General features: G+C 46.1%; 1 protein-coding gene across 1 annotated transcript; it reads right to left on the bottom strand.

The window, feature by feature from the left end:
- Window positions 1-17454: 17454 nt before the first annotated feature.
- LOC147731003 (uncharacterized) lies at window positions 17455-37807 on the bottom strand. The gene is made up of 2 exons (XM_086958663.1): window positions 36354-37807; window positions 17455-18067 (listed from the first exon to the last, which is right to left on the bottom strand). The coding sequence occupies exons 1-2, from the start codon at window positions 37777-37779 to the stop codon at window positions 18054-18056; spliced, it is 1440 nt and encodes a 479-aa protein (XP_086814789.1). The 5' UTR covers window positions 37780-37807; the 3' UTR covers window positions 17455-18053.
- Window positions 37808-72089: the final 34282 nt, after the last annotated feature.

Genomic DNA, 72089 nt, shown 5'->3' with positions numbered 1-72089 from the left:
CAGTATCATCTTGGTGTGCTGGACTGCTGGTCGGTTTATCTGTGTGCTTGCCGTTGCGATGGTTCGGTCGATCTCTGTGGAGACGTTGGTGTTGTCCCACCTGTCTCCATCCATCAAGCCAGTCCTGTGCCACTTCCGGCTTGTCAAAAAACCATGTCTTCCCATCGGCCACAATCCGTAATTTGGCCAGAAACAGCATTGAGTACGGCAGGCCTCTGTCTTGCAGCGCTTTTTTCACCTCAGTAAAGGATTTCCGGCGTCTGGCCACTTCCGCTGTGTAGTCCGGAAAGAAGGCCAAAGTCGAGTTTTGGAGCTTGACAGGTGGTGAAACTCTCGCCGCTTGCAGGATTGCATCCCTGTCTCTAAAATTAAAATCTCTAGCCAGTACAGGCCGCGGTGCTGCTCCTGGTTTGGGCGTTCCGCCAGGCACCCTGTGCGCCCTTTCTACTGAGAAGAAGTGCGATAGGCCTTTAGGTTGCAGTTTATTTTTTATGAGGTCCTTGACGTACAGGTCCATTGCCCCTTTTCCTTCTGTTTCCGGAAGACCAAGGATGCGTATGTTATTTCTTCGGTAACGTATCTAATACATCACAAAGTGAGGGGCCCCCCCGGGGTAGGATGTGAGGCAGATCTGCGGGGGAAAGCAATGAATCACATAAAAAAGAGAGTAGATCTGCCCCATATTTAATCAAGTATAGGCTCAGTTAGAGTCCAAAATCTTCACCAGTCACCCATTTTAGCGCTCACCAATTAATCAAGGCCATATACACTTTAACCAGAGGCGGTTTTATAGAAAATATATCATTTTTATTTTTAATTAGTTCATATAGTTTTATATATATCACAATAGTACAAAATCATTTTTTAGAAAAGTTTCATGATACTAAGGTAAAAAACATATATATGTATACACAACCCGTCAACTTTCCAGCATTCAAACTTCAACAAAATTCATACATCGCAGCCAATCATACTCATACAAGACTCATTCAAACATTCAACTCAGATGGAATTTGAGGTAAATTGCTCTGAGAACATCCTGAATATTCCTCTCAGCCATAGGCCGGGGATAGACGATGATAAGTTCAGGGTAGATGGTTTCAACGCCGACGCGCGTTTCGGTGCCAGGCCCCAAGATGGGCCGCACCTTCGTCAGGGCAGGAAATGGAAACGAGGGGTTGTACTCAACAGTAAAATAGTTAATTCTGATATCCAGGCACTCTGTAGAAAAAACACATCTTTTTGTATAGTGTTTAGCCCCCATCTCATGCAACATTTTACATTAATGTATTCAGTGCTAGTCACAAGATAGCTAGTCACAGATAAGGATCCTTTTACTTCTTTACACAGTTTTCAATATGTCAATACATGGGGGAAATAGTCCAATAATGCATTAACACAGTGATAATATTATACATAGGGGGCATTGGTGAGCTAGAAAAATGGGTGACATACCGGATATGGCTGAAAGACAAACAATTAATAATGCATTCAAAAAATCTTTAAAAATACATGCAGTGGACCCTGAACCGAACATAAATTTATCTGGTGCATTGCCTTTGTGCAGTGAGCTTGGCTCATGTTCATTCATTCATCTGTCCCTAGTGTGTATACAATTGCACACTTACATAATCCATCACAGCAAGTCTGATTTTTCAGACACTGATTCTTTCAGCATGTTTCTGAATGCTATTTCGCCTAATGTCTAGAAGGCGCTACCTGGCATTTAGAAACAAATCTGCGTGTAGAGGGCTGCTCAGTCAGGTTTCTAAGCTCAATAGCATCTGCCGTTTATTGATATACCGTTAAGGTGTTACCTTGTGTTCGGAAACACCTCAGCGTATCGTCTGCTGTAGAAAAATGAGGACCAATCCTTTTCAATAGATGGCACGTTTTCAACGCCTTCCTAAGTTCCTATACAGAAGGGTGATAGTCATAACCCAGAGTCAGGTGATACTCATATCCCAGATTCAAATTTACCGCTTATTAGGTCGCAGTTCTCTTAGATTTTAGACAACTACCTTCTTACCTAGATATGAGTTTCGGGTGGGCGAGAGGCGGTGTATATAAACAGGTTTAAGTCGGTGGTCGCCTTCTGCCTGAAAAACAGAAATATCCGTTAAAAACCTCTCCTTTCAATTATTGGAATAGAGGGCAAGGTGTTTACAAATCAAGGGTTACCTTCTAGATGGCGTTTGGTAGTTTGGATGGTACCATAACTTTTAATCCTCTAAAAAGTGAGGTGCTCAGTCACAGGGTAGCTCGTACTCCGCATCCGTATTCTTCTTAGAGGCACAACTCGGGCAGCGATTTCACCCTGAGGTGCCGTCACAGTCTCTATCGGGGGAAGGACACAATTAGGGATTAACATTAAGGCTGCGCGTTGCCTCGCACATGCGTGCAGAGAGGTAATATAAAAATACAGCGTCTCGCTACATTCTACGTCAATGCCACATCATTAAGGAGCATCGACTCCTTTAGACTTAAAGCGTTTAACCAGAAAAAAACTTCCAGTGTTGGCATGGCTCGGTAACATCACTAAAAACCACCCCTTCAAAGAGCTCCGACTAAACTGGATTGCAAACATTTAGCCTAGAAGGAGCTTCAGCGCGGAGTACTTACACGGACAGCCCGGTAACGCCCTTCTTGGTCGTCCAGCTTTTCTTGTAGCATCTTGGTGACTTTCTCCATGCGTTCCATCGCCATTTGCAGTTCCGAAGTGTCCTCAACAAGCGATTTCGTAACCACCTCAACCTGAGACACTCTTTCGGTCATTTTCTGAAAGTCCGCTCGCAGCAGAGTAACCTCGGAAGAGATGGAACCCACTGTCGTTTGCACTTCCGAGAGGGTCTTCATAATGTCTTCTAGTGTCACCTTCTTGGTCCCTTCCGTGTCTGGAGTAGCGCCTGCGGAATGTCGCCCAGTGACTTGTGACTGTCCGTGCTGGCTATAGGCAAATTTATCTAGTTTAGCCTGCGTCGAACCACTCCTGGTCCCTATGCCTGCCATGGCTCGAGGTTTGCGGATTTTGTACCCTGTCCCGGTCAGCACCGCGGTCCCCGCGTGGTGAGGGGGTGTGCACCTTCTTCGTGGGTCAGGGGAATGCAGTTCGGTATATGCTCTGCTGTGTCTCAGATCTCGAAGTGCTCCCTACACTGATGAGCCTGACGCTCGTCGGCAGGGGTATCCAGCCCACCGTGTCTGATCCGGCTTCCAATGTGCCAGCCTCTGCGAAACCGCCTATGTGCCTTCGCCCCGTCACTAGTCGTGTAGGACCTCTATGGTATGTCCCTGATCAGTAGGGTGCTTGTCTGTATCGGGGGGATGTTGGTCCGCTATGCAGTCCTACTGCGTCTAATGCGTAGCTTCGTGGTCTGTTTCCCACTGATCCTTATGCGGCAATGAGCCCACTGCTCCTCTCGCTTCGCCGACCGGGATCGCCTAGTGCCTGTTCTGTGCCACTGCCAGCCCAGCAGGCGGGATTCCTATGGTGTCAGTGCTAGGCGCCTGCTCAAGGTCCAACCGGAGTTTGTCTGCCGGGGCTTCCCTTGTTGCCCTGTCCCCGGGTCTGGCCGACGCCGCTATTTGCTCCTCAGGCGCTCTTCCCCATGTGCTTGTCTGCCTTGCGGGATCCCGGGGGCACTTACTTGTACCGCTGAAAATCTGCCTCGCGTGCGGTCTTGATCGCCGCTGCCGCGGCGAGGGGGCCTCTTCACTCCTGGTGCGCCAGTACTCTTCCCGTGCCACTCGCGCCGACCAGGCCTCACCTCCGATGGGGCGCCCGATGGAAACTCGAGGCGCCGCCATCCGCTCGGAGACTTGCACGAGTCATCCACCGCCGTGGTTCCTTAGCGGTATTTCGCAGCCTCCGGCAGCCGTGTCCGCCTGCTCAGTCCCCGCCGGCTTCTCAGGGGCTCCTACTGTTACTGTTGTTGTTGGGGCGTCTTCCGCTTCGTCCCGGTCGGGGGGCGGTGGTCGCCTCCGAATTCAGGCCGGTCAGGTCGCACTTCCGCCAGGGCTCGGCAGTCACGCAAGGCCGATGCTTCCCTGCAGTCGCAGGCCCAGCGCGGGATGGTGTAGTTCCCGGCCCACGATTTGCGCCGGAGTTGAATCGGGTGGTGCCGCTTGGGTTCCTGAGCTGATACCGCTACTTCGAGAGGGCGGTGTGTCGGATGAAGTTATCGGATTTTACTAAAGGCCGTTATGCCGTGGGGAGCTCCCGCTTCACGCTGCCGCCATGCTTGGCTGCTAGCCACGACCCCCCAGCCAATTTTTTTGAAGTGATCAAGCTTAAGCACTTCATCAAGGGCGGTGGCATAGTGGATAACTTGGGTGTTTGTTTTAAACTGAGCCAAAGAAGTGGGCGAAGCCTCGCCTTAACCACTATTGTAGTTTTGCCCATATCTAGCCTTAGTGGGATACGCAGGGTGCTCTGGGGAAGAGAGCAAAGCGATCTTAGGAAATTATTTTCAGTGCGAAGTAAGCCCTTCGGGTTGTCAAACTCCCAGATTTCTGCCCCATACAGGGCTGAGCCAACCACCTTCTGATCATATATCTGGAGCGGGGCTGCAATCAGTCTAGTTTATGACGCCCTATGTTCTAGAATTAAAGTCCCAGTTGTTTTCCTCTGCTGGAGGTTATGCTAGGAGATGTGAATTTTCATGTTAGTTTCTCAGTAACAGTTACACCAAGATAATCAAAAGAATTCACACTTTTCAGTGGAATCCCACCAAGTAGCAGTTTACCTCTTAATGATTTATGGGGATTCATTAACAAGAGTTTTGGCTTTGAGATGTTAACTTCCAAGCCTCTCATTCCACAGACAGACATAAAACAATCAAGAAGCAGTTGGAGACCACTGGGGGTTTTCGAAACAAAAAGCGTAACATCCGCACACAGTAAGGTGGTTAATTTTACAATCCCCAGAGAGGGAGAGCCTGAATGGACTTCCGCTAAATATTTCACCACCCCAATTATAGAAAGCGTAAATAAGGTGGGGGCTAAAACGCAACCTTGGATTACCCCTCTTGAGACCTTTATTGGATCCGATAATTGCCCTTGATCCCCCATTGTACTTTTGCATAGCTTCCCTCCTGCAACCATAGTAAAAGTGCCAGGATGTCCTGTGGAAGCCCCAGATCATGCAGGACTTTCCAGAGTATGGCCCTGGGGATAAGATCGAAAACTGACTTTAGGTACATAAAAGCAGTGGAGACTACCCTACTCTATTGTTACAGTCTTCCAGGCCAGTAGGGAGAAGCGAAAGACTTGATCAATGGTGCGGATTTTCCTCCTGAATCCTGCTTGGTAAGGGGATAGTATATTATTTTCCTCCATCCAATCAGTAATTTTTGTAAGTAGGGCATGGGAGAAAACCTTCTGCACTCTGTCTAGTAAGCTATTCAGCCTGTAGTTTGCAGGCACCGAGCAATCCCCATTCTTAAAGACCGGAATGACCTCTGCTCCTTGCCATGATGTAGGTTTAGGAGCCTCAGCTGCAATACCATTTGCTAGAGACCAGATGTAGATCAAACAGTTTGTAATATCTGATAAAAAGATATCTCCGGGTACCCCATCTGGACCTGAGGCTTTGTTTTTAAGTATGGAGTTAATACTTTGAAGGATATCAGCTGAAGAGAATAAATCGTTATCAGGCTGCGTACTCATGTATTCCATAGAGAGGCCTTCAGTGTCCTTCCCATCCGATCCGGAGTAAACTGCGGAGAAATGAACAAACCAGGCCGCTTCTGTAATGTAGTTGGTCAGTGGCTAGGTCTATCAGCATCTGCCCTTGTTTGAAGCAACCAAAACCTCTGGGAATCCTTTCTTAAGCAGGCATCATAAATCTGTAGCCATCGGTCCACGACCCACTCCGTTTTTGCTTCCGTAAGGGCTTTTTTGTATGATCTCCTGGCTAGTCTTATGCGTGTTAAGTTCTTGTTTTTTGATCTCGTCTGCCAAAAGTAGCCGAGCTTCCTTGCAGTTTTGGTTGAACCAGGAGTGCTGCGAGTTAGGTAATGGCTTCTTACGATGGGATCCCAGGCAAATAAAGTGGGAAGCTAGTTGTTTAGAAAAGGACGTGTGAGTATCTGTGACCACTGCAAGATCCTCATGCTGCTTGATTCTAATTTAGAGCTTAATTATGTTTTTTTGGAGAGTTAGTTTAATGAGTTTAATCTTGTTAATATCCATTGCTAAACGCGCCACTTTAATCGTCTGTTGTCATTCGTGGGATAAAGTTTGTTGGACGGAGCATAGCCTCCAAACTAGCATTGTTTTTGCTCCAGGGCAAAGTCATGGCAAGCTCAAGCGGGTTAAGGTCGCTATCAGTGGTATTACCGACCACCATGTCCTGCACTTCCGGCCACAGCCTCACATCTATCAGAACATAGTCGATTCAGCTCGTAGCGGTGGTTCTGTTGAAGGTATTGGCTCCCATCTTGGCAGAGTTGGTACAGCCATTAGCTTGTCACCAACAAAAAAACCCTGTCTAGAGGATGTGAATTGTGTCAGTTAATTTTACAACAGAATAGTCTGTAAGTACTGCTAACTGTTATCCTCCCCTATATATTTTCGTTCTGGTAAGAAGACGTTTCACTGCACTCCGTCCTAAGTTCCTTAAAATTGAAGAAAATAGGCCAGCAATTCTTTGACAGTTACACAGAACAAAACAAAAAACTGTCTGACACCTTTAAACAGTACCAGGTGTCACCACATCAGATTAGACCAAGTTCTACTTAGAAAAAAATTTGAAAGAACCGAATGACACCTCACGGAAACACCACCAACGGGGTAACTGGTATGAAATATCCAGACAGGGCCCCTGTCTCATCATTGGTTGTCATCCGGTTCAAAAAGAAAAAGAGAATGTGTCCGAAACAACAAACCAAAAACCCAATCTCGGGGCACCCGAACTGTCCTCACTGCCTGAATTTGCTGGATCACACTGGTGCAAACTACAAATCCCCTCTTTCCAGGGCACTAGCGTATGACGTCACATGATGAGTTTAATCTTTGAGGAAGTGGATCAATATAATGGCCGCCGCCGCTCCGTTTCACAAGCAGTACAATAGATACCTTACGGTTTCCATTTTAGGAAGGTTATAGCTCTCTTTGCGAGCAAAATGGGTATCCATACTGAAATTCAATTCCGAACAAATAACATTCACAGGCTGACACCAACTGTTGCTAAATAATTCAAAATAACGATAAGGCCTCTGATTACAGTTTACATTTAATTGTGTCCAAATCTACCATGTGATCGTCTCAGATACTTTTGTGCCATGAGTAAAGAGGAACAAATCCATCAAACCGCGTTTTAGCTGGTGCAAACTACAAATCCCATCTTTCCAGGGCACTAGCGTATGACGTCACATGATGCGTTGAATCTTTGAGGAAATGGATCAATATAATGGCCGCCGCCGCTCCGCTTCGATACCTCCCCACAGACAGCCCGGTAGGACGTCCGGGGTACCGGCGGACAGGTAAGCGCAGGCCGGCTCACGAACTTTAAACATGATTCCCATGGCATGTAGATCGGAGAGTCTACATTATGTTCTTAGCGATAACAGTTAAACGCTCAGCACTTGAGTTATTTCTAGACAATGAGGCGTGCTTAGCGGATGTATGACGTTAGCATGCACACTTTTACCACGCATACCATTACCACACAATTTTTACAACGCAGGACCCTTAACAACGAATGCCTTTACAACGTATTACACTACAACGCAGATACCATTACAACGCATACCATTACAACGTAAGTATAGGTAAGTATATAATATTTTAAAATAATGTAACTAAAAATTATTTAAATATTTTAATTAATTATATTTTTTATTTAAGAATTTGTAAATATATGTTAAAAATACACCTATACCCCAAAACCCAATCCCAGCCCTGAAACCTAAAAATACCCCTGTGCCCCAAAACCCAAACCCAACCCTGAAACCTAAAAATACCCCTGTACCCCAAAATCCAAACCCAGCCCTGAAACCTAAAAATACCCCTGTACCCCAAAACCCTAGCCCAACCCTGAAACCTAAAAATACCCCTGTACCCCAAAACCCAACCCTGAAACCTAAAAACACCCCTGTACCTCAAAACCCAAACCCAATACCCCTAATAAATGTTTTAAAAAAAAGATAAACTTACCTATACTTACGTTGTAATGGTATGCGTTGTAATAGTATCTGCGTTGTAGTGTAATGCGTTGTAAAGGTATTCGTTGTAAAGGGTCCTGCGTTGTAATAGTTTCGTTGTAACAGTATTTCGTGTTAAAGATGCGTGGTAACAGTTACATACCGTGCTTAGTGGGTTGCTTTCCTTTTCAATACTGTTGATAAACTGCCAAGCCACTGTTTTAGCCGAGCTAAGACAGCGCGTCACTGCGGCTTCCGAAGTACGAGATGTGAACTGCTTGTGACTATATTTATGTCAAAGTCTACTCTCTACTATCCATTAACCACGGGGGCAGCGACGCTTAGAGTGTCCTTTTTTTGTAATTTGAACTCACAGGAATTTGTGACCGGGGGTCAACCTAGATGCCGGTAGTAATTACGCGTTGTGAGAATGAGTATGAACCATGGCCTACTATCGAAAAATATTAAAAATGTATTAATCAACAAACAGACGAGATTACTCGGGCCTTGAGTGGTTCGTCTAAACACGTAGTTGCAACTCATGAGGTCCTTCCTTTAATACCTTCTTTTTTTCCCTATCAGAGCGGTGCTCCGTTTTACCTGCGCTGTGGCCAGGTGAGGTGGGGTAACATTCTCCTACAATATAGGTGAGTGACAGTGTAATCGAACCGATACATTATCACCAGATGTCACTTTAGAATAATATGACATACTGACATGTCTGCCTTATAAATGATTATTATATCTTGATGGCACAATGTGACAATGATACACTATTAATTATGATGTGTATGTCTTTCTGTCTGTGTATCTGTTTGTTTGTCTGCTCCGTTCTGGTGCACACTGGACCACGAAATCAGGAGAATTCCAGGTGATATAAAAAAAAATTTTTTTGTTTCACTCACACCTAGCAGTAGCATTTATCATGGTCCTGAAGAAGCAGTAGGAGACCCTTTGGCCCCATTTTAACTGTCGACACAATATCTACTTTAGTAGTCATTTGTTTATACTACTATTTGCACTGTTTTTATTATCTTGGGAGGGAATAGGTACCCATTAAAATATGTTTCACCTCTTCACTACCCAATTTTATGTGGTTTCACATTAGTCACTTATTATTTTCACTTTTTCAGCACTGCTAGTCAAATGACCACTTGACACCGAGATACATAACACTTGCATTGGGACATACTTGTGAGATTAGGCTGAGGTTTGCCAAATCTACAGAGGGTACAACTACTTACCTTCACGGTGAAGGATCCCAAATGATGCAGGGTGGTACAGGTTGGTAATCTGATGGGAATTTTTTCTCACTGAGAAAGTACCCTAGGTTTGATTTCACTGTTTTACATCCACAGTTGAGGTCACGCCCTTACAGATACACAGTCAGTTTGTCATTTCTTTTTTGACCCATTGATACTTGTTGTTGGTAGATATATATGTATAGGGGTAGTAGCAATGCCTGGTCGGTAAACATCCCCTAGGACCCTCTTCCGCCCCCTTTTTGTACTCATACTACCAGGGAAGCCCTTTCAAACAATCTTTCCAATGCAGAGAAAGTTCACGAGGCCCCACGGGAAATGGAAATGGCAAGCTCTAAGCACACGGAAGGACAAATTACCGGCAGGACGGGTACTTCTCCAACCTCAATATTAGTAAATACATCCGTACCGTTGGCCGCTAACTCCCATGACAATTCTTACACTTTGGCCTCCCAATCCTCCGACTATTGTGATCAGCCTCTAGGAAGGCTGTCCAAAGGAACTAAGCAACTAACCAAGTGGGAGAAAAAATGCCTCCGAAAAGCAAGAAAAAGTAAAGAATCATTACAGCCAATTAACGTAACTTCCGCCCAACATGAACAGGAAAGGAACAAAATCATAAAAGATGAGGTCCCAAACACTTTGGAAGCAATAAGCAACATGGAATCCCTAACCGCCCCTCTTATCTCCCTCACTATACTCAGCAGCCCATATCACATCAAAAGGAAACAAAAGGCGCCAGATAACCGATATAGACTATTCAAACCTTCAACCAGGAAAGAGAAGCAACTCCTCAATACCTCGGTTAAACAAACAGCAAAACTTGTATCTCCACCCAGGATTGAAATGAAAGAAGCAACTATAACGTGCCCTAGAGAGGCCAATATGATAAAGGACAATACCTGGAAAGACTATTGCAACCTTGAGAAAACCTACATGTCAAGCCCAGAAAGCAATGTCACTACCAACGTAAAGGTTAATAAAACTCCCACACAAAACAATACCAATGGCTCCCTGAATTTGCCCATTACGTTGCCAGGGCTTACAGGGGGAGCTACAAAAATGAAAAATGGTGACAAAAAAGTGCTGCAGCTTGATACCTCCCGAAACAATAATAAGCTGGTCTTTACCCCTCACTATGCCTCAAGGGGTAACTAAGACATTCTTAACAGAAGCGTTCTGTTAAAACTATTTAAAGCACTCCCCTCTTTGAGCCATATCAACTCCAGAGACGTTGAAAGTATAGAGTTTTATCAGAATCGGCATTCCGCGGAATCCCAAGAATCAACCACCGCCACATTTACTGACCCCCTCCTAATTGAGCAAATCTGGCAGCAGAGGGCCCCCTTCGAAAAATGGGGCATCGAGTAAAAAAAAATCTATCCCCCGTGTTATCCCAGTCCACTACATATGCCCTTAGACCCAGCAGGTCTGTTAAAAGGCGCTAAAGGCCCAGATAACCACAGCCCACCTCTAGGCATGGAATCTAAGGCCAGGACAATCACAATTACGTTTGTTCACCCTGAAGCCAGTCAGTCTACCGGACCTCTGCACTTAAATATGCCTAGAACCCCCCAAGCCAGAGCATGAAAAAATCTACATGTTGCCACTAACTCACTCACTGGCTATAAATTCTGCTCCTGGAACGTGTTTGACCTCAGCGCGAAACTACAAGACCCTGACTTCATGGAGTTTATGACACAACACAATATACTCCTCTTCTAGGAAACATGGCTAACAAAACCCACTCCCCTAATAGGCTACAAGGAATTTCAGAACCCGGCTACAAAGGTGACTAACCAAGGGAGAGCAAAAGGGGGCCTTTCCACTTTTATTTTGATTGATATTTCCCGACTTGCTTCAGCCATAGATCTCGATTCCCCCTGGTTGCAATGCGTCAAACTTGACGCCCCATCTTTCACCAGCCTTTTGATCCTGAACACCTATATACACCCTGCGCCCAAACGAAAGCGGGCAAGTTTTGACCACTTAATAGCCTCACTGGCCACATTAAAACTTGCCTATCCTGACCCCAATATCATTCTGTCAGGGAACTTTAACATGACCTTACTGAAAGAAACAAAAGGCACTCAGAGGCACACTCAGGCCAAAACTCGACGCAACACTTTTGGCAAGCAATGTGCAGTTCACTTGTATGATCTCTCAATGCGAATGCTCAATGGTCACAGCCCGACAGATAATCCAGCAGCATACACAAGGGTCACTCAAAAGTCAGCCTCAATCATCGATTATTCTTTCACAGAGCACAACCTCGTTCAACATATCACAAACTTTCAAATCTTGGATAGAGCAGAGAGCGACCACCAACCACAATCTTTCACGCTCTTAAGAAAAAACATAAACCCAATTCTTATTAAAGCAATGTCGCAACAACTCCATTGCCATAACCTTAAACGCCTCACCTGGAAAAAGGACAACATAAGCGAGCTTATAGATTCATGTACCAGCATCTTGATGAAGTCTAAAACCGAACCATCTAGTATCCAGGCCTGGGAGTCATTTACTAGAGAGCTAAATCGAAAGTGTTCTAAACAAACAACTGGCAGAAAAGCAGGAAAATCATTGGGGGCAGCATGGTTCACCAAAAGCCTTAGAATTCAAAAACAACAATTGAATAAATATTTATGACAACTAAGAATTCAGGGCTCATCATCCATCCAAGACCAACTGCTACTAATTTCCAAAGCCAGAAAAAATGTTAAATGAGGCATTAAGGCAGCTAAGAAAGCATCCCATGAACATCTTTGGGCGAAACTCCATCACTCTTGTAAACAAAGAAACTCCAAGCTCTTCTGGGAAATTATCAATCAGTTAATCAATGGCAGGAACCGACACGATAACTCGGACATCATGGAGGAAACATGGAGAGCCCATATTGAATTACTATATAATGAAACTCCACCTCCAGGCATTGTCGATTGCGGCCTCCAACTTAATAACGCAGCTATTGCCAGAGATCAAGTAAACAACACCCCCTCCGATTTAGACCTACCTCCCCAGATTCTTAAAGAACAAGTCTTAAAAACAATACAAAAACCTAAGATCTGAGGGTGCCCCTGGGCCTAACGGCCTCCCAAACGCCTTGTTTCGGCACAATCCGCCATTTTGGGCGGGTAACCTAACCTCTTTTTTCGGACATCCTAGCCTCTAATCCCTGACTCCTGGAGGGGAAGTATTCTAAGCCCAATATATAAATCCGGCTCTCGTTCCGATCCTTCAAATTACAGATTGATCTCGTTAATTGATGTGGAGGCTAAAATATACGCATCAAATCTTCTGGCAGATCTAGAGGACTGGGCGGCGGGAATAAACCTGATCCCTCATACGCAAACCGGATTCAGGGCCGGGATGGGCACTCTGATGAATATTTCTGCTGTAACCCTCCTGGCCAACAAAGACCTCGTAAAATCAAGGCTACTTTATGCATGTTTCATCGACCTCAAAGCGGCATTTGATAAGGTCTCAAGAGCCAAGCTATGGGCTAATATGTACAACTGGGTGGTCCCAGCTAAGTTGCTGGAGGCCATAATCAACCTGTACTCTCAAAAATGGGTCCAGATCAGGAAAGGAGATGGGCTCAGCATTACTGAGAAGATCCAAACACTTAACGGGTTAAAACAAGGGTGTGTGCTGGCATTCTGCCTCTTCAACATTTACACTGCTGACCTGGATGAGCATCTTCGGTCAATTCAATCTGACCCTGCAAAACTCTGCACAATACCCATCCAGTCTTCAATACGCGGATGACATTGTTTTACTAGCGCAAACGCCAGTCGGATTGCAACAATCAATTACCAAACTTGGAGCTAATACAACCTCAGTCCAACTAACCATCAATCACCAAAAAACGAAGGTGATATGCTTTAACAAACACCATAAAGCTGACTTCACATGCACTTGGACCTTGGACAAGCGACCTTTGACCGAGGTGGACTCATACAAATACTTAGGCTTCCAAATTGATTGCAAACTTACCTATAAGACACATCTGCACCAAGGTCGCACAAAATCTCAACAGCTGCAGTTTGCCTTCAAAATCTTAAAATACAAGCTTGCAGGCGGTGCCACCAGTCACCTACTAAAGGTCATAGCAGCCAAATTCTTGCCCTTCATCTCATACGGCACAGAAATTTTGAATGGCAAGAATGCCACAGGCCTGAATTTAGCACAATCAATTCTTTTTAAGAAACTGTTCGCAATTCCCCGCCATATTCCGCAAGCCTAAGAAATCAGATCTCTGATAGACAAGGTGCATTAGTCAAGTACTACTGGAGGATGCGGGACGCAGAGGAGAACACACTCGACCACTATTGTTGGGTAGAAATTGAAAAGCAAGCCAGAATCAAAAATTCAATCTTCGAAGCCCTGAAGGCTTCGCTCTTGGCATTGAAGTTAGAGGAGCCCTAGCTCACAGTCTCTACATACCCCGGCTTGAAAGTTGTGGTTAACAAAGACATAAAACGGAATTCGTTATCTTTAGATAAAAGAGCCCTAGCAAAAAAAAGACACACCTGGTCCGTGATACAGACATACCAGAGGTTGCAACCCCAACCTTATTTGCTAGACCATTTCCCGCATCAGAAAAAGCACCTTTTCACGCTACTAAGGCTTGGGTCTTATCCATCAAAGGACCTAACCCCTAAATGGAAATACACATGGCAATCAAAGGCCTGTGCGGAGCTTGGGACGAGTCTTTATTGCATCTAATATGCATCTGTCCTGCCTCAATAGTAACACGCAAAATGGGCCTTCTGGAGGTTTTCAGGAAGGAACAAGTAAGAACCTTTAGAGCAGCAGTGATTCATTGTCTTAGGGGCTAATCTATCCCACAGACCTGCATAACCATTAACTTTTTTTTAAAATGAAGCAAAAGAACTGGCCAAAGCAGAACTTGCAAACCAACTGAAGCAGTGCTAGAACATTTGGTTCTGAAATCCCTTGACTGCCTTGTTTACATGTTAATTCTTCTTAAAATATTGCCTTTTTTATACCTTTTTAATAATAACAACAATGTATACTTCTGCATGTTTTATCTATGGTGGTTTGTGCACTTTTTTATGATTTTTTTATGAAATCAAAATAAAAGTATATTTGACTGACTGACCTTGGTCAAAAAGCCCCCTGCAAGCCAACCTGGTTGACTATTACCTACCGGTTGGAACAACGTGACATACCCTGGGATAAAAATAGGTACAGTCACCCAGGTTTCTTGTAGGATGCAGACATCAAATTGGTCAATATTGATAAATATATTCAATCCAGTGGGGAAGTGCCACCTTAGATTTTATCCCAGCCACATTCCATGACAGTATACAAAGTGTAGATGTCAAATCTTCTAATCCAAAGGAACCTGTATGATGGGAGTCCTCTAATGTACGGCAGGCCTGTGAAAATGGAAAATGTACTTGCTGATCTAGGTTTGTCATTGTTAAAATCTCTGTGGTAGACTTGCTTTCAATCTCAGACCATGCTTTGATTAGTCTTTCTCTCTTTGTATATGTGTCTGTCATTGTTTAATTACTTTGATCACCTTTTCTAGGCTATACATTTTTATGTTATCCCTAGAACTGCATGGTCCCTGCCATGTTTGAACTACTCCTAACCAGTGGTAAAGTGTTTGTGCTCTCCCTCCAAACATGGTAAAATTGGTATACACCTAATTGACAAATTTAATTTACTTATAAGCCCTAGTGTACTGTACTGTCTCTAAATTAAATGCTACAAGTGAGTTGCAGCGCTCTTTGTGCCACACATTAAAGTAGCTCTTTAAACATGTCTCAGACAAGCCACTGCATCCTGTAGTGCAGTTTTAACTTGCCATTTCAACCTGGCACAATAAACCTTTTGCCAGGCCTAAACAGGCCTTTTTGCCTCCCTAGATAGATTGAAGCCAAACTCAGATAGGAAGGAAGAACTGATGAGAACCAATTAGGATTTGACAAAGAGCATTACCCATATACATAGGCTGGCACTGGGTAGAAACGTGGCACCCTCAGAACCCCTCAAACCCAAAGACTGAACCTGCTTGCTTTGAACCCAGGACCCAAAAAGTGCCTTCAAGGGTCAGCTGACACTGTAGAAGGGTATCTGGACGGTTCAGATACCTGCACATTTTCGGTATAAATTCTCAGGCTTACATCTTTCTATTCCAAATGCTATTTGGGCCACCTGATAGCGCAACTGATAAGCAATCAACATATTACATAAGGTTACCCATTAATATATAAACATTTGTTTGCCAATAGTGCATGTTGCAGGGATAATATTTACCCTGTGATGCTGCCGAACTCAATCCTTCAATGTTATACTCGATGTAAAGTAAAACAGTTTGAAATTGAACCTTATTTGGAAAAGAGGAAGGGATAAGGAAAGCAAAAATAGTAATGAGGTAATGACACAAAGTTGTGTTTTTTCTGGAAGATTCACCCTTTCAGCATGCCTTTAATCATGTGTTGGACTAAAAGGAAAATAATCATAAAATGAAAATTAATAATGGCTATCAAAAGAACACTTCCTGCCAGGGCCTTAGTGAACTGGGTTTGGGGCTTTCTTGCATTTCATTTACCGTTGTTAATAATAAGTAGAAATCTAACACTGTGTATGTCACGAGTGTGGAGTGAAATAGTTATCTGAACAAATCATTGGAATGTTTTTTTGACAACCAGTCCCGAGGTTTAAGGTATTTCTTCTATTTGGTTTATAATATAAAAAGGAGAACAGTTTATTTTTTCCAACACATATTTCTATTTATTATATTTAAAAAATGAATCATTTCTTTTAATGTTGGGAAACGTGAACCATGAAAAATACATGCAGACATGGACAGAAGAAATTAGCGTCCATGTAAAAAAATATGTTAATAATTCATAAACACAATTTTGTTGACCAAACTTTTTTAAATGTATACCATATAATTCACAAAAGTAAAAAAAGAAAATATATACATTTAAATGATATAATTAACAAGTATAAAATGAAAATGTAAAAATCTAAAAAAAAGAACTTTTTAAGAAACAGAGACCAAAGTTGTGACGTTCCTGGTTGTACAAAAGAAACATTAAACATAGACAAGTGTTGTAAATGCAATCACATCTTATGGTGATGATCCAGGAAGAATGGCATGAGTCCAATGAAAAAACAACAAAGTATACTCACTTAGATAAAGCATGTGACTTGATGCTGCTAACTTATACTCACATGCCATGTAAGTTGCTAACCTAGAATAAAATCTCTATTATTATTACTGTTAGACCTGAAAAACGAGCATATTTTTTTACAGTTGTTATGTTATTATTAAAATATAGAAAACACGTATGTAATTTCATACACCAATATTTAGAAAGACATAACCAAGAGAAGTCCATCTTTAATGACATTGAGGGGAAGAAGAAAATATCTATTGGCCGCTCAGGGCTTGTCATAGGTCCGGCAGGATCATGTAGTGTTGTAAACCTGTATTGTTTGTGTGACTCCTGTCTCATGTTACAATTGCTTAGCATAAATCCACACCTAAGTACAATTGACTAATCCCTACAGTGTCAATCAGATGGTATTTTCTTATGTAATGAATTCACTAATAAAAAAATACTTAAAAAAGATTAACTGGTTAGTACAGACTGCATTTGTATTTGAACTTCCATGTATGATGAGTGTACTGAACATGCTATATTTTATGGGAATTTAAATAAGTAGGCATATGTTTCAAATTCAGAATGTGCTGGATGGGTTGCATGAATCTGACCAGGTAAATTCCAGATATACTAAAGAATGTCATTTTAACTACCTTCTTCTGATTTCTATTATAAATCCAGGTATCATACTTCAGACGAACACTTCAAATGTTTCTTGTTTTTATTATTCTGACCACCTACGTTTATTGATAATACATGTTAAAGGATTTCGGCGGCCACATATTGATAGAACCCTAGAGGAAATGTGAATAGGCAAGACCTGGGCAGTATTCATCTCTTTTAATAGCAAGGAATAGAATACAGACCGAACACTTAGTGGAAAAATTTAGGAAACAATTGGACATTTGTAAAATGGGTATGTATGAAAAAATAATCGATCCTTATCTTTTAAAATACTAAATAATATTGTAATTGAAGAAGTGGATTGTGAAATGTGAACAATTGCATAGTTCCTATTTGTTGCACTCATTTTTGTTCCCCTGTAAGCAGTGGCTTAGTGTAGGAGTTTCTGAGAAACTGTTTTACGACAATCTTGAAAATAAAATAGAATATTATGAACATGGGATACAAATTAACAAAAGTGTTTTTAAAGGTGCTAAGTAGTTTCCTGAAAATAAACATTCCTTTTCAAAAATTAATTGAGCTATATTATCAAAAAGACCTTAAAACGTTCTTCTTGAATTAAACAGGTTTAGTAGAAGACAATGTTTAAACAACTCAATTTGTCATATATTCATTACAATAGACACTTTCTTCTCACTTTACACCAGCGTTAAACATTCTCCAGTCTTCAGAAAAATGTTGGTAAATCGGATTGATGAGGTGACCTGATGCTGAAAATACTCGATACATATTCATTGTTGGCTTGGCTGACTGAGTCATACAGAGAATTCCAGAAACGGTACGGAGAGGCACGTTCTCGTCAGTGTGAAAGGTCAATGCAATATATCTGCAACCATATTATAAAACAATAGAAAAATGACTTCACTGTTTTTAAAGTATTTTCTTAACACACTTAATTTTCATTTGCTTTGTATAATCAAGTTTTAGTAAGCCACTTCTTTTAGGCATATGCGACACGTTTTGAGGTGAAGACTGTTTTCTTTCGATAAATATATTGATCACTTACCACTAATCTTCATTACATTGACTACCCTTCCACATCGCAGGACTTCCTAAATGAGGTAGGACCACCTCCTGTTTCTGGCATCACTTTACCAAGCCCTTGAAGTAATTGTCCTCCCTCCTTTAACCATGCTCTTCCTTGGGCTAGGGATATAATGGCAAGGAAGGACCAACGACATCTTGTCATCACCAAGCTGTGGGCGATTGTTAGACTGGAAGGAGGACAAGAGGGTTGCAAATTCTGCAACAAGGAATGGTAGTTTGAGTAATGAAGAATAATAATAAGTAATTGCCACATTATCTCCTCAACCCTTCTCTTACCTCAGTCCTTGCTATACGAGATGTGCCATAGCAGAAATGGTAATTCAATAGCCCTATAAATGACACAATTCATGACTAATGCAGCACATCAAAATATTGATAGTACTTTGATGCATTATATGAGACCAGTTACTGAAGAGTAACAACTGCAAAAACTTGCACCCCCGTTCTGGAGAACAATGATATTACACATTCAGCTTTTAGTGGGAAATGATAATTCAAGGAACTGCCAAAGTTTAGTCCTTCACAGTTCCTAAATGGAGGCAGCATCATTCTTCACCCAAGATGCAGTAATACCTCAAGTGGATTTACCTTAATTGGGAACTAGTAAGGAAGGTCCTTTAGAAATATATGCAATAGAAACCACAATCCTGATCCAACATCTCAAGGTATATGAAGAAGCCTTATTTTCATGTTGAAAATCACAACATTTACAAAGATGTTCACATCGTAAACAAGTGATCTAGAACGATAAAACTGAACAGCTCAGAGTGAATACAGGATATGCCAATCCATCCCCTCAACTGGCAAAGTTATAGGATAAAGAAGAGATACAAGTGTTCCTAATAAAAGAGAAGATTCATAGAAATGGAAGTCTAATAGATGAATAGCTCAATTCTGACAATCTATGGGCAGAAGTGATGGCCGTAAGAAAACATTTTCAGCATTAGGAACTTGAGTGAAATATCTGAAAGTGGTTCCGCTGGAAGGGTCTGAAACTTCTACTGACTACAAGTAAATCCTGACAAGGAACAGGTCAATGAAGGGAAACCCCCCTCACTGATCTAGCGCATAGGCTCTTCCATTAAGATCTAACTGCTTTTACTGACGACCATTGGAAAAGTAGGACAGATGCCACTTACCTCTGATCAAATCCATCTTGTAAAACTGGAGAAACCACTTGGAATCGCAATTACAATGGTCCAAAGATCCCCAGCAAGAAAAAGTTGATCAATGATGGGCCCAAGATCATCGAGTAAACTACTGAGATTCTTGTACTGAGGCTGTCTCAAGAGAAGGACGATACAGATGTTTAAACCCCTCCTCTAAACAAATTCTGCAGAAACCCATTCGACAAAAAATATATATGTGTGTATGTGTGTGTGTGTATATGTGTCTGTTCTCTAGGAACTTCTCCTACTTCGAGAAAGGCACCAGGTATACAAATAGGATCATCAGTTCCGTATTTTCATGTAGCATTTTCTCCTCAGTCTTAAGGTGTATCCTCAACAGTTTAGTGTACTGGGGATCAAGACGTTTTGTGGGCCCCATGACCCTTTCACCAGCAATCTTTATATATAGGACCCACTGGGTGAACATAACTATATAACCTTATATTAAAGGCCTCTCTGAACTGGAAAAGTAATGAGCATACAGAAAAGTAAAAATAAGGCTGTGCGCTTCTTTGATCACCCTCTCCCCACGTTTCACTCACCTGGGTATGCCACAACCCTAATTGTGGTGGGAATTTCCACGTGTGCTTTTGGCTCCCAACAGTCCTCATACCACATGCCTTCCACTGCTTCGCTACTGGAGTCTTTAACTTCAAATTCAAGCTTGTCATGGTCAGCTGTCTTGGTGTCCCAGAATGTCGGTCTTCTCGCTGGGCAACCTCTTTTTTGACTGTGGTCTCCTAGGTGTCTTCCTGCCAACACTTTTTCCTGTTACCGTGTCCTGCATCTGCATTTATCTATTCCTTTCCTTCCCTGTCATATATTTTGCATCCAAAGGGTTGCAGGGACAGGTACCAGCCTAATATCTTGAGAGTGTTGCCTTTATTTTTAGCCATCCACTCCAGAGGGGCATGATCAGATTTCAAAGTGTACTCTCTCCCTTTTAAGTAATACCTAGGACTTTTTATGGCCTATTTTTGGCTAAGCCTTCCTTTTGTACAATCGTATAATTGCACTCTGGGAAATAATTTGCGGCTAATATATAGAATAGGCTTTTTGTTCTCTTCATGGTATAAACGGGAAAATACTTCTCCTAAACCCATAGCACAAGCGTCACTATTTAGAATTAATGTTTTTTTTTTGTAGAATGGGATCAGAGGATAGTATTTCTTTTAGTTTTCACATTTGCTGCAGATGGTTGCTCTAATTCTTTGTCAGCCCCTGGACTCTTGGTTAAGAGGCTGGTTAAGGCAGTGGCCCTATGATGGGAGAAGTGGAGTCTCTTTTGATCTTCAGAATGGGAACTTCCAATATAACTGCGACTTGTTCTACTTGAGGTTGGGTGATTCCCTTGCTCAACAGATACCCAGAGTATTTCACTTGTCTTCCTGCCAAATAACTTTTATTTAGATTGACCTTCAAAACAGCTTAAAGTCTTTGAACAGCTTCCAGATGGAATAAGTGTTCTTTCCAAGACTGACTATGAATTATGATGTTGTCAATATATGCAGCTGCATACCTCTTATGCTTTTTAAGTACAGAATCCAGCAATCTTTGGACTGTTACCAAGGCCAGTGTAATCCAAAAGGGAGTACTGTAGATTGATAGATGCCGCCCAGACTGGACAATACGTCTATCTCTTGGTCTTCCTTGTTAAATGGGATTTCTCAGAACCCTTTACTCAAGTCTAATGTGCATATGAATTGGGCTAGTCCCAGGTGCTCAATGAGTTCGCTGATTTGAGAAATGGGGTGTCAAATTTAGATATTTTATTGACTTCAACACAACAAAGGATAGACCCATCTGGTTTTGTGACTTATACCACAGGTGAATTATATTCACTTACTGAGGATGATCATTAGTTACTTACCTGTAAACTGTGGTTCTCCAGTATTGGTGTCTTTCATAGATTCACATGCTTGAATAGTCCCCGTCGTCGAAGTGGGAGTCCCACGGTACATAAAATAGTAAATATATATATATATATATATATATATCCTGGTTCCACTCTCAACGCCGACATCCACACGGCGTCCCCAAACAACGATATATATATATATATATATATATATATATATATTATATATATATATATATAAATCCACAAACAGAAGGTTGCCATCAAAAGGAGACGCCACACATGCGGAGATTGAAACCTTTAATCGAGTATTACAAGATAGCCATCTTCCACTTTCAAATCCATAGTTTAAGCCCAACGTGTTTCAAACATCGTGTGTTCTTGGTCACGGGCTGAAGGAAAAAGGAGGTAGCGGTAGGTATCGCGCTGAACACCTGATAATCACACAAAGCCTGCTGGGACTTGTAGTTCTGCGCAATTCTTAGCCCAGTGGGTGCCGTCTTGCCCCTAATATTAGTTCCAATTAAATCCCCAGTGGGTGGACAGGAGCGTATAGTAAGATTGCCACACTGTTCATTTTATATCCATCTATACGGACTCCACATTCCATTAGCGCGCGGTATTTTCCAAACGCAGGATCTGTACAGGCAACAGCAGGGCGTCTCCGCTGCTGATCAGGCCGCTAAATATCCACAAACAGAAGGTTGCCCTCAAAAAGAGACGCCACACATGCAGAGATTGAAACCTTTAATCGAGGATTTCAGGATAGCCATCTATATATATATATAAATTATATAATTATACATAAGAAATGTAATACACAGAAAATATATAACGTAAAGTTAAAATTACCATAGAAACCTTAAAGGGAGGATTCACTTTAGTAACATATCATAGTCATTATAATAGTCCACATTCCAGCCAATCAGGCAACAGCACCCTCTAGAACCTTCTCCTCAGAAGCTCAAGCCCTCAGATTTTCATAGCACCAAAGTGACCCAGCGTGCATGAGGAGAAGAGAGCCTATGAGGGGAGGAGGGGTGGGTCGTATGTGAATCTATGAAAGACACCAATACTGGAGAACCACAGTTTACAGGTAAGTAACTAATGTTCTTCTCCAGTATTAGGGATGTCTTTCATAGATTCACATGCTTGAATAAGAGTAGAAAGCAGAAAGAAATACATGAGTCATAAAAGGCATTTCAAAACCAGGTAAGTAAAACCATAGTATAATTAATATAGCATACATTTAGACATATGGCAAAACCTTTTATGACAGGAGGCGGGAAGCAACAGAGGCTCACCTTAGTTAAAAAGATTTCGTAGCACAGCTTGGCCCACAGCAGCATCTGCGGCGTCGCATGACTCCAGACAGTAGTGCCTCGTAAACGTGTGTCTGCTCGACCACGTTGCAGCTCTGCAGATCTGGCACAGAGGCACTCCAGCAAAGAGGGCAGTAGATGATGCCACAGCCCTTGTCGAGTGTGCTCGCACCGGAGCAGAGAGAGGCTTTCCGGCCCGGCAATGGCAGAAAGAGATGGCAGAAGAAATCCATCTAGTAATGGATCGTTTAGTAACTGCCTGACCTTTGCATATTCGGCCATAGGCTACAAAGAGCTGGTCTGATTTTCAAAAAGGAGCGGTGCGCTGGATGTAGAATTACAGGCAACGGTTTAAATCTAAGGAATGCAGAGAACGCTCAGCGGGACACTGTGGGTTAGGGAAGAAAGTTCTGAGAATTACTGGCTCATTCAGATGGAAATCCGAAGGAACTTTGGGAATAAATTTTGGATTTGTCCGTAAATTAACCGCGTCCTTGGAGAATTGAAGAAATGGAGGTTGACTTGTGAATGCTTGGATGTCACTTACTCGCCTTGATGATGTAAGCGCGGGTAGAAGAGCGACCTTCCAAGTGAGGAATTTTAAGTCCGCTGAATGGATGGGTTCAAAAGGAGGTAGGAGGAGCTGAGATAAAACCAGATTCAAGCGCCACGAAGGTGGTGGACGACGTATGGGCGGATACATTTGAAAGAGGCCTCTGAAGAACTGCCAAATGATCCGAGAGGAATACAAAGATGTGGTGCCATCATGACGAAAGCGGGAAATCGCTGCCAGAAAGACTTTAAGAGTGGAATGAGAAAGTCCTGACTTCGCTAGAGATAAGAAAAAAGGCAGTATTTGCTCCAGCTTAGCGTGCATTGGATCAAGGGCTTCCTTGTGACACCAAACACAAAAACGCTTCCATTTCAATTGGTATGTCTTAATAGTGGAAGGAGCACGTGCATGAGCCAGCACTTTCCTGTACTCCAGAGTGATATTCAGACCTGCAAACTCATTGTGTTCAGGTTCCAAGCAGGCAGTTGGAGATATGCCGGATCCGGATGGCAAATCCGTCCTTGGTTCATGGTGAGCAGGTGAGGCAGAGGGCGAAGAGGTATCAGATTGCACTGGGACAATAGGAGGAGGTCCGTTAACCATGGGCGACGTGGCCACCTGGGCGCAATCAGTATGACGTGGCATGGTTGAAGCTTCATCCTGTGCAGCAGGCGCGGAACGAGAGGGAGCGGGGGAAAAGCGTAGATGAATTCGCTCGACCAATTGATCGAAAACGCATTCCCGCTCGACTCTCTGTGGGGATGCCGACTTGCAAAGCGTAGGCATTTGCGGTTGTTTGAGGTCGCAAACAGATCCATCTGTGGTTGGCCCCACTGGCGAAATATGTACTCCAGAGTGGGTTGGTGGAGTTCCCATTCGTGATTGTCCGCCAGAGATCTGCTGAGACAGTCGGCAAGGGTGTTGGAGATGCCCAGCACGTGAATTGCTGTCAGGTGAACCTGGTGTTGAATCACCCAATTCCAGATTTTTTGCACCTGCTTGGAAAGCAGAAGAGATCTCGTACCTCCCTGCTTGTTGAGGTAGTGCATGCTGGTGGTTTTGTCTGTCCGCACCGATTGACCTTGTATCAGTATCCGGAAAGATTTTAGGGCAAGGAAGATGGCCAAGAGTTCTAGATGATTTATATGCCATGTGCGTTGAGCAGCAGTCCATTTGCCCTTGACCGACATTCCGTCGAGGTGTGCCCCCCAACCCTCCAAGGAAGCATCCGTTGTGAGAGTAAGCGTAGGAGCTGTTTCCTTGAAGGGCCGACCGGCGACGATATTTGGAAGGTGAGCCCACCATTCCAAGGCTGTTTGAATGCGGAGGGTCAGGTAGAGTTTGTCGTTGAACGACCCCGAAATTTGTTTCCATTGTTTGTCCACCTCCTCCTGTATGACTCATGTGAAGTCTGGAGTGCAGGATCAGATGTATGCAAGAGGAGGCCATGCCCAGAAAAGATTTCAAGATCCGGACAGAAGCGGACTTTTTTGATTTTAGAAAAGCGACCATCTTGAGTATGCGAAGATGTCGCTCCTGTGATACAAACACCTGTGCCAGACGAGAATCGATCAAGGCTCCTAGAAAGATTCTCTGTTGTGAGGGGCGAAGATAAGACTTTTCCTTATTGACAGAAAGGCGCAAGGCGCGAAAAGTGAGAGGCAGCGCTAAGTATGCTGTCTTGCTGTTTGACGTGTCTGTGCTTTTATTAGACAATCGTCCAGATGAGGCTAAAATTGAATACCTTGCAAGCGAAGGAAAGCTGCGACTGGAGCCATGATCTTTGTACAGACTCTCGGCGCTGATCGAAGGCCGAAAGGCAACACCTTGAACTGGAAGTGCTTCGATCCGACAGTGAAGCAAAGATATTTTCTGTGTTTGTGATGAATTGGCACATGAAAATGTGCATCTTGGAGGTCGATAGTGGAGAGGAACTCTCCGGGATTAAAGTATTGTAGAATTTCCATTAGGGTCAACATTCGGAAAGTTTGTGATTTGATAAATTTGTTGAAGGCTCGTAAGTCCAGAATGGGGCGCCACTCTCCCGGCTTTTTCTTGATTAAAAAGAAGCAGGAATAAAAGCCCCTGCCCTGTTGTGCTCTAGGAACCACTTCGACAGCCCCTTTTTTTTATCATGATCTTGACTTGAGCCAACAAATCGTTTAGATGAGGTCGGGGGGGGGGGGGGTACCGGAAGGGTGACGGGTGGGTGGAAATTTTTGTAAACTCAAGAACATGTCCTTTCGAGATGACGTGTAGGACCCAACGATCCGAGGTGATATGAGACCAATTGAAGAAGTTGTGGAAGATTCGACCTCCAATCTTCAGAGTCGGAGAACACTTGTTGCTGGGGAAGTCACTGCTTTTTGAAGGCGTTCCCCCCCCCCTGTAGTTATTTTTCCTCCGATAAGGTCTTGAATAGGTCTGGCGATTTTGAGATTGGTAACTGTATCTTTGCTTGTTCGGTATTGGGAGGAGCCATGAAAATTTGAAGAGCTCCCTTTGCCACGTGCTCCTCGAAAAGGCTGTTTCCTGTACTGGAGGTTCCCTAAGGCACAAGCAGTATCAGTGTCCTTTTTAATGGATTCCAGAGCCTCGTCGACATGCTTACCAAAATGGGAATCACCATCATATGGCAAGTCAAAACGTATCCCCTGCACCTCAGGGCGAAAAGCCATAGATTTGAGCCAGCCCTGGCGTCGTAAAACAGCAGCTCCAGCAGGTTATCTGAACGCTGTTGAAAAGATGTCAACAGCGCAATCAATAATCTCTGAAGAGATTTTCTCTCCTTCTTGGACTATCGTCTGGGCCTCGGCTCGGACGGTATCTTGGAGCTGGTCAGTCAAAGCTGCGATTTCGGACCACATTTGGCGGTCATATCTTCCGAGGATGACCAGGAAGTTGGCCGCTCTGAACGTTGTGGCAGCCATGGTAGTGAATTTCTTGCCGATAAGAGTCCAATCGGCGCCCTTCTTGGTCCGGAGGGGAGGTTAGTGGAGTGGCTGGATTCCTTGAACATTTTTGGGCAGCCTGCGTTACGACGGAGTCCGCCTTAGGGTGTGAAACAAGGCATGCTGGAGAGTCTGCAGGCGCCTTGTATTTTTTGTCCAGACGTGGTAACACAGCAGGGATGGAATTTGGTCGCGCCATAAGTTTAAGACCTTCTTTCCAAATAAAGTCAATAATTGGGATGGTATAGGTTTGCTTGGGGGGTTGACCTTTGAAGTCATAGAGGAAGCAATCCGTTTGTTGCATCTCTAGGGTTAAATGGAAACGTTTGGCAGCACGTACCATTAAATTATGAAAGCTTCCGATGTCCACCGGCGGGGAAGGCAAAGGCGATGTCGGTGGCATAGATGGTGTTTGGGCACTATAATCATCCCAATCCGTGAGGACGTTATCGACATCCTGATCAGTGTCCTGGTGCACATCCGCATCATCATCTGTATCCGGCTGCGGGTGGATTGGCGATCGCGGTGTCTCCACAGGTATTGATGCTGGCACCGCAGGTTGAGGAGTTGGTGAAGTAGGCGCAGATCGAGGGAATCTGCGATTATAATCGTCTAACATATGCTGCAGGTTGGTCACCAAAGAGGACGGTATCTGAGTCATTCGTTCCTCATGATGTGCATCAAAGCGAGCATCATGGACGGGAAAGAGAGCACACCCCTTCTCCTCATACTTTTCATCATCTTCTTGGCACTTTATATTGAGTTCAGATGGACTGGACGTAGGACGAAAGATGTCATTCACATACGAATCGTCATCAGAATCCTCTTCTGCAGACTCAAATAATTGTGTTGGAAGATTAGTAGCATCAGTCATAGGACTCCGGAGAAGCGGAACTGGGCGTTTGGCCACTGAAGCTGTGACTACCGTGAAAGTAGTTGCAGTAGCAAGTGAATAGTGTGGAAGTGGAAACAAATGTAGATGGCAATGGAGCCGGCGACTGAGATAATATCTTCTCCTTTGTCTTCATCGACGTAGATTTGCGTGTCGTCGACGAAGAGTAAGTCGTCGTAATAGATTTCGCAGTCGACGAGGCAGTCGTCGACGAAGGTGGAATCGCCAGCGTAGACGGTACCATCGACGAGGATGTTGCTGTTGATGGACTGGTAACCGTCGACGAGGATGCAGCCCTCGACGGAGATTTGGCCGTCGACTAGGGCTTGGCCGTCGACGAGGTCCTGGCCGTCGACGATGATGTGGCCGTTGACGATGATGTGACTGTCGACGATGGACGCGTCAACGAGGCCTTCGTCGATGAATGCTTCTTAGCCACAGGCGTCGACGAAGCAGGTTTAATGGCCATCGACGAGATCTTGAGAATAGACTAAATAGGCCTCACCTCTGGAAGTGTCGACTACGAGGTAGACATCGTCGTCGTAGTCCTCGTTGACATAGAACACATTGATTTTTTTTTTTTTTTTAAATACTCATGGGGGCGCACCAAAGTCCAAAAAAGTAAATAACTTTTTCAGCCTGGAACCAGCCATGCCGAGACGCCGAAACCATTGCACTGGTTTACGCACTGGTTTACGCACTGCGATTTCGAATGTGTTATAACGTGGGCAGTTAATTTTCAAACTACTCCTTAATGGTTAAAAGATCTTTAAAGAATTTTTCTTTCTTTCTTTGTTTTTTCTCCTAAACAGGCTTATCTCATTCAGGCATGTTCTGTTATTGCATAAGTCCTGATGATGATCCCATGCATCTAGTTGAGCTATAGGGATCGAAACGTCGACACCCAAGAGTGGGTTGACACTTACATTATTGTTTAATAAGCTTGTGTACATTCCACTCCAGGCGACACTGCTATTGATCTTTGAATTTTCTGCAGTGCCCTGTCCTTGCTCTCTTTCCTTGCCTGAAAAACACCCCTTTTTTCACCCTACCTCTATCTTCCCTTTCCTCTGTCGGTACGGCACAGGCTTGTGTCATGTTATTATTGTACTGTATATTTGACATTGATTTTTGAGAATAAATTCCTGTCCCGGCTGGTTCAGGATATCTTAAGCCGTATAGTTTCCATTGTGTTCCTATACTACATTGCACATATGTTGAATAAGCTAGGCGCCATTGTTTCCTATAACGTTGCCTGATTGGCTGGAATGTGGACTAATATATTGACTATAAGGTTTTTATGGGCCTTTTTTCAGTTCTATGGTACTTTTAACTTTACGTTATATATTTTATATGTATTACATTTCTTATGTATATGTATAGTTATATAATTTTTCTATATGTATATATATATATATATATTTTTACTACTATTTTAAGTACCGTGGGACTCCCACTTCAACGACGGGGAATATTCAAGCATGTGAATCTATGAAAGACACCCCTAATAGTGGAGAAAAAAGGATTCTTTGTTGATGGCAAGGGTGGACTCAGGAAGGCACAGAAGAAATTAAGATAGCAATGGTGTGATCTATAATCCATCTAGTGTAAGCAAGAAAAACAAATGTATAAATAAAATAAGTGGAAATACATAATTAAAGCCAAGGACAATAGAGATAACTAAAGTGGGGTACTCAAATAAGTCTATCTAAGGTTGTTTATTATGAGGCATGGTGGCAATACAAATAATATACAGGAATATTAATGCTCTGAACAGCAGCCAGAAGTGATACATGGCCTTCGCCATAATGCAGCAATCCTGGAAGAATAACACATTTGTCCCAGGTAAAATATTGAAACACCTACAGTTAGTCTACGAGTTTTTTTAAGTATAAAAGTACAAAACAAATGTGATACAACTGCACTTCATGTTATACTAGATCAGCTATTGTACTAAGTGTGCACCACCAATACAATAGCATAGGACCTCTCTCTAAATGTCTCCTTCTATTTCCAGGTCGTCTCTCTGCTGGAACTCGGTGGTATGTTAATATTACCATTTAATGAAAAAACAAGTGAAAGGAAAGAGGAAAAACATCTGCAGCTACTCTAAGATACAATTTCCAAGAAACTGCAGTAAAAGAAGTAAATATTCAATGCAATTACAATACACAGTTTTACCGCTGGATAGAATACGCAAAACCAGGATGTGTTTCTTTGAAATCATTCAGCCATTCTGGACACTTCCTGTCTCTCTCTGGACGTTTCTCTCTGGAGATCCTCTCCAAACCAGAACTATGTAACATACCATCAGCACCTTGTCCCCAGAACACTTCACTAGAGGTGACATACTCAACTCTTCTCCAGAATGAAGGACTAGTATTAGACCTGAAGTGGCCCATTAAAGTAGAAGAGCCCTAAACCTAAATCTGGGTTTCTTTATGAGAACATTAGCAACAGTCCACATTCACATTTTTGCCTTATGAGTGTTATCATGCCGTGCTTTGTACTACAACTGATGCCTTCTTACTCTAGAACTATGCCCATTCTCTTTGTATCTTTCTGTTTTGAGTTCACCCATGAAGGATTTAACTTGAAAAGATTTCCTTCCTCTAATTTGTTTGTTTCAAAAGGCAAACACCCCTCTAGTTGTTGTTCTGTTGGCCCATGTTTGTCTATACTCTTGCTTACATTATCTCGTCCATCATTTCAACCAAGCCAATGGCATGGGGCCAATACACTGCTACGCATAAAAGTGTGATCCCTAACTCTTTTATGATTTGACATATTTCTTCGACATGAATTGCACTGCATTGTCCGGTATAATGGTTTCCGGAACATTTTCCTTAAAAAATTCCTCCTTGAGGAAGTCCATCACTTTGCGAGTGGTAGCAGAATTGACACATTTTGCCATGACCAACTGAGTTGCACATCCACCTACACAATGACAAACCTGTGTCTTGGCTGAAGCTTATCAAAAGTACCAACCATATCTAATACCAATTTTCGCTTGTTGTATAACTGGTTTTGTCAGCCTGTGCACATGAGAATGTTTTTCAAAACAGACTCCATCATGCTATCCATACAATTCCATAGTACAACTCCCTCAGTCATGCCTTGGTAAAATGCCTTCCCAAATGTCTTTGTGAGCAATATTCAGAAGCATATATCTTACTGCACCTAGGGAAACTCTCTTATCCCCTCAGCACAAAAGGCCTTCCGACAAGTATAGTTCGTCCCTTACTACCCCAAATCTTTTTTCCTGGGCACGCAAATACTGCAATTTAAGCCAACCATTCACTACATAACCCTTGGATTTACCATAGAACATGTGTTCCTCCTTAGCTGTCACTCCTTTTATGAAACATCAGACTGTACCTATAAGATTGGCTAAGATGTTCCCACATCATTACCAGAAACAGATACATTAGCAGTGTTGACCATATCCACTGCCAATCTCTACAGTTTGCCACATAATGTTTTAAACCAGTTAAGTACTGTGCTTCAAAGTTAAGTTTTTTCACACCTTCCAACCATCTTTCGATCCGGGGAGTTACACTTTAACTTTACAGAAAAAACACCTGGACTAAAGGCTTGTGGTTCACGTCTGACAATAAATAGCAGGCCCCAGAGGAAAAAATAAAATGCTTTACAGCACATATCAATGCCAATCCCTCTTGCTCACTTACAGAGTTATTTACTTCCAACTTCTATGGGCACAAGATGCAAAAGCTATCACACTTTTCTCACTATTTTCTAACTGCCCTAACACTGCTAACAATCCTCCCAATTCCCCCAGCCTAGAATCTGTTGACAAGGTGATCTCCAGAAAGCAATCTGATAATAAATTGCGTAATAAACCCAATCTATTTCAAAAAACGTTAGGTAATTGTTTCACAATATAGTCATCCTCCCTGACATGTGAAATCACAACTTGTACTGGAGAATTTGGGTATAACGTTGGGTTTTATGACTGGGATAGAGTGTATGGATAGGAATGTTAGCTCCCGAACGAACTCCAACCCCAAACAAGCCTAATCTGGAACGTATGTCTCTCAATTTTCAAACTCCAACAATGGTACAGCGCTAAGGCAGGCAGAATAGAACCAAAGTATGCAAAATCAAAGAGAAGATCGCTACTCACAGGAAAAGCAAATTCACAATATAGAAAAAGTAATCAGGCTCATTCAGTTGTTGCCGTTGTAGAGAGAACTCCAAGAGTGGTGGTGATTAACCATCCCATCATAATCGCTAAGTGAAGTACAAAATAAACGTGCTGGAGCTGCACTTTGGGGCAGATGTATCATCATTGTATTTTGTGAGTCCTTAATAGCTAATTTTACCGATGCGCTATTAAGGACTCACAAAATGCAATGTATGTAGGTTCGCAATATTAATTGTGATTCCTACATATTCCTTAATTGCAAATGCATATTGCGATTTGCAATTAAGGAATACCTTCCCATTCTTTCCTATGGGCCTAGAGGCCAATAGGAATGAATTTGAAGACATTCGCAATTTGCGAGTACCCAAAAGGTACTCGCAAATCGCAAATGCAATTTCAAGGGTGCCAAAAGGACACCCTGTTGCACCCCTGAAATATGCATGTGTGCACATGTGGCACATATACATGCCCTGAGGGCATGTATGTGCGCCCTGAGGACATGTATGTGCGCCACATGGCACTTAGAAAAATGCAAAAAAGTGAATTTTTCCAGGAAATCGCAAATTACCACCAACTTGAAGTTTTACTTGATCTTTTATTATACCCAGTATGCCACACCAATACAACACAGGACCTCTTTCTCCATTTCTCCTTCTCTCTCTTTCCAGGGTTTATTCTCCTCTGGCACCTTGTGACATAATAACATTATAGCGTAATGACAGGCATTCTAACTGCTATGTCACACATTTTTATGTCGGTAGCTATAACACATTACTAGTAAACTGGCATAGTCACGGAAACCCAAGTGGCAGCTGTTTTGATCAATGCTGGGAATGCATCTGATGAAGTTAAGAAAGAGTATCTCTTATTCAGCCGGAGTGTAAATGCTGCCTGCTTCATTCATAGTAGATAATCATCTGTTGACATAATGGGATTAAATGCAGAGTTTACTAATCAACCCAGACTTACTCCTCATGTTTATAACCTCTATTGTGACTGATTATGGTAAGCGGATATTAATTATTTAAACCAATCCTCAGTCTTGGAGAATTCTATATGCTCAGAATATGTTGGTTTACTGGACAAATCTAGGTGAAACAGTGACAAGTAGGCAATAAGGCTGAGATACAGATAAATCTATCTTCTTACAATACAGAGACAAATCTAAGATAATCTCACTTTCAGGAAATTCAGGAACCTGTTCTAATCAATGATAAAAGTAAAGGACACAGGCAGCACTGGACAGTAATTTGTAAATATAACTTTAGGCACAAGGTGGTGAAACTCAAATAAGAATTCAGATGGGTAGGGAATCTATCCTCGTGATTTTTGTAAGAGTCTAAAAAAGTTCGGTATTACCTACGATTCTATTCATTGCGTAATTAGTGGCCTTTGATTCTCCCTGTCAATTTTTCTATTGATGGAGTTCATTAACCCTTTCGATGCTGATGACGAGCTCAGCTCGTCATCACCCACGGGTGTCGTGTGCTGATGACGAGCTGAGCTCGTCATGACACCAGCAAATTGGCAATTTGCAGCACAGCGCAAAAATCACCGCAGCAGCGATGCGGTTAATATAACATTCATTGGGAGGACAAAGGGACCCGGAATGGCAAATAGTTAATTAATAAAAAAGAAATAGCTAGTGGTGTGGGTCTCCCAAGTCCTTAACAGGACTTTTCAACAAGATCAATGGTCTACAGCAGTGTTTTTTAACCTGTTGTACGGGTTCCGCTGGGGGACTGTGACATCTACTTAGAGGGTCTGTGACTGCTTAGAAACTTAAATAATAGTAACATATTGATTAAGTGTATATTAATAAAATAGCAAACGTAAAACTGAAATTTTTATTATGTTTTATAAATGTGAAGGAATTGAAAACTGGAGACTAAAAATTAAGTTTGCATCCTCAGAATGATTCATGGGAGCAGTCCAGTGCATCAAACAGAATATAGTATGGATGACAGGTGTCTTCAATTGAATTTAGAAAAACTTTTACCTTCCCATTAAAATTTAAATTGATTTTCTTATGTTTGTGAATTAAATAAAATATTTCATCTTTGTGGATCTGTTTGATGAATGCTTGTAAATGTATGTTTGTGCATCGTTTTACAGTTTAAATCAATAAAATTGCTTGGCGGGGTCCCCAGATTCCAGTAATGATTAAGTGGTGCATCCACAGAAGTCAATAGGGTTAAGAACCACTGTTCTACAGGCAAAGAAAGCTCTTTAGTGTAGGAGTTATGAAACCTACAAACCTTGCATTCATTTGGGCCATTGACTCCAAAATATTTGTTTCGAAGCTGGATATCTCCATATTTTTCGAAAACTGAAAAGGGTAGAGCTTGTATTCGTCTAAATAGCAGTGTCAAGAACCAGGTTCCGCACAAATGGCCTATCAAGCATGGGGCTAATCAGGGCTGGAGACTGTGGAAAACAGACCAGTGGAAACTAGAGATGTTAAAAACTCTAGCACTTCAATTGACTGGCTCAATGTCATTTTCACTCTCTTCAAAGGAGTTCTAGGTAAAGCCACTTTTATGACAGTTTACAACAAGTTGCTTTTGCATGATGATGTTTATTCAGTTGTTGCTGTTTCGCTTCATTTATACCTCAGGTTTATTGTTGTGTTCCTTTGCATTAGATTCCACTTTAGACATCCGTTATTGCACTGTGCTTTGTTGAGTATAATACCTTCAGATATAATCTTCCTGCCACCCCATCAGCTCATGGCCAGACCAGTTTGCGGAGCTGTTCTGTGGTCCTTATCTGGTATTCTTGTCTGCTCAATACAACAACATCTGCTGCAAAGACCAGTAAGTAATTTCTGTATCGAAAGAGTACACTCTAGCTGGTACTCATACTTACCTGTGGTCCACTGTCTCCCTTTCAATTGGCCCAGTGACCTTCACATAATGCAAGTCCAAAATGGGATACATTCTTTACAACGCAGTTTTAACCATGCAGTGCCTTTAACACGCATGCATTTTTTGGGTGCTTTTACAATGCATACCTTTACCAAAAACTAGTTAAAGTATATATATATATATATATATATATATATATATATATATATATATATATATATATATATATATATATATGTGTGTGTGTGTGTGTGTTTGCATGTCTGTGTGTATATATATATATACGTGTGTATATATATGTGTGTATACATATATACACACACACTATTATAAACACTCCCATTTAAGAGTTTAGAGTGGTAAGGGTATTTTTAGAGTTTAAAGCAAGGTAAGAGTATTGGGTAGTAAGAGTATTTATAGGGTTTGGGGGTCCATAAGGGAATTGGGTTTTAAGGGTGCTTTTAGAGTTTAGGGATAGGTAAAGGTATTGGATTGTAAGGGTGTTTTTAGGGTTGAGGGGTGGGTTAGGGTATTGGGTAGAATGAGTTATATATATTTTTCTTTTACCTTATTTATTCTTGCCTGCGTGGTAAAGGCATGGGTGGTAAAAACATATAACTTCGTACAGCCATCCATAATACTCAAGTGATTTTCACATTATATATATATATATCATCATGTGATCAAGCCTCTGGCTAGAGGCGAAACGCGTCATGCGGACTTGCTGGGTGTTATTCTATAATTTGATGGAATAAAACACTATTGAGCACGAGAATCTGGGTCTGACTTGTTCGTTCTGAAACCAGTCCAAGCTGAGTGACTGTGATGCGGCAGCGTCGAGCGAAGTGAATGGAATACATATATGTATATATATATATATATATATATATATATATATATATACATACATCAGAATTTCAAGCAAAACTGGCATACTGGGAGTACCATTGGCAGCAGAACTCATTTTTTATGGCTTTGATTCATATATAATTTAAGCCAGAATAAATAGGAAATCCACAAAAAGCATACACTAAACTGGACAGGCTTTACCTCAGCACATTTCAGCATGGGCTCAAGCAGTCACCTTTAGTTTCTCGTCTGGAGCTTCTTCGAACTATGCATTTCAATGGCACGAGAAGTGTCATTTTCCATGACATGTATTTTATTCATGGCTCGGATGCTGCTGGGTTTCTTCAACACAAGCTTTACTATATAGTGTTTCAGTATGCATATAAAATGTTAGCGTTTCTTATGCAAACATTTCATTTGAGGATGGGTGGTTTGGATCAGTAGTTCATAGATTTGTACCGATTTTACAAATAAATACTATCTATTATCTGGATAGAGGTTTAGTTAAAGCATCAACTGCTTATAAGTTGATGTAGATAAGGCAGATGACAGTCATTACAAGACTACTACAGTGGAAGTACTTCGGACGCAAAAATAATTCAGAAAATTGTTAACTCCTAACGTGGTGGGATGGGATTAGTAATAATGTGCAGGTTAAGAACAAGAACAGTCTGAGATGGTTCACCCAAACTTATACATAGCAATGATCTGAAATACAGATTTGAATTTTGCTCCTGCCTGAATTCCTAAATTGGATGCATTAGCCCATATGTCAAGGATTTTACTTTAGAATTACATAGACTGAACAATACATTAAATCAAATATAGATAAGAGATGTCGAATACTTAGATGTAAAGCAAACAGGGTCACTAGATGCAGCCTATATGATAACAAGACTTCTAAAAGCATAATTTCTCATTACATGGTATTATATAAAATTCTAAAAAACGTTTCAGAGTATTGCTGTTCTTTCCAAGAGAGAACGTACTACACCACATAAATCTACTTTGAAGATTTCAGTTAATTTACTTCAATGATCCCGAAATGGTAAAGGATGTTTCTGACAAGAATAAAAGAGAAACAAGGGTATCAACATTTAAAACGAGAGAAAAACATTATAAAAATGCACCTGGAACACACGAACACAGACATCTCTTCACATAAATGCGAATGGAAACAAAATTAAGAACTTCATCATCAAAAATTAGACTGTTTAAATTATGTGTCATCTCAGCATGGCAGACCCACGGTTAACAAAACACTACATAACCTAGTGTTGTATGTCAGGTGTCACAGATGTATTTTTTTATAAACTAAACTGAATGTCTGAAATGTGCACCAGACCGATGTTTCTCTTTTTTATTTTGGACTGCTACTGATCTTTCAGTAGGGGATTTTCTTACCAAGGGTGAAATAGGAGTTTTAATATCTTGCTCACCTTTCCCTTTAAAAAAGTAAGATGAATTGAGCTGAGTCTGAAAGTATTTCCCTTCATCCATTTTACGCAGTTGTTTAATAATGGTATTTCCCTTGTCATCATAAAGATCTTCAGAGCCATTTTTTGTAGTAATACTGCGGTCACTAGTAATACAAAGAGACTCAGAGGCATCTTTCTGAGCAACACTGGCAAGAGAAAATGTGACTTTTTTGATGTTTGCATCGACTGATCTGGCACGGAATGGCAGACTTAGGTCAAGTGGTTGTTCAGAGCAAGTCACAACTTTTTTAGTGTGACCAAGTGAAGATGCCAGTCCAGAAGAATTATAAAAGCCATCTGTCTGGGTTGCTTTATCTCGGTTAATCTCCTCATGTCCCGTTTTTGATGCAACATTACCCTGCGAAATATGGCAAGGATGACAACTCTTTCCAAACATGGATGGTAAGGGTGATGATAATTCCAACATTTCTACTAAATTAGTAGGCTTAGAACCGTCTTCATCTGTATCAACCGTATTGATTTGCAATGATGAACTGGCAGCATTGGACAATGGAACAGGCAAAAATGACTTTTGAGTTATAAAGAGATCTTGACTATGATCTGAATTGCTATATGGTTCTTCATTCTTCATGTTCATCACAGGGGACAGTCTTTTCTCTCTAAATTCCAAAGTAAGTCCTCTTTTTATGCCTACTATTTTCATTTCTGAGTCTGCAGGGCTAGATGTAAACATTGGTTCAATGCTATGAGAGCAACTTTTTTGTTCACTCCTGGTGAATTCTGATGAAACACAAACAGGAATATCTTTGTATATCATCTTCCGCTGTTTTAAATTAGATGTTTCTTTTCCAGATTTTATTGTTTTATTCGGAATATCACTTAGACAAGTTCCTTGCACCTGGAGGACATTTCTACTGCCATTAAAATCTGAACTTTTAGACAGTTGATTGTACAAATGTGCTTGTAACCCTTTGAGGTTCCCATGAAATTTTATCTTCTTTGTAGTTTTTGGGCTTCTCTTATCAGGTCTATGAGTTACGTCTCTAGAAGAATCTTCTTTAGAACCCAAAATTGGAGAGCTTGGCCTATGCTTACTTTTCTTTGCTTTCTTCACTTTTACATGGGCAGATGATGCATGATTATTTGGACTTGTGCAATAATCCTTTCTCTTGCGCTTTTTATGATGCTGATTGTTTTGTGTGTCAATAAGATTTAATGCTTTATTTATTTTTGCTTTTTTATTCTTCTTTAAAAAAACATCATTGTCTGGTGGACTTATTACCAATCTGTAGTTTTCTCTATCCATCTTTTCAATCCCACTGCAGAGCTCAGATAGGTTCAACATTTCCTTCTCAAAGGTCTTCCATTTTTTTCTTTGCTTTTTAGATAAGCCATCGTTTTTACCACTTCTTTCTCTGATTTCCATATATTCAAGATGCTTTTCTCTTATACAATTGTCTGTTTCTGCACCAGAAAAATATCAGCCTGTTTAGAAAATAAAACATATTTTTATGATGCGCAACACATACAAAAGCTCATAATACAAAACAACTGTAAAATGCTATTAAACAAACCAGTGAGACTGATAAGGAAGCATTCAATACTGTTTGCAAATGATTTACCAGTTGCGAAACAAGCTATTAAATTGACAATCCCACAATTCTTAAACCTTAAAAGTATATTAAAATGTTTCTTAATAGCAGTTCATTGACTGCTGACAAACGTTAATTGTGTTGCTTAAAAAATTACTTCTGGGGGCGTGGCTTCGGCAGCCAACATGGCGGACGCAGTTTAACTAAGCTCCGTCCCGCCGCTCCAGTTATCCGCACAATTATCCTTCCAGTCCCCCCCTCCCCCCCCCCCCGCCTGGACGCGACCTGACCATGCGAAGTGTGGCGGAGGGGCATCGCCAGCATCTTAACAAATTTCGGCTCGAGTGAGGGCCCGGAAGGTTTCGGACAGGCCGAGTGAAGTCAGCAGCCTACTGTGGTGTGAGACGCCGGGACCTCGAGTTTGGAGGCAGCCGGCGGAGAGTGCACACGGCGGCGGTGTCGTTGTCTCGGCCCTGGCAGAGCCGCTGGGTAGTGGGAAGCCGCAACGGTGGATCCGGGAGTGAGTAGTGCTGCCCAGCTGGGTCCGGCCCGACGAATCACGGGCTGTGGAGACTGTGACCGTGGGGGACATTAAGGGTCCAGGGAAGCCGCGGGCGCGGCGGCCTCCCCTCCCGACCATCGGAGGCTGTTGGTGGTGAGGACAGGAACGGGAGACAGGCGGATTCCCCGGCGGCCGCACCAGACCGGAGCTGGTAGGCGAGCCTCGCTTTGCAGAGAGTCGCTGCGTGGGGCGCCCTGACACAGGCCTCCAGAACAGATCGCTGGCACCTATTGGAGTGCGAGTGGGCCCTGCCGGCGCCCGATGCTTGGGGCGCTCTCCTGGGCTCTAGCTGCGGGCCTCATTGCTCTTGGGTCTCACCATCAGACCAGGCTGTGTAGAAGATAAAGGCACCCAGGCAGACGACGCGGATGAGAGGCCATTGGCGACCTTGCTAAGAAGTACCAGGAGTGGCGCTGGGGGATTGAGCTGTGGATGGTGCCCGGATTACCGGCGGACCGTCATTTGGCGCCCAGGGGTCAGGGATTATACCACTGGTAGGCCTCGGAGGGCGATACCTGAAGGAGAGAAGGGCCTACACGGTGAAGGATCGCGGCTACACCTACTGTGAGACATTCCCGGCCGGCATTCGACCATGACCAGAGGCGGGGGCAGTAGCGGTGCCTCGAAGCAAGGAACTATTGACAAGTTCACCGGCCCAAGTGGGAACTCTGGGGCCACAGGGGGCCCACCAGCCCAAGGTCCAGACAATGCAACCCTCTTGGCCGCGATCACCCAGTCCAGAGACACGCTGGACGCCAAGATAGGGGCCGTTGGGGCAGATGTTACCCTGCTGCGGCAAGACCTACGGAACGCGGTGGCACGGATTACGGATGCAGAGGCTCGAATCACGGGAGTGGAAGAGGACATGGTAACCCTTAAAAAGAAAGTGGCCAAAATGGAGGGCATTCAGAGGGGCCTAGCGCTCCGAGCCGAGGACGCAGAAAGACGGGCTCGGCACAATAACCTACGATTTGTCGGCTTTCCGGAGGACTGCGAAAAGGGCAACATGGAGACGTTCCTCACGGAGTGGCTGGAGGGCTGGCTCCCGCCGGAGTCCCTATCCCGCTGTTTTATCATCGAAAGGGCCCACAGAGCGCTGACCCAAAAACCTCCAATTGGCGAACGCCCAAGGCCGGTGATAGCTAAACTTCTTAATTACCATGATCGCGACACGATACTGAAACAAGCCCGACTGAAAGAACCTCTGATGTATGATAATCAACGGATCATGATATTCCCGGACTATACGAAACTGGTGCAGCGGCAGTCCTTCGCAGCAGCTAAAGCCCGTCTCAGAAACCTTAAAATACAATATGCTCTACTGTATCCGGCTCGCCTACGAGTGGTCTTCCAATCACGCACTCAGTTCTTTAACTCTCCCGAGGAAGTGTTTGCCTGAACCGATGAAACAGTGCGAATAAGACTTCACACACCACCGGCCAGAGACTCGGATTCCTCATCCTCGACGATGCCACCGCGGACCCCCAGACGATCGCGGAGCAGAAGCAACTGGAGGGCTCGCTCGGCGAAACGCTCCCCAGCCAAAGGAGGAAACAGAGGTGACGCTGCAGCATCTGACGCTTCCAAGACAGATCCATGACAAACGCGGGATGCTGGATTGCCCCTCAGAGATGTGTGCTGCACCAGCTTTTTGGCAATTTACTGACTTTGTTGGCCCGGCTGGAGACGAGATATGCCTTCAGGGACACCATGGTGGTGAGACACACTATAGACCGATAAACATGGGATGCTGGAAAGGGTGGGGAGGGATGGACTAGAAGGCGGACACGTGCCTTAAGCAAGGGGTGTTTTGATCCACTAGGAGATTTCCTGGAGACGCTCTGTACCGCGACAGGTACTTCACTGTTTATGAGGTATGGGGTAGGGGGTGGTCGGGGTTCTGGGGGCCAGTTGGGGAACTGTTTGTTGAGTGGGGTGGACTTGGGGTGGGGGAGGGGGTGGGCAGGGGGGGGGGGTGGAGGAAACGGAGATGGGAGGGTGGGGGGAAGTTGAGTGGTTGTGCACACAGTTGTCTCGACCAATGCTATCGATGCGTCCTGGCCAGGATTGTCCATTGCTGTATACACTGCTACACATACACTTTGATGGCGGTTAATTACCTTGAGCAGAGGCCCATCGGGGCCACAATGAAAGTGATGAGCTGGAACGTGAGGGGTATGCTTGATAAGATGAAGAGGGGAGCAGTGCTACGGCTCGGGAAGAGGGAGAGGGTGGATGTTCTTCTGCTTCAAGAAACACACTTGCTGGGTAACAAAACGCTGGGCCTACAGCGCTATGGCTATGATCAGGTCTATCACACGGGATCTGTAAGGGGGGAGTAGCGGTTCTAGTACACCGTAGACTGTCTTTCACACACATAAAGCAGTGGATTGACCCACAGGGCAGGTATGTGCTCATACAAGGAAAGATAGGCACTGAGACTTTGATCATTGGTAGCATTTATGCCCCACCCCCACTCCAATGGGCACTAATCGAGAAACTGTTTGATGTGTGGGCTGAAATCCCAGAGGGACTGGCTGTCATTGGAGGGGACTGGACATATGGTTTGGTGGATAGGTGCCGACCGAGGTGCAACCCCATTGTAGATACCCCCACTAAACTGAGTGGTGTAGTGAGTGGCATGGGCTGGGTGGACGCGTGGCGTTATCTACACACACACGAACGAGAATACACTTATGTTTCGGCGGTTCACCACTCGTTCTCGAGACTGGACTATGTCTTCGTCTCTGCTGCTGCGGCGTGGAGAATTGCCTCGGCGTCCATTCTACCGCGGGGTCTGTTGGATAACTCACCGGTCATGGTAGACATTATACTAGACAAGAAGAGACAGCCATTTCGGTGGCGCCTCTCGGCATGGCACCTGCAGAGCGAGGCCTATCAGCGACATTTAGGAGCGGCTATCGCTCATTACTGGGAAGACAACCTGGGCTCAGTGCGAGATGCGAGGATGGTATGGGAGGCCCTCAAACCTACCCTGCGCAGTGTTGATATAGCCTGGTGTGCGGCAGCGCGCCAAAAGAGGAAGGAGGAGTTGGTGAAGGCAGCTGCCGTGGTGGAGCAATTGGAGGCCCAGTGTAGAGTGGAGAATCGAGGGGGGGAAATGGGGCAGCTCCTCTTAGCACAGCAATCATATGCGTCTATGCTATTAGATGAGGCTAGACAAATCTGGTTAGCTACACGAAGTAGAGTATACCAATGGGGCGACAAATCTTGTACAATGCTTCACCGGCTCTGTCAGGCTACATCTCAAACATATACATTACCAGGCCTCAAAGACGATACCGGGGCCTCAATTTCGGACCCGAAGGCGTTAGCGGATAGTTTTGCCAGATACCTTGCAGCCCAATACGCTCCGCAGGACTTCCTCCAGGCCCTAGACATAGACAAATTTGTGGCGGATCTCCCACCTCGTGCACTTCCGGACGATGTACGGGAACAACTGGAGGCTCCCCTAACAGCAGAAGAATTAGGTACAGCCTTGGGAGAACTTAACACCGGTAAGGCGCCCGGGCCGAATGGGTTTCCGAGTGAGTTTTTCAAACGATACCATCTCCAGCTGGGGCCCCACTACAAGATGGCCTTAGAAGCGGCAAGAGAGGATGGCCTCCTGCCGGCAGACTGGAGGCACGTGGAAATTGTGGTATTCTGCAAGCCAGGACGGCCTCCATACCGTCAGGACTCATATCGTCCGATCTCCCTCTTAAATGTAGAGGCCAAGATTTTGGCCAAGGCCCTTGCGAACAGACTGCTCCCGTACATTACAGACCTAGTCCACCCGGACCAGGCTGGCTTTATGCCGAAAAGGGCGACGAGACATAACATTAGGCGTGCACAGGTAGCAATAGAGCCGATGGTTAGAACCGGTGATCAGGCTGCGTTACTCCTGGCGGATATTGATAAGGCCTTTGACTCCTTGAGCTGGACCTACCTGCTCGCGCTTCTCCCACGGCTGAATCTTGGGCCACACTTTCTGTTGTATGTCCGGCTACTGTACACTGACCTCACAGCCACGGTGAGGGTAGCTGGGGAGACGTCCGGGATCTTTCCAATAGGAAGGGGTACCAGGCAGGGGTGCCCTCTGTCCCCGTACTTGTTCACCCTGGCGATGGAACCACTAGCGGCATGGGTCAGAATAGACGCACAGGTACGGGGCTTTGAATGGGACATGGGGCCATCGGACAGGATCGCTTTGTATGCGGACGATGTCCTATTCTTCCTCACGAATGTGAACCGCTCGGGACCTCGAGTCCTCGAAATTATGAAGGTCTTTGGAGAAGTATCGGGCTGTATCTGAATCTGCGGAAGTCCACGCTATGGCCACTGGGGGATCGAGCAGGAATTGGGAGATGGGCGTCGGTGCTGCAGATAGCTACTGAGGGCCTCAAATATCTAGGAGTTTTTTTGACTATCTCGCCGACTGCTGCCTGGGAACGCAATATCATTCCAGTGTGGAACAAAGTCCAGCAGGAGATGAAGTACTGGTCCCGTATGCCCATCAATATCTATGGCAGGTCCGCTATATTTAAAATGGTTGCCCTTCCTCGATTGCTGTACCAACTGCAGAGCCACCCGTACCCGATCCAGTCGAAGTGGTTCCAACAAGTTAACTCTGCTTTGGGTCTATTCCTGTGGGCTGGGGGGGCGTCGAGAGTGGCTTTGCGTACATGCTTCTTATCCACCTATTGTGGGGGTTTAGCGACCCCAGACATATTGTCATACTATCGAGCGGCACAGCTCGTGGTTTTAAATAACTGGTGGTATGGTGATAGGGGGGACCCGGCCTAAGCCCTAGAGAGATACATAATGGACCCGAACACTACCCACACGATCTTGTACTCGACACGGTTGCGGAAGGGGCTGCCGAGCGTCACGCAGGTAGTCTTTCAAATCTGGAGGCAAGCGCTGCGTCGCATGGGGTGGTGGGGGAAACTGACGAGGGAGACCCCGCTTTGACATAATGGGCAGCTGCCGGCGCTCGCGTCCCTGCAGGGCTTAGATGGATGGGATTCGATCGGAATCTCCGCTCTGGGACATGTTATGAAGGGCACGATACTGAAGTCTTTTCAGGAACTTAGCGTCGAATTTAGCATGCCCCGCACACAATTCTTTAAATATTTACAACTTAGGCACGCCCTCGCGCCCACCCTAGAAGGACTAGATGCCCTGCCAGAATTCAGCCCAATCGAAGCGAAGGTCTTTATGGGAGATCTAGAAGAAAAGAAAATATCCCGTATTTACCAGACCCTAGTTACGCATTGCTCTTCAGACTTGCAGTCCCTGCGAGATCGGTGGGTGCGGGATTTAGGGGAACTGGAAGAGGAGGACTGGCGCGAAGCCCTTGAATCCCCTAGAGGGGAGGCCATCGCAGTCCGTCTACGCCTGATACAATTTAAATACCTGCACCGCGCCTAGTATACCAGAGAGAGATTTTGGAAGGCGGGGCTGATTGAGTCCCCAGTGTGCCTACGATGTGGAAGTGAGAGGGGTGACCTAATGCACACAGTATGGGGGTGTGGTGGCTTGGGAAGGTATTGGGATGGAATATGGAACTGCCTGTCGGAAGTACTGGGATGGGACCTTCCCCGCACCCCGAAGCTGGGATTGTTGCATGTCCTTGAAGGGGTGGTAGGCAATATCCATAAGAGACACTTGCTCCTCCTGGGTCTCACAGTGGCGATTAGAGACATTGCACAGGCCTGGAAAAACCCCAGGGCCCCTACAGTGGTTAAATGGAAAAAGGGTTTGACTTTTGCATGGGGATGGAAAGACCGGTATTCAAAGCTAGAGGCTGCCCCCGGAAACACTACAAAATATGGAAACGGTGGGCGAATTATAGGGGCCTCTGGCTTGAGCCCCCAGCGTCTGCCGAGACAGCAGAGGAGCAGTTGTAATGGACATGAGGAGGTCATGATGTATGTACAGATTTGTGTAAGACTATTCATAGCGGAATTGGCGAGACGTTGTGCACAAGGTGGGTGGAGGGGGGGGGGGGGGGAGTTGGGGAAGGGGGTGGCAAGGGAGTTTCTTTCCTTAACTATGCATCGCTGACTTTGATGTAATGTACTTGCTACAGCCCCTCCGGGATTCGGAGTGCTGTGTCTTCTGTGCGATTCATTAGTAAAAAGAGTTATTAAAAATAAAAAAAAATTACTTCTTAGTTGCACCTCTCGATTTCTTTTGTTTTCTTCTACAACTATCCAATTCATTATTTTAGACCACATGAATATAATTTTTCATTACAGTAGGTAAGCCATCAAAGAAAAATAGGTATCTGAAAGAATAATATACATTCAAACCAATTACTGATTTTCATAACGATAGAGTGTAGCATGAGATATATTGAATATATATACAACATAAATGTTCTTAATGGCTACTCCAGATCCCTGTCGCGATTTTGTGTAGAATCCAACAAAGATAACCAGGAAAAATGTAAATCTCAAACTAAAATTACTTGTATTAATTCCCATCGAAGACTAATTACAGGAATATTCAACTAATTAATTTCACAAAAATACTCTTACATGCAAAGTTAGAGCTCCGAACACTCATTTGCTTAGGACAGACAGATTGTAAATGCTCAACCAAGATCTAATAGGCTCTTTCAGAATATGTTTTACCTTTTGGGTTCGCAAACAGGAGCCATTTAAAAATTAAACATGATAGAGGTTTATCACTGTAGGTTAAGTTTCCTTTATATGTGGCATAAAGGTGACACCTTACAAAACACTAAAAATCAACTGCTGCCACGACTTAATGCTGTTGCACGTTCTACCATTAAACCCCCTCAATCCATTGCAGGCAACGTGTACCAATCCCCGACAAATGCCGGTCACGGGGTAAAGTGGGCAATGGAGAGTGCTACAGCGTGGAAGAGTGCCATGGTTGACTGTGACCATGGTTTGGTTGGGAGAGCTGGAATCTAAACAGCAAGGGAATCCAGGAACACCAACACAATGCAAGGAGCTGTAAGCCACTGGTAAATAAGCTCTGCCTTTATAGTGCAAGTCACTCTGGTGGGGTTCCACCCTTTCTCCCACACACTCAGCCAGCACACCAAAAACAAAGTAGAAGCATGGGAAATGCTTATAGGAAGCTACTGCTAGGAAAGGGAAGTATGCCAGCAATATCTTTATGAGATTTGTCTTTCTAAGGCTGTCTCTGTTGACCAGATCTGCTCCTGCTTTCCGGTGGTGACTGCTTATATACTTAGATTTACAATGACTGTATCCACTTTCTGCCTTGATTTCCTTCCTCCTTCAGTAAAGCTCCCTTTGTTCTTGGTCCTTTCCACCTTGGACCATTTCTCTCTCATTGCCAATGGAAATTCAGATTATTAGCAACAAAACATTCTGGATCAGGCAGATCATTTGGAAAGTTTGACAATTGGGCAAGGTGTGAATTATTTAGAATAGAGACTCACGCTGTACCAAAAGTTTCTCCCTTGACTGTGAGAAAGTGCCATCTTTCTTGCATGGATATGCCCCCACTTTTTGCTGAAATGCTGATGTGCTTTGACTTAGTGTGCCCTGGGCTCGCCCCAACAAGGTGCCCAGGGCCTGTGTTCCTTCCCTAAAACTGTGTTAAAACTAAAACTAAATTGGCATTTCTGGCTACCTGTCAGCCCCTAGTAATTCATACCCTAGGTACCCAGGGCAGGGTGACCAGAGAAGACCCCTAAGTGCTGCAGTACTTATTGTGCCACCCTTAGGGGCCCTGTACCCTGACACACACATACTGCTTGTGCAGGCTGAGTGTCTAAGTACAGAACTAAACAGAGTCGACATGGCACACATCCCTGTGTGCCATGTCCACAAGCTCACTGCCCTGGCATCCATCAGTCACCCCTCTAGCTGGGTGCCCTATACAAGTGGTGTGGGCACAGGTGCATAAGCCTTGTTCCCCTACAGTACCCAGGGCCATTCCTGGGCACTGTAAGTGCAGTGCTGCCATTAAGAGTCTATGGTGCTGGGGGGTCGTCATTACGAACTCCACAGCACCATGATGGCTTCACTGAAGACTGAGAAGTTTGATATCAAACTTCTCAGCACATTAAACCCGCCCTAATGCCAGTGTGGGATTTAATGTAAAATGCTCGACAGAGGGCATCTTAGAGATGCCCCCTGAAACCTAACCAACTCATAGTGTCCTGTCTGTGTGGCTGCCAAGGCTGCCACCACCAGACATGTTTCTGGACCCCGGGGTCGAGAGCCTGCTGCTCTAGAGGGCCTGAAACAATGCATATCCTGGGACGAGGCGCAAAGCCTCCTTCCCCAGTATGGGCAGGGGAAGCTTCAAAGGCATACCGCCTTTGTGAGCTTCTCCAGGCCACTTGCTGTACTCAGCATCTGGCCCCCACCGGTTCCGACCCCCACTCTGGCAGGAAGAACGGCGGGAAACCCTAAGTGAGGAAAGGGGATGTGCCAGCCTATTCCAACCCCACCCCTCAGGTGGGAGAGGCGAGGTGAAGCACGACCCCAGGCTCCGGCCATCTTGAAGATGGGGAACCCTGCCCAATCACAGCTAGGCTCCTGCCCACCCTCCCACAGGAAAGGCGCAGTCTTGGGGGTGTACCCACCCCAGGGCAGGGACCCATTGGTCCCTGCCCTTGCCATACCTGTAACACCCTTAAATGCGGTATTTAGGGGCAACCTGAACCTTCCTTCCTCAGATCCCAATTGCAACATGAAGAAGAACAAGAAACAAGAAGACCTGCAGTGCAGCTGCTAACAAAAGGACGACGCCCACTGACTTGGTCCCAGAACCTGTTGATCCTTGAACCTGCTCCTGCGAAACTCCGGTGTCTCCTGTGGACAGCAACCTCGACAACGCCGGAAGACCTGCCTGCCTTGAACCTTCTAAAAGACTGGGACTCCCACAAGCAGTGGTTCTGCTCAAACAGCAATACCCCTGGTGCCAGCCAGGAACCGCGAATCCAGCACACTCTGCACCCGCCAAGCCCGACCTGTGCCCAAGTGACCCAAGACTACGAGGACATCCCCCTGGCGACTGTGACCCGAAGTGCAGTGCCCAAAGACCCTCCTCGACAAACCAGATGACGCCGGCAGCCTCAGAACTAGGGACCCCTCCAACCGCGACCAGCTCAGGGTAAGATTTCCTGACACCAAAAGATACCCCTGCACCCGGTGCCCTGCGGCACCCTGTGCCTTCCTTTGGTGTACCTACCTCTTCTCCAAGATCCCAACTTACCTATCGAAGTGGTGGTCACACCCGCAGAATCTCCGTCCCCGAGTCTGAAGCCTTTGTTCACTTTTTAACTTTCCCATTGAATAACATTGAGCGCCCAACGGCTCAAAAGCACCCTGCACACAGCGCCCGAGTGCTGCTGGAAGTGCAACACCTACCCTACTCTACTTCCCTACTTGCCCTGAGTAAGTGACAAGGAGCCCAGCTCCCACAGCCGAGTGGCCTGCTTGCTTGCAGCCACCAACCAAAGGCCTCCTACCCTCCATTGGATTGTATTGGGCTTACTCTCTCTGCACCCGGCTGCCCCTGTGCCGTTGAGGGTGTGACTACTGTACCTTTCCGACCCTGGGATACCTCTGAGTCTATGCCCAGAACCTTAACTCCACCAGTCGAGTACTTACCTAAAACCCGATAAGAAGGAGGAGTTTGTCCTGTAACTCCAGTTCTGTAGTAGGGGTATTTCTGTTATAGTCATAATCTAGTGAATAGACCCCCCCATGTGCGTGGACCCCGGAGCAATCAAAAATAATCTCTTAAAGTGTCGAAAAAATGCAGAACTGCACAGACACAGAGAATTAAAGACAGATAATGCAGCCTATAAAACCAGGCTACACTGTCCATTACTTCAACTAGAAATTCCACCAAAAATCCACAAACAGCAAAGCGTGTCCAGATTTCCCTTGCCTCAGCAGCAAAAACCCCTCTGGAATGATAGAGAGGAAGACCTGGACAGACAAGCCCCATAGGCTGCCATTATGTGGCTCAGAACAGGATACCGTGCCTTTAAGAGAACTTTCCAGAACTTCACAGTATCCCAGAATGCACTGCAGGTCCCTTTTACTTTCAGTTCTTTTTGAAGGCGTAACACGCCAGACCTGTAGCATCCCTTACATGAATATCTCTCCCCACCGGGGAGGAGGGCGGGCGCTTATGACTATAACAGAGATACCCCTACTACAGAACTGGAGTTACAGGACAGAAACTACTCCTTCTGTAGTAGGGGATCTCTGTGTATAGTCATAATCTAGTGAATAGAATAGCAAGCCCATCCCTACACCAAAGCGGCAGTGGAGGAACGAGAAATAACACCACTATTGTGCGAACATATTTCGCAGCGAAGCCTGCCCAACCTGAGCGTCTGCCCTGGCATCAGTGTCCAGACAGTAATGCTTAGCAAAGGTATGAACCGATTTCCAAGTGGCCGCCTTGCAGATTTCTGCAATAGGAACATTACGGAGCAAAGCTGTTGTGGCAGCTTTGCCCCTGGTGGAATGAGCCTTAGGTTTACCCCCTAAGGTCTTATTAGCCTTTTGGTAACACAGTTGTATGCAGGACACAATCCACCTAGAGATGGACTGCTTAGAGGTAGCAAGACCGGTCCTGACTGATTCATAATTGATAAACAAATGGTCTGACCTACGAACATCTTTGGTCTTATCCAGATAAAATTTCAACACCCTCCTAACATCCAGGGAATGTAAAGACCTTTCCGCTGGAGGTGAAGGATTCTAAAAAAACGTAGATAAAGTTATGGTCTGGTTGACATGAAAATCAAAATAACATTGGGAAGAAATTTTGGGTGAGTACGCATAACAACCTTAGCAGCATGAAATACAGTATAAGGTTCTTGGCAACACAACGCCTGAATTTCACTCACCCTGCGGGCCGATGTAATGGCCACGAGGAACGCCGCCTTCCAGGACAGGTGCTGCAGCGAAGCCTTATGAATAGGTTCAAAAGGCTCCTTCATCAATCTGGACAGCACTACATTCAATTCCCATGAAGGCGAAGGAAGCCGGACAAGAGGGAATACTTTCTTCAAGCCTTCCAAAAAATCTTCGATCACAGGGATCTGGAAGAAGGAAGTCTGTGAAGGGCATTTCCTGTAGGCAGTCAATGCAGCGAGATGAACCTTAATGGAATGAACATTAAGGCCAGACTGCGCGAAATGTAGAAGGTAAGGAAGGATGACGTCTTCTTTGCACGTCGTCGGGTCATAGTTCTTGGACTTGCACCAGATACAGAACCTCTTCCACTTGTAAGCATAGGAAGTCCGAGTGGAAGGTCGTTTAGCCTCCTTCAGTATGTCCATGCAATCTTCGGGTAGATTTAAAAGGCCATATTGCACTCTCAGGAGCCATGCCGTCAAACTCAAACACGAGAGGTTGGGATGCAACATCTGCCCCCCGAACTTCGTGAGAAGGTCCGGCCTGCACAGCAGCCATATGTGCGGAAGGAGAGACCGGTGAAGCAGGTCCGTGAACCACCACTGCCTGGGCCATTCCGGGGCAATCGGGATCATCCGCGCCCTGGACTGTGACAGCTTGATGAGCGCTGCCGGAATCAGGGGAATGGGTGGAAAAGCGTACAGAAAGCTGTTCGACCATTTGATCCATAGCGCATTCCCCAGCGTCCCCTGCTGGTAGTACCTGGAGGCGAAGTCTCGGCATTTGTTGTTTTCGGCGGTGGCGAACAGATCTACGTCTGGAGTCCCCCACCTTGCGAAGACTTCTCCTAGTACTTCGTCATTTATGACCCATTCGTGGTTTTCCTGAATCAGTCTGCTCAGTGCGTCCGCCTGAACATTCTGCACACCTGGCAGATGGGTAGCCATTATCGTCAGTCCTCTGGCCAGAAGCCAGTGCCAGATCGCCAGCGCCTCCTGCGACAGAGTGCGTGATCTCGAGCCCCCCTGCTTGTTGAGGTAATACATCGTGGTCGTATTGTCCGTCTGTACAAACAGAGTTGGTCTGAAAGGACGGATGAAAGGCCTTCAGTGCCAAGTTACTGTTCTGAGTTCCAGGAAATTGATGTGATACGTGGACTCCATCGGGGACCACGTTCCTTGAATTTGTAAGTCTCCGGAGTGCGCCCCCCAACCGGGGAGAGAAGCATCGTCACGATAGTCTGAGTGGGAATGTCTTTGTCGAAGGGAACCCCTTTGAGGAGATTCTTCGCTGAACACCACCACTTCAGAGACTGAAGATCATGCAGAGACAGTAGTATCTTGTCGTCCCAGGACCCTCTCTTCTGATCCCACTGATCCTCCAAGCACTCCTGCAACGGTCTCATGTGCAGCCGTGCGTGTGGCGTTAGGAAGATACAAGAGGCCATCGATCCCAGTAGAGAAGACACTGTCCTCACTGTTGTAGATGGAGTGGTCATAAGAGCCTGAGCCTTCCGAAGGAGTGATAACCGTCCCTCCTCCGAAGGAGACACGCTTGCTGACAGCATATTGATGGTGGCTTCCAAGTACTGAATGCACTGGACCGGAGTCGGGACAGACTTGGACATGTTGATGTGCAACCCCAGCTTGTTCAAGAGAACGCACGTCTTCTGGAAGTGTGCCTGAGCTTCCGAGAAGGAGGAGGCCTTGATCAACCAATCGTCCAGGTACGGGTAGACAAACACCTTGTTCTTCCTTAGGTGTGCTGCTACCACTGCCATGCACTTCGAGAATATTCTGGGCGCAGACTTCAGCCCGAATGGCAGTACTGTGTATTGATAATGATTGGTGCTGACTTGAAATTGCAGGAACTTCCTGTGTTTGTGTGCAATGGGCACATGGAAGTACGCATCCTGTAGGTCTATTGCACATAGCCAGTCTCCCTGTTGCAACTGAGGGTAAATCTGATGCAACGACAGCATGCGAAACTTTCCTTTGCGAATCCACTTGTTTGCCAGTCGCAAGTCCAGAATGGGCCTGAACTCGTTCTTGTCCTTCTTGCGAACCAGGAAGAACCGGGAGTACAGACCTCTTCCTCTTTGAGACAGAGGTACGTCTTCTATCGCCCTTTTCCTTAACAGGATATCGGCCTCCGCCTGGAGCTCAAGCAGTTGAAACCGGAGGAATTGATGGAGGCGGACTGGTGAACCGAAGACTGTATCCATTGCAAACAATATTCAGCACCCACTTGTCCTGAGTCATTTTTCTCCACTCTGCCAGAAAAAAATGAATGCTTCCCCCCCACCGGAGGGGGTAACGGATGAAGGGGAAGTTACCGCTCAGGGTCGAGACCCGGCAGGGCCCTTGTTCGCTGTAGAGGACTGCTGTCCCCCTCTACCCTTCTAGTGCTTCTGGAAGGGTCTCCGGAACTGCTGCTGTTGTTGCTGCTGCTGTCCCGAAGACTGACCTCGTCCTCTTACCTGTGCACCGAACCGTCTCTGGAACGGGCGGTAGGCCTTCTTTTCTTTGGGCTTCTCCAAGCCCACAGCCGTCAGGGTCTCTGCCTCCGCCTTCATGCGGGCCATCTCATCATCTGCATGCTTTCCGAACAAGGTTTCCCCGGAAAAGGGCAGATTGGCCACCCGCTGCTGGGCGTCCGGCTTGAGTGATGTGAGCCTAAGCCAAGCATGGCGCCGCTGGGTGATCCCATGACAGTACCCATGGGCAGCCAAAAGAGAGACATCCGCAGCCGCGCTGATGACCTGGTTTGACACCAGCATCCCCTCTCTGAGGATCTCTTGGAAGTCCTCTCTCTTGTCTCGTGGCAGAAGTTCCGTGAACTGTTACAGGGAGTTCCACAGGGCACGGTCATATTGCCCTAGCAACGTCGATCCATCGGCTTTCCTTATCGGGCATCACGGTTGAGGACGGGGAGGTAGAATTAAACTTCCTGGCCGCCGTCACTATAACAGAGTCAGGCACCGGATCTATCCGCAGAAAAGCCGGGTTCGAATCCGGGGCCCTGTACTTCTTCAGAAGTCGAGAGGGAGTGGCCTTCACCACCGCTGGCGTGAGGAACAGCTCCTCCGCAGGCTCCACCAAACCAGGCACTAGTGGCAGTAGAGGGCGAGACAAATGCTTCTTGTGAAGCGTTTCAAATATCACGGACGTTGTGGGTGTTGAAGCCGTCAACGTGATTCCCTCCGAGAACGTGCTGATGTCCTCCACCGGAGACACCCTTGTCCTGGGGAGTCCGACAAGGTTGGTGAATAGGACCTGGTCCTGGAGAAGTCCGTGCGGGACCTAGATCCCTGCCTCCTATGGCGACGTCTTGATCTGGTGGAGGATCTACGTCGACATCTCGATCTTCCTCTCCGTCCGGAGCGTGATCGTGACTTTCTTAGCCTCGGTTGATCCGCCGCCTCCACCGGAGCGGGCGACTTAGGTTTGGCCAGGGCCTTCGGCTTAGGGGTCCCCTTGGGAGGGGTCAGAAGTCTGGGCAGTGAGACCGACCTCAGAGGGACCGGAGGCGGCTTTTCTGGCAACTGAGGTCGAGGTACAGGTTGCGGAAGTGGTGGTAAAGGAGGAGGAGTATGGGCCCTCGGAGGGAGACCCCTCGGCAATGGAGGCGGGGGTGTAACCAGCCTCTGTGACGGGGTATACACCGCGGAGTACATCGAGCCCGGTGCTCCGCCTTCCTTTCCAGCCTGGGACGTTGGCGAACCTCCCATGGCTGAAGACCTCTTTCCACGTCTCTTCGGCATCGAAGAACGGCGACTGGACGGCGAGCATCGGTCCCTCGACGTTGAGCGCCTTTTCCTCAGCGTCGACAGTCTCCCTCGACAGCGAGTGCCTTCGCATCGAGGGCGACCTTGTCCGCCTCGACGACAACCTTTTGAGCCTCGACGGCGACCTCCTGCGCCTCGACGGCGACCTTCTGCGCCTCGACGGTGACCTTCTCCGCCTCGACGGCGATCTGCGCCTCGACAGCGATCTACTCCTCGACGACGAGAATCTCCTCGACGACGATCTTCTCCTTTTCGCCGATGGCGAACGGCGGTGTCGCCTTTACGGCGAGCGCCGACGCCGGCCTTTCGACGTCGATCCCTTGATGATGACTTCGACGAGGACGACGACGAAATCGTAGTAGGAGACTTCGACGGCGGTCTGTTCAGTTCTTTCGACGTCGACGTCGCTTCGCCCTAGACAACGGGGAACAGACTGTAGTCATCCCTCTTGACGCCGTAGTCGGTGCAATCGACCCAGACAGAGAATGGGGACGCTTGCTGGTCTTCCTGCCCCTGCGGAGCCCCCCAGAATCCTCAGCACGTCCAGAGGAAGCCCCTCCAGACCCACCTTGCCCCTTCAGCCTTCTTTCCTCAAGGCCCTGAAGCCTGATCTTCTTGCTGTCCTTCACGGTCCTGCCAGAGAAGCCCTGACAAATCACACACTACTCTGGGACATGGAAAGAGGGAAGGCAGAGGATACACACCTTATGGGGATCTGATTTGGCCTTCTTCCTGGAGCACTCCGGACATTTGTCAAATAATGCAGGCATATTTGACATCAAAAGGGTGCAAAAACCAAGAAGAAAAGCACCAAAGTACTTTAGAAAGCACTCAACTTGAAATAAAAGTGAAAAATCACCAATAAATCCTTGAAAAGGGAGAGCTCAATGCTCCAGGGTCCTGCTTGCAGGAGCCGGAAAAAAGAACTGAAAGTAAAAGGGACCCGCAGTGCATTCTGGGATACTGTGAAGTCTGGAAAGTTCTCTTAAACGCACAGTATCCTGTTCTGAGCCACATAATGGCAGCCTATGGGGCTTGTCTGTCCAGCTCTTCCTCTCTATCATTCCAGAGGGGTTTTTGCTGCTGAGGCAAGGGAAATCTGGACAGGCTTTGCTGTTTGTGGATTTTTGGTGGAATTTCTAGTTGAAGTATTGGACAGTGTAGCCTGGTTTTACAGGCTGCATTATCTGTCTTTAATTCTCTCTTAAGTGTCTGTGCAGTTCTGCATTTTTTCAACACTTAAAGAGATTATTTTTGATTGCTCCGGGGTCCACGCACATGGGCGGGACTATTCACTAGATTATGACTATACACAGAGATCCCCTACTACAGAACAAATGTTACTTACCTGTAAACAGGTGGTTCTCCAGTATTGGTGTCTTTCATAGATTCACATGCTTGAATATTCCCCGTCGTCGGATTGGGAGTCCCACGGTAAATAAAATAGCAATAACATACCAATAATATGTAAATGTAAAACATAACAGATGAAATACATATTAGAAAACAGGCAGTAAATGCCTAGACCTAATTCCTCTAGGAATCCATGAATAGAGAAAAAACACTTGTAGCCTATTCCTGTCATTATGTTGGTCCAAACTGTAGCCAATCAGGTGCCAGCAGTCCTCCAGAACCTTCTCCTCAGAGCTGAACACCTCAGATTTTTGTAGCACAAGAGTGACCACAGAGTCTATGAGGAGACGGGAGCCTCTGAGGGGAGGAGGGTGGGTCGCATGTGAATCTATGAAAGACACCAATACTGGAGAACCACCTGTTTACAGGTAAGTAACATTTGTTATTCTTCAGTATTAGGGTGTCTTTCATAGATTCACATGCTTGAATATAGAATAGAAAGCAGTAATATCGGAAGAAAACTTCCCAGTCATGATACACATGGATAGACTCATAAAACCAATATGCGCATAGTCATGCAAAACATACAGTAATAAGGTAAACCATAATGGAGGAGGGAAGACAGAGGCTCACCTTATTGAAAAAGATTGCGAAGCACAGCCTGCCCCACTGCAGTGTCTGCGTCGTTGATGGTACTTCGGCAGTAATGTTTCGTAAACGTGTGCCTGCTTGACCACGTGGCTACTCTGCAGATCTGATGTAGCGGCACAACGGTGAACCGGGCAGTTGAAGATGACATCGCTCTGGTCGAATGAGCCCTCGCTGAAGACTGAAGAGGCTTGCCTGCCTGTTGATGGCAGAAAGCGATGGCCGAGGAAACCCAACGAGCAATTGTAGGTTTGGTAAGAAATGCGTTACTTACCTCTAACTGCAGTTATCCAGTATTGGTGTCTTTCATAGATTCACATGCCTAAATCATTTTCCGTCGTCGAGACGGGAGCCTCCGGTACATAGAAATGTAATGTCCTATAGACATATATTGAGAGAAGTAGGCCTAAGGGCCTCACCTTAGTAGCCTATCTATGTCCTTTTGTAAAAAGGACCAAACTCTAGAAGAGAGCCAATCAGCTAACACCTCCCTCTAGAACCTTCCTGTCAGGAGACTCAGTCTCTCAGGTTTTCGTACGCACCAAGCTAAGTAGGCGTAGCATTGATAGAGAGATACGCGAGTCCTTCCAAGGGAGGCGGGAGGGTTGTATGTGAATCTATGAAAGACACCAATACGGGATAACTGCAGTTACAGGTAAGTAACGCATTTCTTATCCAGTATTATGGGTGTCTTTCATAGATTCACATGCCTGAATCAGAGTAGCAAGCAATACCTTGTGCACATTTCTGATGGAACAGCATATACAAGTCATTAGATAATACATATCATGCGACTATGAACCATCAATAGACATCAAGCAGAGTATTAATAGAGAAATGTGCATACCAGAAAAGGATGGAGGGATGGAGGAAGGCTCACCTTACTGGAATAGATGGTGTAGCACTGCTTGTCCCACTGCTGCATCCTTCATCAGCTCTGTATCCAGGCAGTAGTGCCTGGTGAAGGTATGCGGCGACTTCCATGTGGCCGCCCTGCAGATGTCAATAACTGGCACTCCTGCAAATTGTACCATAGAAGTCGACATGGCCCTTGTAGAGTGAGCCCTGATTTTGGAGTGCAACGGCTGTCCGGCTCTGTCTTGACAAAAGGCAATCGTCGAAGAGATCCATCTAGAGATGCTTTGTTTGGTCAGCGGTAGACCCTTCCTAGGTCTACTGAAGGATATGACGAGCTGATTAGATTTTCTGAAATGTCTGGTTTTATCAATGTAAAATTTTAGACACCTCTTAAGGTCCAATGAGTGCAGCGATCTCTCCACTGCAGTGCTGGGATTTGGAAAGAATGATCGGAGAATCACAGGCTCATTTAAGTGGAAGTCCGACAGGACTTTAGGAATAAACCTAGGGTTGGTCCTTAAAATCACTATGTCATCCCTAAACTGCAGGAAGGTGTAGAATTGTAGGGTCTGCAATCCTATGATCACCCCAGATTTTTGCTTTTTGTTTCACTGGTTTACGACTTCCCTGGCTGTGGGCCTGCTAATCAGACCCACAGCCTAGCTGTTCTCTCACTAAATTGACACGTGTACCTTAGGTGCATTAACCAATTGGTACTGGGCCACCTTATCAGACCCTGTAACTCAGGGCATAGGTGTACCCAGGGCCTACCAGAGGCTGCAGCATGTATTATGCCACCCCTGGCTGGCCAACTAAATCGGACACAACTGGCTGCACGACAGCTGGGGCAAGGTGGTGTAATCACCCTTTGCTTTAGATATAGTATACCTATATCTAACCCTAAAATGGACACATGTATTCCTATCAGTCACTCCTATGGCAGGCCTTGACAATCCTGAAGGCAGAGTGCTTGGAATTATGTGAGATGGTGCTCTGGCATGAGCTGAGCCCGTCTGCAGCTTGCGGAACCAAGTCCTAATAGCTGTTCCATGATAACGCGTACCATATACTCTTAAGTGGCTTATAATCCTCGTGGTTATTTGCCAACTTTGGTATCGCTTTATCAAAACATGTCGAGTAAGGTGTCATACGATTTGGAATACTAACCCCTCGCCAATTCTGGCGACGGGGTTAGCATTCCACCCTTCTAGAGGGACACGACACGTATGTAACTGTGAACCCCGGTTAAAGTTAACTCAAGCCTCAGCATCACAAAATGGATGCTGCCACCACAGACACAAGTCTGACCTCCTGCTGCTGGGAGTCCTTCCAGCGAGGAGAGCTTGGACAAAGGGTTTCCTGTCAGGGGCGGTGCTAGCACCATCCCAGACAGGGTTTTGTGTATCCTAGGTAGGCAGGGCTGAATAGGAGGGTGACTGCAAGTGGCACCCCGGTGCTCACAGGTGCATATGCCGGATTGAACCAGTTCCAGGGGCACACCAGCCCCTGAGCTGGGGAAAGTCCGGACAGGGGAGAGGGGTGTAACCACCCCCCTTCCTGGTCCCACCCATGGGCAGGACCTAGTCGTGTACCAGCCCCTTTCTTTAGAATAAAGGTAGGAGCGGGGACCCTTCCAAATTAGATCATCTTTGAATCCTGAAACTACTTTCTACGAAAGGAACTCAAGACTTCTTCTCAAGATTTCTCCCTTGTGACTAAGGAGTAGTCACCCTGCAGCAGCAGGCACCAACTAAGTATCTTGCTGTTTGCTGAGACGTCCTTCCTCCGGAACCAGACCGACCAGCACGACGAGACCTGGACTCCCTGCCCTCTCTGACCTCAACCTGCCTCTACAGCACAGCTGAGAACCGTGGGTGCGACGAGACCAGAGGACCCGGCGATCATCAGAACCAGCACGACACTGAACCAGCACGACCACCGAGGGACCCTCGAGTGGGTGCACTGGGGTAAGAGAAGCCCCAACCCCAAGCAGCACGAGCACCGAAGTCCAGCCCCCCAGCATCCACCAGATCTGCGTGGGGCCCTTTTGCTCCTGGGTTGCTGCTACGTTGTCCGGTCACTTGCCCGTTGGCTAGTGACCCTCCAGACGACGTCCTACGTTTGTTTCACCGCTGGTCTAGCTCCTCTAGACTGGCCCTAGTCTCCTCCTGAAGGGGACCCTCCTCGGACCCTCCTGGTCCACTCAAGACGCCATTTTGTGTCCCCACGTGGGCTTGCCGTAGCCAAGGCTTGTTGCCTCCTTCACCGGATCCAGCATCGCCAGCAGCAGACATCCGACGTGGGACAGCTCGCAGACCTCCAGCCTGGTCGACATCAGCGCCCTGGTCCATGCAGCAGCAGAATCCAGTGTCACCTCTTCGCCTGGCTGAGTGACCTCGTCCGGTGCCATCCTGGTGCCCACCTAATCACTGGCTAGTGATCCAGAACTTGGTCCCCTCTGCTTACAGGTATCCTTCTTCACTGATCCAGTCCTTGGATCAGGCCTGAACATCTTCACTGGTCGCCTGCCAGCAACTTCCACTTCAGGCTCCTGGTTAGTCAACGAGGATTCCGGACGACACTTGAACCCTATGCAGCCGCAGCCCCTGGGCTAGGTAAACCGAGTAACACGGTGCTCCAGGGTAGATCCACTCTCTAAGTGTCTAGATCCACTTTCGTTTTTGACCTACCTAGTCGGGTTCGCCCGAGAACACTAACTTTGCATTTACTAGCATCCATAGACTTTGTCAAGCATTACGCGTGAGAGTTTCCACTCTGCACATGACGTCCCTAGGCCTCCTGCTTCTAATCTAAGGGTTCAGCATTGTAGGTCCAGCGGTTCTAAAGCCTTGAGAGTAGTACTTACCGGCTAGTAATTTCACATTCCACTTTTGTAGTATATGGTTTTTCGTGCCCCTCGGGCATTTGTGTAAATTGTGCGACTTTCAGTATTTCTTTAAGAGTTTTGTATTGTGCTTAGCGCCCTGTCCTCATAAAGAGTCCAGGGTTGTTATGTTATAAATAAATATCCTTTCATTTTCATAACAACTTGTGTGGTGTCCTTTCACTTGGTGTTCAAGGGGTATATGTGATGGTATAACAGCTGGCTTAACACGCCCTCTAGAGTTTAGCCTAAAGACTGCTCTTGTCCATGCTACTAGGATAGCTGGTCTATAAGGTTGACTTACAACCAATCATCAATAAGGGTCGTTTGGTATGATACATAGTGATCACTAGAATAGTGAGCACTGCATATCAGGCCAACTTCTCACATTGGTGAGCAGCGGTTGGGATTTGAGCTTGCTGTTGTTTTACCACACGTATCCTAAGAATAACATTTGAAAGATCACATAAGTACCAAGGTACATATAACTTAGCTTAGAATACTCTGAGTTCTACTGAACCAGCTGTTGTAGTTTAACAGGGCCTAGCACACCCTGACTACAACTCTTAGCAAGGGATCAGTAGGCAAACAAATAGTGTAGGTAAGTGCACCACTTACACCTCACTAGAAAAGCATGTCAGACAAAGGAGGGAACTCAGAGGCCCCCCTTGTGTCAGTTGACCCTCCACGGGTCATATCAAGATATGCAGCTCTTAGCTTCCAGGAGATGAGACAAGTGTGTACCTCCAGGAAGCTAAAACAGGGTTCTAACCCTACCATCCCATTCCTGATAGGTCTCTTAGAGACTTATGATGCCAGGAGGGCTTCTAATACAGACCCTTCTAATCCAGATGGGAGCATGCCCCCCTTAGAGGGAACCCTTGGGGACCCTGACCTCAACCTCAATGAAGCAGTTAGTGAAGGTGAGGAAGAGGATCAGGAGTTGTCAGGGGATGAGGCAGACAAGGGTCAGGTAGAAGTCAGTAGACTCACCAGGACCAACTTAAGTAGGCATGAGAATGGACTTGGGGGACCCCCAGGCCTACTCTCAGGCAGGCTTAACATTGGGAGTGGACGAGTTAGGTCTCTATCCAGAGGCTCTAACAGATCCATTCGAACCAATGGCTCTCAGACCTCTTCTCACAGAGGGATGACAGAGAGCAATTCCGCCGCGCAGAGGAGCGCAGAGGACCTAAGGATCATTACCGGGCATTTGTGAGTCTCCTGGGTCCCCAACGCTGCAGTCTCGCCGCGCCGCTTTGCAACACCCGGCGGCCTGCGGCTGGAGACTACAGCTCCCAGGGAGACTTGCGGCGACTTCCGGTTCACCGCCTCAAGAGCAGGACGCTTCCTCGGGGAGCGGGGGAGAGCAATTCCGCCGCGCAGAGGAGCGCAGAGGACCTAAGGATCATTACCGGGCATTTGTGAGTCTCCTGGGTCCCCAACGCTGCAGTCTCGCCGCGCCGCTTTGCAACACCCGGCGGCCTGCGGCTGGAGACTACAGCTCCCAGGGAGACTTGCGGCGACTTCCGGTTCACCGCCTCAAGAGCAGGACGCTTCCTCGGGGAGCGGGGGAGAGCAATTCCGCCGCGCGGAGGAGCGCAGAGGACCTAAGGATCATTACCGGGCATTTGTGAGTCTCCTGGGTCCCCAACGCTGCAGTCTCGCCGCGCCGCTTTGCAACACCCGGCGGCCTGCGGCTGGAGACTACAGCTCCCAGGGAGACTTGCGGCGACTTCCGGTTCACCGCCTCAAGAGCAGGACGCTTCCTCGGGGAGCGGGGGAGAGCAATTACGCCGCGCAGAGGAGCGCAGAGGACCTAAGGATCATTACCGGGCATTTGTGAGTCTCCTGGGTCCCCAACGCTGCAGTCTCGCCGCGCCGCTTTGCAACACCCGGCGGCCTGCGGCTGGAGACTACAGCTCCCAGGGAGACTTGCGGCGACTTCCGGTTCACCGCCTCAAGAGCAGGACGCTTCCTCGGGGAGCGGGGGAGAGCAATTCCGCCGCGCAGAGGAGCGCAGAGGACCTAAGGATCATTACCAGGCATTTGTGAGTCTCCTGGGTCCCCAACGCTGCAGTCTCGCCGCGCCGCTTTGCAACACCCGGCAGCCTGCGGCTGGAGACTACAGCTCCCAGGGAGACTTGCGGCGACTTCCGGTTCACCGCCTCAAGAGCAGGACGCTTCCTCGGGGAGCGGGGGAGAGCAATTCCGCCGCGCAGAGGAGCGCAGAGGACCTAAGGATCATTACCGGGCATTTGTGAGTCTCCTGGGTCCCCAACGCTGCAGTCTCGCCGCGCCGCTTTGCAACACCCGGAGTCCTGCGGCTGGAGACTACAGCTCACAGGGAGACTTGCGACGACTTCCGGTTCACCGCCTCAAGAGCAGGACGCTTCCTCGGGGAGCGGGGGAGAGCAATTCCACCGCGCAGAGGAGCGCAGAGGACCTAAGGATCATTACCGGGCATTTGTGAGTCTCCTGGGTCCCCAACGCGGCAGTCTCGCCGCGCCGCTTTGCAACACCCGGCGGCCTGAGGCTGGAGACTACAGCTCCCAGGGAGACTTGCGGCGACTTCCGGTTCACCGCCTCAAGAGCAGAATGCTTCCTTGGGGAGCGGGGGAGAGCAATTCCGCCGCGCAGAGGAGCGCAGAGGACCTAAGGATCATTACCGGGCATTTGTGAGTCTCCTGGGTCCCCAACGCTGCAGTCTCGCCGCGCTGCTTTGCAACACCCGGCGGCCTGCGGCTGGAGACTACAGCTCCCAGGGAGACTTGCGGCGACTTCCGGTTCACCGCCTCAAGAGCAGGACGCTTCCTCCGCGTCGCGGGGCGCGCGCGGGTGGTGCCGGGCAGAGGGCGGGCCCTCTGAGGCCGTCAGAGGCAGGAGGAGGCTGGGCTGGGCCCGAGACCCTGTGAGTAACAAACTGTGCTGTGCTATTTTGCTGGAGCAGTGTCGGATAAGGCTGTGGGACTATACAGGCTTATACCCTGATAAACTGGTCATATTATTCCTGGTGACACCTAGGCATAGGCATAGTCAATGCTGTAAATCAACTCGGTTACAGTTTCTATAATGTCAGGCACAAAGAAAGATAAGGTGGTTACAGGGGCAGGCTCTATGAACAATTTCCTTGTCAAAATGGTGAATAAAATCAACGATGACAGAAGGGCTTCTTTGGGCAAAGTTGCTTCACTAGATCATGACCTCCCTCCAGTAAGAGCAACTACGCCGGAGGCATCCTCAGAGGGCGAAAATAGCACCGTCTGTATGTTAGGGGAACAAATCGCATCTAACTCAGCTAGCGTGGTAGTAGCTTCGATCCATCACGCCCCTGACACTATAACGCCGGATACAATAATGCTTGATAAATTATCGTCTGACTCTGAGGAAGAGGTAGTGGTAGAGGTAGCGGAAGGAAGCAAAAAAGAGAGACCTGTTAGAACCTGTAGAAAGCAGCAAAGCAAGAGGGGGGGTGAGATCACCCACAGGAGAAGAGGGGACATTCACTTGCCCGATAGTCACACCTCCCCTAAAGCAAAACTGAGCGCAGAGAGTAAAAAGGATACTAGCATCACCTTGAGTCCTGAGCAGTTTAGTTTGCTAATTAAAACCATTGAGGCCACTTTTGACTTAAAACTTAAGGATTCCATTGCCTCCCTTGTGGCCAAATTAGATACCGCGAACGCTGAGATAAAAAGACTAGGAGGTCTATTGGACCAGCAGTTGGCTAATTTAGTTAAGGCTAACTCCCCACTCCCTTCAACTAGCACAGTGAGCTCTGAGGTGGTGGGGATAAATGCTACAAAAGCTGCCAATCCATCTTCTATGATCCCTCAGGTCAATAGCACGGATAACAACCGTATTGTCCCCTCAGCCACTTGCTCCTCGCCAATAGACTCGGCTAAAGACATGGTTAGGAGCCAGCAGAGACCAGGCCTCTCATACAACACGAATGCCATACAAAGTAGGCGCAATAATTCCATTAATCTACCCCCGGATTGCGCCCCCTATTGTCGTCGTGTTGACAAATGTCCCAGTATATACCCCAGGCTCTACTGAGCCACAAGAGGAAGTTCACGACTCACTCAAAAACAAAGTGGTGGCTTGGCTGAGTGCTAAATGTGGTTTCCCTACTAAATTTGCAGGAGACATTATCACGACTAGGAGGGTAAATTGGATTGGTCCCTCGAGGAAAACTTGTAGAGGGGATTGTGTGGTGGTGAACTTTAAAAACCCTCAACATGTGGCCACAGTACTCCTACGGGCAGCATCTCTGTTGGAGGACAGCAATGGTATTTAAGTGCGTCCGTTAGGGTATTTCTACAATCATGTCAACATAGCCTCCTTACCCAGACAAAGACCAAGACCATTCACACCAGTGGGGCCCAGATCGGCTCCTCTAAGTTTGGTTCAGGGACGCGATAATCTTTTTACCTATGGTCCACCTATTGCAACACACAACAGATTTGATGCTCTCTCAGGTCTCGACCATTGCGATTGACGGGGTGCCGGAGAGGGTACAGTGGACGATGTCTTAGAGGATTTAACACCAACGGTTCATGTACCTTCTTCTGCTGCGGATGGTAACAGTATAACAGAGATCACAACTGCTAAAGGGGACACGGTTAGTCTGTTATCCTGGAACATCGCTGGTTTGCGGTCCAAGAAGGGAGACCCAAACTGGGAAAATTTCGTAAAGCTCCAGGATATCAGCGCTATTCAAGAGACTTGGGACAGGGACTGTGATTACTGGCTAGACGGCTTTACTTCTTATTTTGTACCTGCTTTGCCTTCCCCTGCAGGCCGGAACAAAGGAGGCCTATTGACACTGGTATCGGTGAACATCAAGGGCAAAATTACCCTGATTGACTGTGCCTCTCATAATTTCCTCGTTCTGGAGATAAAATTAGAGGACGGCTGTAAATTGCTCCTTGTTAATTGCTATAATGCACCGAACGGTTCCCCTGATACTGTGTACATTACATGGTTATCAGATTTTTTAAGTCTTTATAGAGCCAAACAATCCACTTTGTGTCGATTTATTTTAATGGGCGATTTTAATGTTATTTGTGCTCACATTGTGCCCTAGGGGATGAAGATGGGCCGGATAGTGTGTCCTCCCCTCACCTAGAACATACACAGAAGGGTTTGGCGCTCGAAAATGTATTACGGGAAAATGAGCTGTAGGAACCAGAATTCTACGATAAGAGTACACGGGTTGCCACTTATACGGGAAGGGCTTGTGACTCGATAATTGATTTTATTTTTGTCTCAAGACGTTTTCTGGACTATGTGATTTCATATAATGCAATTGCTATGCCTATGAGTGACCATAATCCCGTGGGGTTGGAGCTAGTGAGTAGCTCCTTTTTGTTAAAATCAGTTGCCATCCAGCGGTCTATATTGCATGTTAAGGACAAGGATCAGGGGAGAAGAATTAAATGGGAAATGGTTGTACCCTACAATTTTTTCTTAACCGTATCCTCTTCAGTTTCTGATGAGTTAAATATGTGTGCCAACCCGTTAACTGGGAGTAAGGAGGTTATATCTTCCTTCGAGGGTGTTTGCCGGTTTGTGTCCACTTGCCTCACAGCGAAAGGTCAGGGGGGCAAACATAAATCGGTGAAAGGTTGGTTTGACAAAAATTGTAGCAAAGCACACAATCAACTCAAGAAAGCCCTCAACACGCGCCCAAGGGACAAAGTGCTAGTCGCACGATTAAGAAAGGATTTTTCTTTGGCCACTAATTTGCGCAAAAATGAACTAAAGAGTAAAGCCTGGGAAGAATTAATGGATAAAGCCACCCTAAAAAACAGTGCTAAGTTTTGGTCAATCATTAACACTCCTTTACTTTCAGGTGACCAAAACTCAGTAATGGAACTAAATATATCAGAGGAGGACTGGCTCCGCCATTTTGAAAATATTTACGATAGTAATAGGAAGCTGGAACCTTTCACAATCCCTGCTACTGAGAACCCCTTGGAGCCTGTGAGCTTTGATATAACTGATGTACTTAGAGCTATAGAGGATACAGCAGGACGCAAGGCCCCGGGACCCGATGGAGTGCCAGCGGATATGTTCAAGGCAAATCCGCTGTTTTGGGCCAATATTTTAACAAAAGTTTTTAATGCCTCCGCCGTAGTGGGATTCCCTCAGAACTGGTCTTTAGCCACAGTTGTGCCAATATTTAAAAAAGTATTTGCAACAAGGGGTGGTGAGGGACAGAGTCTCTGAATTAAGCAGAAAGCTCTCACCCAGTCAAGAGATCAGGGCTAGATCCAACACTGTTTTTTAGCTCACTGCACCATCCCAGTTTCAGAACCTTGCTGTATGCAAATTAGTCTGTTCCTGTCCCAGTGCATGATGGGAACAGGGCAAACCAAACTACAAAAGCCAATTCTTACACTGGGAAGGAAACAAGCTCCCGGGGACCGGTTTCTGGCATTACAGCCGTCTTCGGCCCGGTTTGCTTGAATCCTGATGGTGCAATGAGCAAGGGTCTCACATCTGAGAATACCCTTCCACGCTTAGGGTGGACAAAAATATTTACAACAAGGGGTGGTGAGGGACAGAGTCTCTGAATTAAGCAGAAAGCTCTCACCCAGTCAAGAGATCAGGGCTAGATCCAACACCGTTTTTTAGCTCACTGCACCATCCCAGTTTCAGAACCTGGCTGTATGCAAATTAGTCTGTTCCTGTCCCAGTGCATGATGGGAACAGGGCAAACCAAACTACAAAAGCCAATTCTTACACTAGGTGTGGCAGGGTATACTCAGACATGAGTCCCTTTCTCACTGCTCCATCAGGATTCAAGCAAGCCGGGCCGAAGAAGGTTGAAATGCCAGAAACCGGTCCCCGGTAGCTTGTCTCCTTTCTGGTGAAGAATTGGCTTGGTAGTTTAGTCTGCCCTGTTCCCATGATGCACTGGGCCAGGGACAGACTGATTTGCATATAGCCAGGTTCTGAGCTGGGATGGGGCAGTGAGATAAATAACGGTGATGAATCAAGCCCTGATCTTTGGACTGGGTAAGAGTGGTCTGTTTAACTCAGACACTCTGTTCATCACCACCCCCTTTTCTAAAATATTTAAAAAAGGGCAGAGAGGAGATCCGAAATGCTACAGACCGAATTCGTTGTTGGACTCCTCGGTTAAAATCCTAGGAAAGGTTGTCCTAGCAAGAATATCCGCGTGGGCCAAGGGGAACAATATCCTGTCCGAGGCACAATAAGGATTTAGGTCAGGGAGGAGTACAGAGGATCAATGCCTCAATCTCCACCTCATAATTTCTAAATACACCAGAGCTAAAGGGGGAAGCATATTTCTTGGCTTCATGGACTTGTCCACAGCTTTTGATCTTGTTAATAGATCTAAGTTGTGGGCAATGCTCCTGAAGATGGGCCTCGATAGCTCTGTGGTACACTTTCTGGCTGAGCTCCATAAAGATCTGAGGGCCCGCATCAGAATGACAACGGACGGAAAGTGTACCAAGAGTTTTCGATCAACTAGAGGGGTCCGTCAGGGATGTATCCTGGCGCCAATGCTGTTCACGTTATACGTGAACTCATTGGAGGATGAATTAAGGGCAGCTACAAAGGATATTCCGAGCATGGGGGGTGCACCAATTCCGGTGCTCCTCTACGCCGATGATGCGGTGCTAATAGCCAGGACCCCAATTGCCCTGCAAAAGTTACTCAACTCCTTCGGTAACTTTATGTCCAGTCTTGACCTGGTGGTGAATAAGAACAAATCGCACACTATGTCAGCAGGAGGTGGTAAACTAAAAGAAAAAACCTTTTTTTGTGATGGAGAGGCGATTACAAATGTTAAAGTTTTTACCTACCTAGGAGTGATATTTGACCAAAGGGGAACCTGGACACCGCAGTTAACAGCCAAAGCGAACGCGGTGAGAAGCTCATACCCTGCAATCCTGGGATTCACTAAGAGATTGGGGGGGAAACCTATCGAAGCTGTCCTGGCTGTTTACAAAGCCAAGACAGCCGCGATCCCTAGATACGGGGCTGCAGTCTGGGGCTACGCTAATTCTAAATGCATCCAGACAGAGGAAAACAAATTTCTTCGTTCTCTGTTGGGTCAACCCCAGTCAACTGCCACTCACTCTTTACATCTTGAGTTGGGTTTGGGTTATATTTTAGATATAATTAATCTCGCTCCACTTCTGATGTGGATTAAGCTTTGGCTTAATCCGAATCTTAGCCTTAATCATAGGATAATCAAAGACTGTCTTATGTTAGATCACATGAAGGATATTCAGTGGCTGTCATATGTCGAGTCCTTGGCCGCAAGTCTGGGACGCCCTGAAATCTTTACCAGTCCAGAATCCCTGTGCAAAGCAGATTTGTTGGGGGTTAAGAATAATTTCATCAGATTACATATGGCCGAGCGTGAAGCGGATGAATTATGTAAACCCTCTGTGAGGGATCATGTATTGATAACCCCATCTTTTGAGTTGGCTCCTTATTTGGCAGTGGTCACTAATTCTTTTCATAGGTGGCTACTGTCCAAATTCCGCTTTAACCAAATTTATATGGTTCTGCGGGACGAGAAAGACTGGTGTAAGCTCGAGGACTCGTCCCCATGCAAATGTGATGGTTTTTCCCCTCAGGATAATGCGCATTTTTTGTTCTTCTGTTCCTTTTATCACGAACCCCGTACTCGATATTTAAAATCAATTCTGAGGGAGCTGGGCTTCACGCAGTACAAGCCTGCGCTGTTATATTTACAGATGTTGCATACCCCTGTAATTATGTATTGCACCGCTAGTTTTTTGGCTGCATCTGTTAGATGTAAGAGATCAAGGTTAAGATTGGATTCACAATTGAGGATAGATACTTGAATTCATGTTTACTGTAATGTTGAGTGCAAACTGCAAAGAACTCTGTGTAAATAATGCCTTTTTAACTTGCTTTTTAAATTCTATCTACTGTTTAATACTGTATTAACTGTTTTTAATATATATGAACGTATGATATTTGTTGTAGAATACTTTTATGATTTTAATTAATCGAGTAAAGTGGACTTTGACTTGACTTGATATCCCCTCAGAGGAGAGAGCATGAGGCCAAGATGAGGGAAGTCAATCTGAGGATTGAAAGGGAAGAACTTGCCCTGGCCAAAGAGAGACTTGCCTTTGCTAGAGAGCAGAAATTGAGTGGGGCAGACCCCACTGGTGGCAGCATTTTACCTAGAGAAAAGGACAGGAGTTTAGACACTACACACCTGAGTAAGATAGTGCCCCCCTTTAAACAAGGGGATGACATCCACAAATGGATGACTGCTTTGGAGAGGGCCTGCACTGTCCAGTGCGTCCCCCAGAGTCAGTGGGCAGCTATCTTGTGGCTCTCCTTTGAAGGCAAAGGTAGAGATAAGCTCCTCACTACTAGAGCTGAGGATGCTAACAATTACCAAGTCCTGAAAAATACACTGATTGATGGGTTTGGCTTAACCACTGAGCAGTACACGTTGCTGTTCAGAGATACCCAGAAAATTCAGTCTCAGGATTGGTCTGACTTTGTGGATTGTGCCACTAAGACTTTGGAAGGCTGGTTGCTTGGCAGTAAGGTTACTGATTATACAGGGTTGTACAATCTGATCATGAGGGAACAGATTTTAAATAACTGTCAGAACCAGTTGTTGCATCAGCACCTTGTTGACTCAGATCTGACCTCTCCCCAAGAATTGGGAAAGAAGGCAGACAGATGGGTCAGAAGAAAGCAGACCAAAAGGGTAGTAATAAGAATGAGCAAAATGACCAGAAGTCTTCGACAGGCCCCCAACAAACCAAAGAGGGTGGGGGTCAGGCTTCACAGCAGAAAAAGAAGACTCAAGAAGGCCAGTCAAAAAGGTGGTGCCAATACTGTAAAAGTAAAACTCACTGGTTTAGTGAGTGCACCAAGAAAGGAGGGCAAACTCCTACCACTACAGCCCCTAAGGCATCTGTACCCCCTAGTACAGTCAGTAGTGGTAGTGCACCTCCCAAGGGATTAGTTGGGTTAACCTTGGGATCTGAGGGGTATGACAGCCTAGTTGGCACACTCACTCAGGCTGTCCTTGTCTGTACAGGGGATGTGGATATATCCCCTGATGCAAGTCCCAATACTTTGAGCAAATACAGGCAGACACCTTTTATAAATGGAGAAATGGCTCAGGCCTACAGGGACACTTGTGCCAGTGTCACAATGGTGAAACCTAACTTTGTGGACCCTGAACAGATCATACTAGGTACAGACTACCTAGTGACCAATGCCAGCAATGTCACTACCCACCATAGTATGGCAATTGTTGATTTCTCCTGGGGAGGGGTAAGTGTCCAAAAGAAAGTTGTGGTTAGTTCAGACCTCCCAGTTGAATGTTTGTTGGGCAATGATTTGGAAACGTCACTATGGTCAGAAGTGGAGCAGAGGACTCACATGGAAATGTTAGGCTTGCCAGCACATGTGCTTGCTGTGACTAGGTCACAGGCCAGAAGTTGCCCCACTGAACAGGTGCTGGATCCTGGAACAATGGACCAGACACCTTCCAAGAAGAAGAGCAGTAGGGTTAAGGCATTGCCTTCCCCCTTGCCTCAGGTTGTGGATCAAGTCTCAGAGGAGGCTGACCTCAAAGAGCTGAGGGAAACTGAGCCTAAAGAACTTGAACCTGATCAGGTTGAGTTTCTGGGTTCAAGGGGACCCTCCAGAGAAGACGTGGGGAAGGCACAGTTAGTCTGCCCTTCCCTTGAACCCCTCAGACAGCAGGCTGCTGCTGAGGCTGCAGGGAACGCCACAGGTGCCCACAGGGTATACTGGGATGATGGACTCCTGTACTCTGAAGCAAGAGACCCCAAACCTGGTGCAACCAGGAGGCTGGTTATCCCCTTGTCTCAGAGAGGTTTCCTTCTTACCTTGGCCCATGAGATTCCCCTTGCAGGACACTTAGGCCAGAATAAGACTTGGGACAGGCTTGTCTCACACTTTCACTGGCCTCACATGAATGAAGATACCAATGAGTTTTGTCGCTCCTGTGTCACTTGCCAAGCCAGTGGTAAGTCAGGTGGCACAACAAAGGCCCCCCTTATACCACTACCTGTGGTGGGGGTACCCTTTGAAAGAGTGGGGATTGACATTGTTGGTCCAATGGAACCCCAGACAGCATCGGGGCACAAGTTTATACTGGTGGTGGTGGACTATGCCACCAGGTATCCTGAAGCTACTCCCCTTAGGACCACTACAGCACCTGTTGTGGCAAGAGCCCTAGTTAGAGTGTTCTCCAGAGTGGGCTTCCCTAAGGAGGTTGTCTCTGGCAGAGGTGCAAACTTCATGTCAGGATATCTGACTGCAATGTGGAAGGAATGTGGTGTCAACTACAAGTTCACCACACCCTATCATCCACAGTGCAATGGGCTTGTTGAAAGGTTCAACAGGACCCTAAAAGGGATGATTCATGGACTACCTGAAAAGCTCAGGCGTAGATGGGATGTCCTGATACCCTGCCTTTTGTTTGCTTATAGAGAAGTCCCACAGAAGCCCTTTTGAACTTTTGTATGGACATCCTGTAAGAGGACCCCTGTGTTTGGTGAAGGAAGGATGGGAGAGACCTCTCAAAAAGCCTGCAACCAACATAGTGGACTATGTACTTGGTCTCCGCTCCAGGATGGCTGAGTATATGGAAAAGGCTTCTAAAAACCTTGAGGCAAGCCAAGAACTCCAAAAAGCTTGGCATGACCAAAAGGCTGTCCTGACTGTGTACAAGCCTGGACAGAAGGTGTGGGTGTTGGAGCCAGTGGCCCCAGTAGCACTCAAAGACAAATGGTCTGGGCCCCACACAATCATTGAGCAAAAGGGAGAGGTCACCTACCTGGTGGACCTTGGAACTCCCAGGAGCCCCCTCAGGGTGCTCCATGTGAATAGGCTCAAGGCATATGTCGACAGGAAGGACATGAGCTTGCTCATGGCCACAGATGAGGGACAGGGACAGGAGAAGGAGAGTGACCCTCTCCCAGACCTGCTCTCTCAGAACCCTGATGATGGGTCAGTAGATGGTGTTGTCTTTTGTGGCAGCCTCTCTGAACATCAGCAAAAGGATTGCAAACAAGTTCTTCAATCCTTTAGACATATGTTCTCTCTGACACCCAGTCAAACCAATTGGTGTACCCATGAGGTTGACACTGGTGACAGCTTGCCAGTTAAGAGTAAAATCTACAGGCAGCCTGATCATGTTAGAGACTGCATCAAATCTGAAGCGCAGAAAATGTTGGAGCTGGGAGTCATTGAGCCCTCAGATAGCCCTTGGGCTAGTCCAGTAGTTCTAGTGCCAAAGCCTCACACCCAGGGTGGTAAGAAAGAGATGAGGTTTTGCGTAGACTACAGAGGCCTCAATGCAGTCACTAAGACTGATGCCAACCCAATACCAAGGGCAGAGGAACTTATAGATAGATTGGCTTCTGCCAACTACTTAAGCACATTTGACCTGACAGCTGGGTATTGGCAAATCAGGTTAGCTGAGGAAGCCAAGCCCAAGCCAGCATTTTCTACCCCTGGTGGGCATTATCAATTTGTGGTAATGCCCTTTGGTTTGAAAAATGCACCTGCCACCTTCCAAAGGCTGGTGAATCAAGTTCTCACTGGGCTGGATGACTTCTGTGCAGCATATCTTGATGATATAGCTGTCTTTAGTTCCACCTGGGAGGATCACCTGGTCCACCTGAGGAAAGTGTTAGAGGCACTGCAAGCAGCAGGTCTCACTATCAAGGCCACAAAGTGCCAGATAGGGCAGACACAGGTTGTATACCTGGGCCACCTTGTAGGTGGAGGCCAGGTTCAGCCACTGGAGAGCAAGATACAATCCATCAAGGACTGGGCTCCTCCAACCACCCAGACTCAGGTTCGAGCTTTCTTGGGCCTGACTGGTTATTACAGGAAATTTGTCAGAAATTATGGATCAATTGTGACTCCACTTAATGACCTGACAAGTAAAAAGATGCCAAAGAAAGTTCAGTGGACAGCAGGCTGTCAAAAAGCATTCGATGACCTAAAGCAGGCCATGTGCACAGCACCTATCCTAAAGAGTCCAGACTACTCCAAACCATTCATTGTCCAAACAGATGCTTCTGAGTCGGGTGTGGGAGCTGTTCTATCTCAGCTGAATTTTGATGGTCATG

The sequence above is a fragment of the Lissotriton vulgaris genome, chromosome 2_1, assembly GCF_964263255.1.
Source record: "Lissotriton vulgaris chromosome 2_1, aLisVul1.2, whole genome shotgun sequence".
In the NCBI taxonomy this organism is placed as follows: Eukaryota; Metazoa; Chordata; class Amphibia; order Caudata; family Salamandridae; genus Lissotriton; species Lissotriton vulgaris.
This window is presented reverse-complemented; position numbering and strand designations above follow the sequence as displayed.

Coding starts and splice junctions, on each gene's coding strand:
- LOC147731003 (XM_086958663.1), bottom strand. CDS start 37,779: ATGGAAATCAGAGAAAGAAGTGGTAAAAACGATGGCTTATCTAAAAAG.